The 57444-nt window shown below is 41.6% G+C and overlaps 3 protein-coding genes across 6 annotated transcripts; all 3 read right to left on the bottom strand.

Moving 5' to 3' along the window:
- Positions 1-8156: 8156 nt before the first annotated feature.
- Positions 8157-20638, bottom strand: LOC137099796 (DELTA-sagatoxin-Srs1a-like). Of its 2 annotated transcripts, XM_067477065.1 has the most exons (4): positions 11189-11290; positions 10686-10813; positions 9828-9942; positions 8157-9574 (listed from the first exon to the last, which is right to left on the bottom strand). In XM_067477065.1, the coding sequence occupies exons 2-4, from the start codon at positions 10771-10773 to the stop codon at positions 9157-9159; spliced, it is 621 nt and encodes a 206-aa protein (XP_067333166.1). In that variant the 5' UTR covers positions 10774-10813; positions 11189-11290; the 3' UTR covers positions 8157-9156. The 2 variants fall into 2 exon arrangements, 1 of the variants encoding a protein (XP_067333166.1); XR_010910809.1 differs by lacking the exon at positions 8157-9574 and having other exon boundaries at positions 11189-20638.
- A 451-nt stretch (positions 20639-21089) lies between these two features.
- Positions 21090-32883, bottom strand: LOC137099799 (DELTA-sagatoxin-Srs1a-like). Of its 2 annotated transcripts, XM_067477077.1 has the most exons (5): positions 32598-32883; positions 23161-23814; positions 22644-22783; positions 22213-22309; positions 21090-21962 (listed from the first exon to the last, which is right to left on the bottom strand). In XM_067477077.1, the coding sequence occupies exons 3-5, from the start codon at positions 22741-22743 to the stop codon at positions 21545-21547; spliced, it is 615 nt and encodes a 204-aa protein (XP_067333178.1). In that variant the 5' UTR covers positions 22744-22783; positions 23161-23814; positions 32598-32883; the 3' UTR covers positions 21090-21544. The 2 variants fall into 2 exon arrangements, with proteins under 2 accessions (XP_067333178.1, XP_067333179.1); XM_067477078.1 differs by lacking the exon at positions 23161-23814.
- Positions 32884-36569: 3686 nt separating this feature from the next.
- LOC137099794 (DELTA-sagatoxin-Srs1a-like) lies at positions 36570-41365 on the bottom strand. 2 transcript variants are annotated; one of them, XM_067477062.1, is made up of 4 exons: positions 40787-41365; positions 40216-40293; positions 39335-39449; positions 36570-39083 (listed from the first exon to the last, which is right to left on the bottom strand). In XM_067477062.1, exons 1-4 carry the CDS (start codon positions 41070-41072, stop codon positions 38666-38668), a joined length of 897 nt encoding a protein of 298 aa, XP_067333163.1. In that variant the 5' UTR covers positions 41073-41365; the 3' UTR covers positions 36570-38665. The 2 variants fall into 2 exon arrangements, with proteins under 2 accessions (XP_067333163.1, XP_067333164.1); XM_067477063.1 differs by having other exon boundaries at positions 36573-39083; positions 40216-40391; positions 40787-41340.
- Between the last annotated feature and the right edge of the window lie 16079 nt (positions 41366-57444).

The following is a 57444-nucleotide window of genomic DNA, read 5'->3' as shown; positions in this document are numbered from 1 at the left end:
CTGCAGAAAGGGACAGAGAGAGGGCGACAGAAGGACAAAGACAACTACGGGAGAAACCACACAGAGTTAATGTCAAACAGTGGTGACAATTGTGGGGTGAAAGGAGAAGTAGAGGAAAGGAGCTCAGTGGGTCCCCCAGCAGTCTGAGCCCATAGCAGCATGACTATAACTATAAGCTTTATCAAAGAGGAAGGTTTTAAGCTTGGACTTAAAAGTACACTTCCCTCCAGCCAAAGTCACACTGTTAAACCTTATTTTACTTTCACTTCAGGGTTGAAACATGATAAAATAAGATTCCTCTTTTCAATTTTCATTTTGAGATTCTTCTAGCGGGGGTTGGTAACGTCTCTCATATATTTACATTTACATTTACATTTACATTTACATTTACATTTACATTTACATTTACATTTACATTTAGTCATTTAGCAGACGCTTTTATCCAAAGCGACTTACAAGTGAGGTACAAGGCAGCAAAAATCTAAGTCAAATATATATTAAGCCTGTGTTCACTGGGCCGAAGGGTGAAAATGAAGAAATGGGTCAAGGTGAGGAAACAGTGACAGAGAGGACAGAGCAAGACCAGGTCGTGTCCACTGTGTCCAGGGCAGGACTGACAAAATGTCCCTGAGCTGATCACATTAACCTGTGGACTGTGGGTCTAATTACCACAGAGACACATCATCACAGTATCACAGCCTCTTATATTAATAGAATACTGTAGAAAACACATGTTCTGTGTGTGACACATTTCTAATTTTCAAATACAGCTTGATGCAGGACAATAAGATGAAATATGCTGCTTAAATATTTGTCTAAATTGTTAATACATTTAAAGAGCTCAGAAAAATAGATGTCGATGGTAAAACCGAATATAGAGAAATGTAAATGGAGGAACCCTGACTGTTAGGCCTTTGGGCCTGCAGATGAGATTCCAATACAAAGAAGGCAACTAGATAACATCAACCAGAGACTTTCAGTGACCAATTTTTATATTTTGACTTTTTACTCTTTAACCAGCTTCATTCATCCAACACCAAGGAGGTTGTGAGTACTTTTATCCTCAAAGTGTCCATAGCCTCTCCTTATTGATGTAAAAGAAAGTGACTAAGAAAGCTTTAAGATTAGCTTGATCTGTGGACATCCATGTACATCCATCTTTTTTACCCCTATTATTTTATCATGTCAGCTTGTTCTTGAGGAGCTTCTCTCGGATTTTTTTAAGCTTGTTGTGACATAGTTACAGAGCCCCAGAAAACTCCGGAGCACCCTCACAGATGTTGGAGGTATGATAGGAGTCATCTATTACTGATAGCTTTTGGGGTTGATGAGGCTGGTCCTGTTTGTGGTCCTGTTTGTGACTGTCGTTCAGTCCCTGACTTGTGTTCAGGGCTCACAAAGTTGATCACAGCCCTTTTAACAAGAACATAGAAGTTATACTGTTCATTGAATTAAATTAGTGTTGTGTGCACAAGTTAGTGAATAAAGGAAGTGAGAATCAATGGAAAATACCGGAAAGAATTAATGAACATTGCTGGGGGGGGAAAGAGAAGTACCTGAAACAAAATAGAGGTAGTGAGTGGGAAATTTAAACTCGCGGTCGGAGCAGGATGAACTGATATGCTATTTAGGCCTCTGTCATAGGCCACGTACAGATCACATAAAGTCACATAAAGCCTTGTAACTGGACAGATCACATGATGGAAGTACATATGTGGTTCATCAAACATGTTAAGTAAGAACTTTGACTGTATGTATGAAATTATTATCTCCTAAGCAGTAAAAGTATACTTATAGTTCCTAATCTTCCAGCAACCACAACAACTGTACGAAAGAAGCTCCCGTGACCAGTGTGACTCCATTAGTATCTGTGGTTTCAGGCCTATGCAGATGATAGCGAAAAAGCAGCAGTGGAAACATTGGACTGAGGTTGGTGAACAGCTGGATGAATTCCTTCACCTGAACCTTAATAATTAATGTTCTGTTCAACCTCAGACAGGCGTGTATAGTCCAGTTTACTGTGAGGGCTGGACTGGACTCTGGTAGTGGAGAACCAAGGTAACAATCAAATCAAACAAATATGATGTTAAAGACAGACAAGAGGAGGAGAGAGACAGGAGACAGCTTGTGTTAGGTTTATTCACTGTGTAACATTTAACCTGATTCTAATAAAAAGCTGCTTGATAGTTCGTGTTTCTGCCAGTGATGTGGGTTTAAACCTGCTTTTACCAGATTTTTGCCCCAAACCTCTTAAACTGTACTATATCAGGAAAATGTTCTTATGCAATGTCAGTTTTTGAACCTTATTTATAGAAAAGCCATATTCAGGAGCCACTGACCAAACCTGAGATGGTACAAATGGCATTTTCTAAATTATTCTGTACACATGGATCCACATGTTACCAACATGTACATTAGTAAATATGATGCACTGCACAAACCTGTAGCAGCAGGACAAAGAATGAGGAAGCAGCAGAGTCTGAAATTGAAACTAGGAGCTACGCTGCCTCCTGCTGAAAACATTGGAGTCCTATAACAGGAGGATCACATGTCTGTTATTTACTATTTTAAACAAGTTTGTACTAGTTTTTCTTTTTCCTGAGGCAGAACTAAGAATTAAATTATTCATAAAATGTGACTATACATTTTGTGTCAAAATAGCAACAGATTTCAAAAAAGCTGGGACAGGTTCATTTTACCACTGTGTTACATGAGACCAGCTGCTTTAGTGTGAAGGAGACATTTGTTCTGTTGTTGCCTGATAAAGGACTAGAGCTGCTCAACAGATCAGGATGTTAAAATTTAGTTCCAGAGAGCAAGTTTCAGTCAGGTCGTTTATAACTCGTTTATAACAGTTCTGTGTTCGTACAACGTAGTTCAAACTTGAACACTGTCATCTCTTAGATACACATACTTCAGTGTTTAAATAATGACCTGTTTCAGTCCTGGACTGACAGCTGGAATCTTATGAGAGCATCTGAAGCAGTGGTCCAGCAGAGGCCGCTCTCACTATTCATTATCAAATTGACCTATTGCTTCAGTAAACATCAAAATGGAGAAAGACCGAAAGCAGCAAAGCCCTGCAGCAGAGGAACCAGAAATCAGTGTGTTTCACAATTACATTTATCTATTGCATAGGACGGTAAATTGGTTGGAAACGTTTACCAGAGGATCAAAGAGCAAATAAGCAGAACTTTAAAACCAGTTGGGAAACTTTGAATCTTTCACACTCATACCATGTATTTATCCACTTCACAATGTTTCACCTATGAATGGATTCTGAGAGCTGGTTCCCCTTCATCCCAGGTAACAATACTGTAAAAAATGTAAAAAGAGAATTATTATGATTGACATTTTCTAGCACTGATCTGGGGTGGCCGATAGCAGAGTGGCGCATTGATAGTGTGCTGGGTGCTTAACCCAGAGGTCAATGGATTGAAACCATCCTCTGCTAACTGTGTTTTTCTAGTGGGGGTGGCGGTAGCTCAGTTGGTAAAGGCAGTTATTCACCACCCACAGGGTCAGTGGCTCAATCCCCAGTCCTGGCAATATGTCAAGGTGTCTCTGGGCAAGACACTGAACCCTCAACAGCATCATTCCCCTATCCAGCTGTGCAGTGCCAGTCCAAGACCAGTAGAAATTGGGGAGGGTTGCATCAGGAAGGGCATCCAGCACAAAAACTGTGCCAAGTTAACATGCAGGCAATGATCCGGTGTGACGACACTGAGCTCACGGGATAAGCAGAAAGGCCAAAAAAAAACATTTTGTAGCACTGAGATACTGAGATGTATATATATATATATACACACATATACATACACACATATACATACATGTGTATACATATATGTGCAACATACAAAGATAAATTAGGATGTTCCCTCTCCGATCCCCAAACCAAAATCCAGGATCCAGATGTTCCAACAGTATGACATTTATTTTAAACGAAAGAAAATGTCATACAAACATAACACTATAACTCAGGGTGAACCAAGGCCAAAATAATAAACAAAAAAAGCTATTTCCCAAAGACAGTGCCAGCTAGCCTCCAGAAACAAACAAACAAAAAGACAGTCACTAACCCTAACTCCCTAATGTGAAAACAAGAGAAAACAGTCGAAAGAAAATGGCAGTTCACCCCTGCAGATTCAATACTATTTACAAAATATACAATATCTATACAAAACCATGGCACAAAGCCTAACAATTAAAAAATGCTCAACAAGGTTTGGAGGCGAAGGACAGAGAACAGGTGCTGCTGCCAGAGAAGTCTATCTGACTGTTAAGAATCGTACTTTTCAAACTCCCGGAAGTGTAGGATGGACCAATCAGCTTCCAGTACTGCCCCCCAATCCGGCCAATCAGGCAGGGCACCTATAACTCAAAAAGAACAACAACACATACGGCCAGGGCCGTAACAATATATATATATATATATATATATATATATATATATAAAATTTTATTCTAAATTTTATAGGAAGCCAATGAGATTCTTCAAAATATCTAGAACGCCACTTCCTTTCTAACTTTGCCTGTTTTAAGTTGTGAGTTTGCGAAGTATACCATGGAGATCACATCTTGTGTTGTACAGCCTTCTTTTTCAGAGGGACAAAACTATCAAGTATTGTACGTAGTGAGGCTGTAGAATTGTCAACAAGATAATCAACTTGTGCAGGAGAAACATTAAGGTGGCTACTTTCTATTGTATTGACATATGGTGAAGCAAATGATGAAAGAATAATTTCTTTAAGTTTGTTCACAGTTTTTTCACTTAAGCATCTGCTATAGTGGAATTTTTTCTCACTGCTGTATAGTCCGTTATTGTAAATTCAAATGTTATTAGAAAATGGTCAGACAGAAGAAAATTATAAGGAAAAATTGTTAAATTATCCTTTTCAATGCCATATAAAAAACCAATTGAATCTAATAATAAATTTAGCATCTACATAAATGTTAAAGTAACCCATGAATTGTCCATAATGGATGTCAGCTTGGCAAACATCCTCCTCTCACCCACCACCTCTAGCGGGCAGCCCAGGACAGACCAGGACCTCCTTACCAGCTTGTTCAGTCTCTTCCTGTCCCGGGTTGTGCTGCCCACACCCCAGTAATATGACTTCTTGTTGACGTCTGTCAATAGGAACAGCTACCTTACATGTGCACCAATAACTCCCACGCCATTAATAAATTAGGGTTAGCAAATATTTAATTTGCTCTGATGTTTTCATAGATGTGATCGCCTGCCCACTGAGTGTAAAACAGGTATTTTCAACAGCTTACAGTCTGAAGCCTGAGATGACGATGGTCTGTCTGTGCTGTCATCTTCACAAGACGTTTGAGTCTCAGTAAACTGATGAGCTGCTGGTGTCAGCTGTCACTCAGAGCATCCTACAGTTTATTACTGTACATTTAAAGTGTAAAGGCTGCTTTGTGTGATTCTAAGTGACCATGTTGTTAGTGGCGAAAATAAGATGGGTTTACTTCCAGTTAAGGAAGTGTTATTTCCTGTATATTGTCTCTCGTAATTATAATTACTAACTAATTGCCTGTTCTAATGAAGGTAATGTTAGCATGAATTCAGCTGGGTGCCTTAACGTTAGCGTTAGTAATATTAGCTTGGCTGCTGCTAACGTTAATGCCAATGAAACACTAAATACTTTGCTTTAAGCGAAGGAGTTTTACTCACATCATTCTACTAGAAGATTATGCCAAAGTTATAAGTTTGAATTTATGTTGTCACAGTTGTTGCTAATTAAGTACTGAGTGTATTTTCATGTACTGCAGAACAGACACACACAAGCCTTGTTCCAGACCTTCTTCTTCTTTGGGGTTTTATGGCAGTCAGCATCCCATCTGTTGCATTGCTGCCATCTTCTGGTTTTAATCTCTCTCTGCATATACTGTAAGTGGTTCTTGAGAGCAGACCTGTTCTTTTTAAAAGCTTGAATTGGTTTTTTGGCTCCATATGTCCTTTAATCCCACATTCAACACTCCCTGCTTTCTCCACTCACCCATCACGTCCTCTCTCTCTCAGTTATGTACTTCCTACAGTTTAACACAACCTGCTCCACCATTTCTAACTCCTGTCATTCTTCACAAAGCCCAGTCTGATGTTTCCCTATTAATTGAACACAACTATTTAAATTCCTGTGCCTGTGTATCCTGATCATTATCACCTTCTTCTTTCTATTTCTTCCTCTGGTCCTTGTGGACCTAAAATCTGAATGTGTCCAGGAAATCTAGTTTCTGTGTAGCTATAAAAATCACCCACCAAAACAACTGTATCATGTTTTTCTGTCCTGTTTAGTAATTCTAGATCTACCTTATGGTGTTCCCATCAGCCAGACAGGGACCATAGACCACACCCCTGCAGAGCACCATTTCTCTTGTTGCTGTCTCCTCTATTCATCCAAAATGGCACTTTGTTTTTTCTTTCTTTTCTAGAACTTTTTTAGTAGATGATTGTTCTCATGGACTCTCAGGTTTAACCAGTAATTTACTTTAGGAGATGTCCTAACCGCTCCTAAACAGAGCCATGTTACCTGGAGTCATATCTAGCTGTTTCCACATAGGGAGAAAACCCACTTCTTTTTAAATAAAGGGTTGGTCAGAGAGAGTAGGAGGCACAACATGACACAGAAAGTGTTTTACACGATCCACAGTATTTTATTTAGAGAGTGTTTTACACAGTATTTTATTTACATCACATAGATGCAGTGCCAGTGAATACTGTCAACACGCCGATTCATTTGCTGTAAATTCTGTATCATTCACTGCTTTTTTTACACATGGGCTTATTCAGACTTTACTCGGACTATGTTCTGGAGGGTGATATGATATGAATAAACTGGATCAGACCTGATAGTTCTGTCATGAAACGATGCTTCAGGAGCAGAGAAAGGGGTTTTATCAATTTATCACTTCCTCTCATAACTGCCAGTTGTAGAGGAAAGCAATAAGCTTACTAAGAAATTTACTCCTGTTTATCAAATATTGTCCACATATCTTTGAGCCCCTAAAACTGGGACTGTGACCAAAAATGGTGGCAAATACACTGTTAGTCCAACATTTCTAACCAACTTCTTAAATTAAAGTGGACAGTTTGGACAGACACTTTAAACACATCTTGACTTTTCTATTTTAAATCCATTGTGATAATGTACAGAGCCAACATTCCAAAGCTCGGAAGCTTTGGCCTTTGGCCTCTCCAAATACTTATTTCTCTAAATTTCTATATACATGGTGTCATTCATTTATCAGAAGCTTTATTTCATAGTCACACAATGTTAATACTTTTTTTACCAATGAGTTTGAGCTGCAGTAAAAACAATTATGTCAAAGACTTGGCAGCAGATGTCGCCATTCCCAACTGTGTCCAACGCTTGAAAACCATTCTGAACCATTGTCCACACTCCTGCTTCCTTCTGACTCTCTGCTTCAGAAGGTTCAGTTTCTCCATATCAAATAAAAGGATTTACAAGCTCAGGCTAAAATGATCCAACACACATCCTGGTAGTTTCTGTCTCTACCACTGTCTGAGTGAGCCAGCATGTGTTTGTGTGGATCTAACAACAACTGCTTCCAGGTGAGAAGGAAGAGGGGTGGGGTTAGCACCCAGGTAATTTAAGAGCTGTAGGTTCTATGACACTGGTCTTTAATGTGAAGGCAGATTTCATACTGTGGAACAACCACAAACGTCCACAAAAGTCTGTAAAATGAATGCTGCAACATTTCATTTTGAACTGAACTGACTTGAATATGAAAATATTTCATTAAATGAAAGGGAAAATTGGGTCATGTTCTAACCAAATTCTTGATGTACGTTTACACAGACACACACACTAGATGGCAACATTATTGCCTTTATTAAGAACTGCACTACCTCACCTTTATTGCCTTTATTGCTCTTATTTTTTGTTTCTATTTTTATTTTACTTTACTGTATGACATTTAGTGTGGACGGCAAAGTTAGAACTTCATTGTGCAGGGAAACATGCTTTCTGTCTGTGCATATGACAATAAACACTTTGAATCTAGAATCTTGAACAAGAACTTTCTGCAAAAGCCTCTGTTCAAGTCTGTAATACTCAGTAACCAGAAGGTGGAGCAACAATTTGAACACTTTTTCCAACCATGTGGACTACATTACCAGAAAATAACTACAGACACTCTGTCGTAGCAAAACTCAAAAATTCGAAATTAGTGGTAAATGACACCTCAAGTGTAATCACTAAAGAAGCTTCCACATCCAGGATGTTTTTAAGGGTTTTATTTTCTTGCGAGAGCAGTACATCAACAGATTCTCAAGTCTCCGTCTATGCAGTTCTAAACTCTTAACATGTCTAAGAGGATTTTATATCCTCCTGTTGCTGGGCAGAATACTCTTTAAAACCAAGTGTCACAACATCCCCATAAAACATCCAGACTCTTTCTGCTGCACAAGCTGAGGAGCTTCAGTCACAGTGAGCACATTTTAACCAGAGTGGATCAGTTCTTTATTCATTTAAAAGGGACAGTGCATGTTAATGAATCTTATATTAACGTATCACTTGAATGTAAATATGCCAGACTGTAGCCTAAGACTAATTTCCATCTGTGGTCAAGATCAGACATGTGCAGGAGGGCAACATAGCCAATGAAACGCTGGACTGGGGCAGCAGCCTGTCACTAAAAACACTTCTCTGCCTGGTGATGGTGCTGTGCAGAGGGTCTTTAATAACGTCCATGAAGAACTAGTAAAGAATACTGGAAGATGCAGTGTGTTAGATGGAAAAACAAACAAATGCTGCTTTTTCACAAAGCAAAATTCCTCCTAGATAAGAAATGGATCATTAATAGGCTCTCGGTTTGAAAAATATAAAAAGTATAAAATATAAAGTATAAAGTATAAAAGATAAACTATAAAATATAAAAAGTGCCCAGGCACTAAATACCTTTAGTGCTGCTTGTGTAGATGTAAAGTCTTTTATTGTGCCAATCTTGTTTCCTAAGAAATGGATCATTAATAGGCTCTCGGTTTGAAAAATATAAAAAGTGCCCAGGAGATTTGCCTCTAAAGGCCTTTAGTGCTGCTTGTGTAGATGTAAAGTCTTTTATTGTGCTAACACTGTAGGTCACTCTGATCACATTATGACCATCATTAGCTTTCTCACCTCAATCATCAGACAGCTGAACGTCGATGACAGGTTGGTAACTGTCTGACATGGTGGCTCTGATGGTGACTCCCTCACTTGTATAAACCAGGCTGCCACCTCTGGCTTCACTTCTAACAAACCCATTTACTTCATTGTAATACATCTCATTATAAAGATCATAGTCACACTGTTTGTTCATGTCAAACACTCCCACTGCAAACCAGTTTGAGTACAGGTTAAAGTCAAAAGGATTAGAGAACATGACGGCCATTTTCCCCATGTACTGTTTAGTGGAGTTCTGGTAGAGATCATAGGTGAAGACTCCAACAGATCCACTGGCTGTGTTAGGAGTTTTGATGAACCGAGCTTTGCCAGAGCTGGAAACACTAATAGTAGCCGGCAAAGTTTTGTCACAGGAGCCGCTGTAAGTGTAGATCCTGGTCACAAGAATGAGAAAAAAATAGTCAAAGTAATTTTGATATGTTGTCTGTGTTAAGTAAGGTAATCCAGATAATTCTCTCTCCACACAGGATGTGTTTAGCTTATAGACTGGAGAAAGGGGAAATCTGAAGCCTCACTATAGAAAGAACACAAAAATACCTTCCAGCAACTTTTGCTAAGACCACAACCACAATGTTAGTGGAAGAGAACAAACACTGGGAAGATTAAAAAAAAAAAGTATGTTGTTACCTGGGGTCCATCAGCTTGTAGTCAGAGGAGTTATTTTTAATCTTGATGGTGCACTGGCGATGTGTGGTATTCACCGAGGTCCCAGCTCTTTCTCCAACAGCAGAAAGAATATCATCTAGAATCAAAGGCAAATGTATCACATCTCTGTATCACAGTTAGTTGTTGTGGTATAAGCAGACATATAGGACATGGATTTCACCTAGAGGTCTGGTGCAAGTTCACTTTCATTTAATCTTAGTTTTTAAAATGTGTTCTCAATTCTGAATTTCCTGGCTTTGTGTGGGTTAAGAACAAAACAACTATGTAAAAAGGGTTTGTTCGTTATTTTAATTAAGGGCAAAAATAGAAAGCAAAGCCTACACCTCCACCTGCCACTAATGATGTCAGCATTCAGACTATTAATACTTGTAACCCATCTACTCTCTTTCATATGGTAGAAGGGACCCTGACTTTATGAAATTGACTCTGATTATTATTTTAGGTCTTGTACTACTGGAGAGACTAATATCTGACTGAGGAATAACAAAGTCATGACTACACTGAGCTGTGAACAGCATTTAAATGCACCTTTAACCACAAGACATAAGGTTTTTAAATCATAAGATAAAAAAATCACACAAAGATTAATTCTAGCTGCTATTTAGTCTTTTACATTGACTGCACTTTATTTTCAACCACAAAACTTAACTGTCCTCTTTTTTAAATTTTTTATACCCCAGTCATTTCCAAAGTCTACTTTACCGCCAACCACCAGTGAATAAATTGGGTTCAGGCCTGATTAGCTGGTGGCCTCAATCTGTTCCTGTTGTTACTTTCCCCAAAAGGGAAAAAATAAATTAAAAAACTGGAGCTTCCTACCTGCATCTATATCAATGTCCGCAGCAGCTTCTGACATGCAAGCACAGCAATTACTTATCCAATCAATAATATCCGTGACCTCAGACATTTTTCTGCAAAGTTACTGCTTATGAACAGCTCAGCAAATTCTATAAAAGGAACAAAACATGTTTAAACATTTTACAATTCACAATAAAAAAATCTTGTGTTTTTATCCATTATCTATATTTTTATTTATTCACACAAATTATTTATACCATCAGATTATTGATGACTTAAGTGGCAAAGCTATGCAACCCAAATAATGTTGTGAACAGTCTGGTGACAGCTGCTTCAAGTCAAGAGAAGAAGAAGAAAATACACAATTGTGGTTGTGATTTTAAGTAAGTGGTTGAAAATGACGACTGTGAAAATATTGTTAAACAATAATCACCGAAACAATCAGTGAAAAAGAACTTATGAATATTCAGATTTAGATGAAAGCTTTTTGTATGATCCTGTTCAAAGATAGAAGCCTGACTTACTGTACAGCAGTGGGATGAAGATGAAGAGTCTCTGTGTGAAACCTGCAACTGCAGCATTTACTGAGTCCTCCTCCTTATATAGACACACAGCCAACACCCCACTGCTGTACATGGACACTTGAATGGAACTAAAAGTGAAGTCAGTTGTTAGTACGTGTGTTTTCCTTTCTTCCTCTTGGCAAATGACACAGAAATTCACTCCTTTTTGTTAATAAGCCCTTTTTATTGTTTATCCCTCCTCTCTCCATCACCCTTCCTGGGTCCTTAGTACACAGTTCTTTAAAATACATTCAGACAAATTGACAAACCATAGCTGCTCTGTAGGTTTGTCCTCGTGTGGCTGCAGCTGCAAATGTACATAAAATGAGATGTTTGCCAAAAAAAACATTTCCCCAAGAGCAGAATAAACAGGGAGAGGAACTTAGAGTAGAGGGAGGTGCTGCAATTTCCTACATTCTTCATATACTAAAACTATTGTGTGCATAAGACATAGGATTGCTGGACTGAAACTGCTTTCCTATCACAAGCATTTCCTGGCCTGCTTCCCGTTTGCCCCAAAGTTTACATTAGATAGGGGGTTGTCAGGGCCATAAACCAGATGTTAGCTGAGGTCCCTTTGTTTCTATATACACATTAGAGGATCACTGTGTGTGTGCGCATGTATTTACAGACAGCTGAACCTTGATGACAGGTTGGTAACTGTCTGACATGGTGGCTCTGATGGTGACACCGTGTCTTGTTTTAAGTCAGGTTGCCAGTTTTAGCTTCAGATCTGACAAACCCATTTGGTTTACTGTAACACATCTCTTTATGAAGATCATAGTCACACTGTTTCTTCATATCAATCACTCCCAGTCGAAACCAGATGGAGTACAGGTTAAAGTCACAGGGATTAGAGAACATGACCATTATTTTTCCCCTGTTCTGCTTAGTGGAATAACTGTAAAGATCATAGGTGAAGATTCCAACACATCAACAGGCTGTGTGAGGTGTTTTGATGAACAGAGCTCTGCCAGAGCTGGAAACACAGGAGCTGCTGGCTTCGAACTGATGAACTTGTGAGAGGAGTCATTCTCAATGGTGCACAGACAATGTGTTGAAGTGAAGCCAATATTAATCCTGATTCCTGCTTCCGCACCAACAGCACAAGTAGCACCTAGAATCAAAGGCAAAGGCATCACTTTTCTGATCTGTTCAGGGAGACAGAGCAAGAGACAGTTAGTTGGTGAAGGTATAATCAGACATACAGGACACAGATTTCACATCAGGACCTAACTAGGAATGGTGCAAATTCACTTTCATTTAACCCTTAAGAGTCGACGCCCGCACTGGTAAGGGTTAACCCTAACTTAACCCTAACCCTCAGACCACTAAGGGTTAATCTTTGTTTGTAAAAACCAATTCATTTTGGCTAAAACCCAGAAAGCAAAGCCTAAACCCCCACCTGCCACCAATGATGTCAGCGTTCAGAGTATTACTACCTGTAGCCCATCTGCTTTCTTTTTACTGGTAGCAGGGGCCCTGAGCTCTTTATTAACTCTGATTTATCTCAGTATTTTAGGCCTTGGACAACTCGAGAGACTAATATCTTCTTCTTCTTCGTGCTGTTGCCTTTCAGGGATTGCCACAGTGAATCATGTGCTTCTATCTAACCCCGTCCTCTGCATCCTCTTCTCTCACACCAACTAACTTCGTGTCCTCTCTCACTACATCAATAAATCTCCTCTTTCATCTTCCTCTAGACCTCCTGCCTGGCAGCTCCAACCTCAGCATCCTTTTACCGATATATTCACAGTTTCTCCTCTGAACATGTCCGAACCACCTCAATCTGGCCTCTCTGACTTTATCTCCAAAACATCTAACATGAGCTGTCCCTCTGATGTACTCATTCCTGATCCGGTCCATCCTCGTCACTCCCAAAGAGAACCTCAACATCTTAAGCTCTGCTACCTCCAGCTCTGTCTCATGTCTTTTCTTCAGTGCCACAGTCTCTAAGCCGAACAACATCTCTGGTCTCACCACCGTCTTGAACACCTTTCCTTTCATTTTTGCTGATACTCTTTTATCACACAACACACCTGACACTTTTCTCCACCTGTTCCAACCTGCCTGCACTCGCTTCTTCACCTCTTTTCCACACTCTCCATTGCTCTGAACCGTTGACCCTAAGTACTTAAAGTCCTGCACCTTCTTCACCTCTGCTCCCTGTAACCTCACTGTTCCACCTGGGTCCCTCTCATTGACACACATGTATTCTGTCTTACTGCGGCTAAGCTTCATTCCTCTGTTTTCCAGAGCAGACCTCCACCTCTCTAGATTTTCCTCCACCTGCTCCCTGCTCTCACTACAAATCAAAATTTCATCTGCAAACATCATCGTCCATGGAGATTCCTGTCTAACCTCATCTGTCAGCCTGTCCATCACCAGAGCAAACAAGAAGGGGCTCAGAGCCGATCCTTGATGCAGACCCACCTCCACCTTGAACTCCTCTGTCACACCTACAGCACGTCACCACAGTCTTGCAGCTCCATACATGTCCTGCACCACTATAACATACTTTTCTGCCACTCCAGACGTCCTCATACAATACCACAGCTCCTCTCTCTGCACCCTGTCATACGCTTTCTCTAAACCTACGAAGACACAATGCAACTCCCTATGACCTTCTCTGTACTTCAGCATCCTCAAAGCAAATACTGCATCTGTTGTCCTCTTTCTAGGCATGAAACCATATTGCTGCTCACAAATGTTCACCTCTGCCCTTAGCCGAGCTTCCACTACTCTTTCCCACAACTTCATTGTGTGGCTCATCAGCTTTATTCCTCTGTAGTTACCACAGCTCTGCACATCTCCCTTGTTCTTAAAAATTGGCACCAGTACACTTCTCCAGTCCTCAGCATCCTCTCACTCTCAAAAATCTTGTTAAACAAACTAGTCAGAAACTCTACTGCCACTTCTCCTAGACACTTCCATACCTCCACAGGTATGTCATCAGGACCAACTGCCTTTCCACCCTTCATACTCTTCAACGTCCTCCTCACTTAGCTCTTACTAATCTTTGCTACTTCCTGCTCCACACCAGTCACCTCTTCGTTCCCTTTCATTTTCCTCATCCATCAACTCTTCAAAGCTTCCTTCCATCTTTCCATCACACTCCTGGCACCTGTCAATCATTTCAATCCTTATCTTTAATCACACTAACCTGCTGCACATCCTTCCCATCTCCATCTCTTTGTTTGGCCAACCTGTACAAATCCACCTCTCCCTCCTAAGTGTCCAACCTTGCATACAAGTCCTCATAAGCTCTTTGTTTGGCCTTTGCCACCTCTACCTTCACCTTACGCTGCATCTCCCTGTACTCCTGTCTACTCTCTTCAGTTCTCCCATTGACCCACTTCTTCTTAGTTAACCTCTTTCTCTGTATACACTTCTGGACTTCCTCGTTCCACCACTAAGTCTCCTTGTCCACTTTCCTCTTTCCACATGACGCACCGAGTACCCTCCTACCTGTCTCCCTGATCACATTAGCTGTAGTGGTCCAGTCATCTGGAAGCACTTCCTGACCACCCAGAGTCTGTCTCAGCTCCTCCCTGAAAACTTCTCGACATTCTTCCTTTTTCGACTTCCACCCCTTCGTCCTCTGCTCTGCCTTTGTCATCTTCATTTTCTTGACCACCAGCATCATTTTATACACCACCATCCTGTGTTGTCGGCTACACTCTCCCCTACCAATGCTTTACAGTCACTGATCTCTTTCAGATTACAACGTCAACACAAGATGTAGTCCACCTGAGTGCTTCTACCTCCGTTTTTATATGTCCTGTCCATGTTCCTGCCTCTTCTGGAAGAAAGTGTTCACTACAACCATTTCCTCTTTGCAAAGTCTACCACCATCTGTCCTTTTGCGTTCCTGTCCTGAAGAACAAACCTGCCCATCTAGAACATTCCTCACAAACTCCTCTTTCAGGATAACTCCTACTCCATTTCTCCTCCTATCTGACCCATGGTAGAACAACTTTAGTGAACTCTGCTCCTAAGCTTCTAGCCTTGCTATATTTCCACCTGGTCTCCTGGACACACAGCATATCCACCTTCCTTCTCTGTATCATGTCAACTAACTCTCTAGTCTTCCCTGTCGTAGTTCCAACATTCAAAGTCCCTACTTTTGTCAGGGTTTTGGTTAAGGGAGGACCCAAGTGAACAGACTGTGAGAGGCATTGCAAATAACAAAAGGGCTTTTATTGGCAGGGACTTAACAAAAAACAGAAACCGCTCCTAACAGGAGGTTGCAAGAAAACAGGCTCAGAACAGGTAAGACAGAGACAATCCACAAAACCAGAACACGAGGGGAGTTTACTTAATAGAAAATAAGAAGACAACAGAAACTAACATTGACAACAAGAGAGGAACTTAATTGGCCAAAATAAACACAAGACTTGAAAATAAACAAGACCAGAAAATCTAATAACTTAAAAGACCACACGGGGAAGGCTAAGGAAACTGGTAAACAGAGATAACTAAGCAAATGAGATTCAGATAACAATAACTACTAAACAGGAGAAATAAAAACTAAAACAAATGACACGGATAAAAATAACTACAAAAGTAGAATGAACACATGGGACACGACAAAGAAAACTAATAAAAAGGGAACATGCCAAACTAAATAGGACACGGGTATGAACATACACTACTAAAACAATGAACCGACGGGAAAAGACTGAGAAACAAATCAAACCCCAAACCTCAGACCAAATGACAAGAAACACCGAGTCCAGGAAACAAGAGTCCAGATCCACTGTGGGGTTAGTGAGGATAATGTCGATGGCAATGATAAGGATCTGGCAGGGGAGTGAAGGGAAGACTGAACTTAAATAGAGGAGGGAACAGGTGCAAACAATGAGGGACAACGAGGGTAAAGCTGGGCAAAAGAACCAGGCACAGGAAGTAGGGAGAAGGGGCCACAAAATAAAAGCCCAAAAACAGGAGGTGCACTGAGACCATAACAACTTTCAGTCCTACACTCTTGGCTCTCCTCTTCTCTCTGCCTACAAACACACCTTCCTCCTCTCCTTCTTTGACCAACAGGAGCCCAATTTCCACCGGCACCCTGTAGGTCAACAGCACTGGTGGCGGTCGTTGTTAACCTGGGCCCCGACCGATCTGGTATGGGAGTCATTTTCTCCCATCCCCTTTTCAATTTGGCATGTGTTTTACGTCGGATGCCCTTCCTTACACAATTCCTTGTGCCGGACTGGCACAAGAAGACACTGGCCTGTGTCCCCTTGCGATTGCATTAGGATAAGTGACATTGATGCTTAGCCGAAATAGGCTCATGACTACTAGTTGATTGGGGAGGATAAGTGTCAATAACCATGTTGGATGAAGGGGCCAATAGGTCTCAGTGATTAAGGAGTTTTAGTGATAATCACAATGCTAGTGTAACAGGAGCTTATAAAAGATACCCTCACCCTCAAAGAGACGTCTGCATTGAAGGCCGTGCACGGGGTCCCATGGGAAACCAGGGAAGTAAAGGGACTTGGACCAAGCAGGGTCCGATTGTTGAGATTATGAAACCAGGGTATGGTGACATTTATTAGGGAAAAAAGGCACCAAGTGAATTCTTTGTCTCATTTTCAAGACCCGGTCACAGGTTATTACATGGCAGAGCAGTTTGAACAGGACAGGTCCAAAAGTAAAATTAAGAGTTTTGACATTGCCTTACTGGAAGTGTTGCAAGAAGCTCACCCACTCTGGCTAAGCCCTAGGAATTTAGTGACAGTGAGAGAATGGAGGAAAAAGAGGGCAAACAGACAGAAGAGAAAATAACAGAATACTCCAAATGTTAAGATTCTGAAAAGTTTGGTGAATAAAATTCTTAAATGTCTGAAACTTTTGATTGAGAATTTTGGTTTTCCTGGAGGAGGTTGCTTTAATAGAATAAGCTAACAAAATTAGAGGAAAAAAATGTTAAATCAACAAAAGAAACTCGAGGCTAAAAAGAGAGTCACAAAAAGACAAACAGATGTGTAACTTACATAATTTTAAATATGTGAACAAAGAAAGATGAAGTAGAGCTTAGGGAAAGAAGATGACTGAAGAGAAAAAAAAAACTTTCACGACAACTGCACCACACAGAACAAATAACGATTCAGTAGAAAACACACACACCACCACCATATACTACCAGTGTGTCTTCTCTCTGTCCACAGATCACGGCACTGAAACTGGACGCTGGCTTGGACTCCTACCCATCAGTACCATCGCAAGGACACCATGAACAATGAGTGCAACAACAACCACCACCGGACGTGACAACATCTCCGTCCTCATCTTCATCATCCTCCCTTTTTGCATTCTCATCATCTATCTCATTTCCGACCACCTCAGGAGAGGAAAGATAGAAGGAAAAATGTATTTTATATATATTTATATTTTTTTTTTCGACATTATATAGCCAGTCTGTTTTACTGTGCTGCAGCTTCCTCTGGGAGTGTCTCTTTCAACCGGTTTCAGATCTAACTACAGTTCTGCCTGTCCACAAGTCAGTCAGCTGCCCACCTGTTCCTGCTTCAGTTTTTGGTTTAACCTTCCACCATACCACAACCTCCACGCTACTTCCCCTGAACCGCCACTTCCAGTTCCTGAGCCACAGATGGCAGACACCACCGGTCTCAGGAATAAACCCACCAGACGTCAGAGATCCCGCCCCACCTCTTCCCCCCGACCTCAAACTTCCTGTCATGCACCTCATTCCAACACTGCCCCAGTAACAGACTCTCCAGCCATTTCTTTATCAGACCTAGAGCAGCAGGTTCAATATCCGGTCATTTATCAATTACTGGTAAGCCTCCAAAACAAGATGTAGACCTCCTTCAGAGACCTTAAGGCCTGCTGTTCCATAGTTCAGCAAATAATAAATAAAGATAATACGGTCTAGATTTTGACTACTGCACTGGGAGCCTATAATGGAAGTACTGGCCTCCTTAGGGGCCTTCAGGGCCAAGTATGGACAGGAACAACCTCCCCTAGCCCAGGACTCCTCACCTGTCCATGTCGTGGTCCCCTCTGAGCCTGCCTTTGGTCCTGGGGAGAGTAATACTCCCTCTTCCCCGGCTCCTGTCTCTTAGCGGCATTGACACCACCTCTGAATCTGCCCCCGGCTCTGTTCTTACTCCAGCTCGCCCAGTTCCTGCTCCTGCTCGTCCACTTAGTGTCCTCGAGTCGGTCGACACCTCCTCTGCTTCTGCTTCTGCTTCTGCTTCTGATCCTGCTCCTGTCACCAAGCGGGTCGGCGCCGCCTCTGGGTCTGTTTCTGGTTCTCTTCCTGTCACAGAGTGGGTCAACGCCACCTCCGGCTCTGGTCCTGTCTCTGTTTGTCCTGTCTCTGTTTGTCCTGTCTCTGTTTGTCCAGGTCCTGTCTCTGGATTGGCTGATGTTTCCAAGCGTTCCGACCCAACCAATTCTGCCGCCTGGGCCTGACTTTGGTCCGGATCCTGTTCCTGCCTCGGGGCCAGCGGACACTGCCACTTGTTCCGATTCTCTTGTTTCTGTCCCCAGGTCAACCGAGGTCCGTCCTAGTTCTGTTCCTGTTCCTGGTTCTGGGTTTGCCAAGGTTCGGCCTGGTCCTGATCCTGTTCCTGGCTCTGGGTTGGCCGAGGTCTGGCCTAGTCCTGATCCTGTTCCTGCTCCTGACCCCGTGTCGGCTGACATCTCACCTGTTGCTGGGCCCAAGCTGGTTGCCACCCCTCTCCTGGAGGTGGCCATCGCATCCCCTCTTGTCCAGCTGACCGGCACAGCAACGGTTCCTGTTCGTGGGTCAGCCGACGTCAGCTCCCGGTGGTCCCTTACGGGGTTCCAGACATCATCGCCGGCCTCCTGCCAGGCCTCCTGCCCAGCCCCCAGAGGGCTTCAGCCATCATTTCCGGCATCCTGCCTGGGTCTCCTGCTCACAAGCTGCCCGGAGCAGGGACAGCTTGTTTAAATGATGGTTTTGTGAACGTCTAGTTTTCCAGTGTTTCTGTTATTTTCTCGGGGTCATTGTTTTAGTTCTTTACTCCTTTCTTGGTATTCACTCCCCTGGTTAATCCTGAGGTTTCTGTTTTTTGTTTAACAGTTTAGTTGTTAGTGTCATGGTCTCTAGTTTTTAGTTACCTCCCATTCCGCCCTCGTTAATTTCCTAGTGCCCCATTACAAGTTAATTCCTTGTTTCCTAGTTTTGTAGTTTTTCCTGAGTTTGTGTCTCTAGAAGCAAATTTTGTTGTTTTTCCCCGTCTTGTTTTATCTTTGTAAATAAAGTTTAATCTTTTCATTGAACCTCACTCGCCTTGTTGCTCTTAGGTCCACGTTAAAACTAATCCTGACAAAAAGGGCATAAAGCTGTCCTTGTTATAGAGTAGGTCACATCATAAAACACCCTGACCTTGACATTGAGCCTGACATTGAGCCTTAATGTAACCTGTAAATGAAAAATGGGAGTCACATGTTACAGTGACTCATAACATATTTGCATTGTTGTCCATTCTGAATAAATCTGAAATGTTAATAATCTTTAAAAAAAAAAAACACTGATGGAATTATATCAGTTTTTGAACTGCCAAAAAAAAGCAGCTGTAATTTTGTCATGTAGCAGCACATAGAAGCAGTCAGACTTTACTCGGACTATGTTCTGGAGGGAACGGGCTTTATCAAATTATCACTTATATATTATCACTACAGTTGACACTTTAAACACATTGATTTGGCAGCAGATGTCGCCATTCCCAACTGTGTCCAACACTTGAGAACCATTGTGAACCATTGTCCACACTTCTGCTTCCCTCTGACTCTCTGCTTCAGAAGGTTCAGTTTCTCTACCAAGTTCAGGTTAAAAAGATCCAACACACATCCTGAGTGAAGCAGCATGTGTTTGTGTGGATGTAACAACAACTGCTTCCAGGTGAGAAGGAAGAGGGGTGGGGTTAGCATCGAGGTACCGGAGGATATTCAAGAGCTGCAGGTTCTATGACACTGGTGTTTACTGTGAAGGCAGATTTCAGACTGTGGAACAACCACAAACGTCCACAAAAGTCTACAAAATGAATGCTGCAACATTTCATTTTGAACTGAACTGACTTGAATATGAAAATATTTCATTAAATAAAAGGGAAAATTTGGTCATGTTCTAACCAAATTCTTGATGTACGTTTACACAGAAGCAACAAAGTGGTTTCACAGCAGTTGTCTCTTCTTACTGTGTCTAAAAGAGCTGTGCACACACTAGATGGAGACAAGAACTTCCTGCCAAAGCCTCTGTTCAAATCTGTAATTCTCAGTAACCAGAAGGTGGAGCAAGCAAGTTCCTTTAAACAATTAGAACCAAACCTTTCCTTTTTCCAACCATGTGGACTACATTTACAGAAAATAACCACAGAGACTCTTTCTGCTGCACAAGCTCAGGAGCTTCACAGGGAACACATTTTACCAGAGCGGATCAGTTCTTATCCGAGTGGGAAAAGAGACCAAACTCTCTGGAACAGTTAAATATGGTAGTGGAGTACCAGGCAACACTAAACACAACTAAAGACTCATGGTTTTGACTAGACCAAATAAACTGACAATGGGAATCATGATCAGTAGGTTCCCCACTAGCTACATCCCACTGATGGAGGAAATCCTGAGTGTGGCTGTGACACGGTGAGGGGAACCTGCAATCCTGGGTGGTGCTCATTCACATAGATACTTTCCGAGGGAAATCTAAGGCATCCATTAGCTTACTCATTACTCAAATAGACCAAAGAAATAAAATACACAATGAATATGAATACATTATGGATAGTAATAGTAAACCCATATACTAAGTTAGCTTAGTATAAAATTATTTATTCATTTATTTATTTAAATGAGACAGTGCATGTTAATGAACCTTACATGAACGTATCACTTGAATGTAAATATGCCAGACTGTAGCCTAAGGCTAATTTCCATCTGTTGTCAAGATCAGACATGTGCAGGAGGGCAACACAGACAATGAAACGCCGGGCTGGGGCAGCAGCCTGTCACTAAAAACACTTCTCTGCCTGGTGATGGTGCTGTGCAGAGGGTCTTTAATAATGTGCATGAAGAACTAGTAAAGAATACTGGAAGATGCAGTGTGTTAGATGGAGAAACAAACAAAGGCTGCTTTTTCACAAAGCAAAATTCCTCCTAGATAAGAAATGGATCATTAATAGGCTCTCGGTTTGAAAAATATAAAAAGTGCCCAGGAAATTTGCCTCTAAAGGCCTTTAGTGCTGCTTGTGTAGATTTAAAGTTTTTTATTGTGGTAACACTGTAGGTCACTCTGATCACATTATGACCATCATCAGCTTTCTCACCTCAATCATCAGACAGCTGAACCTCGATGACAGGTTGGTAACTGTCTGACATGGTGGCTCTGATGGTGACTCCCTCGCTTGTATAAGTCAGGCTGCCACATTTGGCTTCACTTCTAACAAACCCATTTACTTCATTGTAATACATCTCATTATAAAGATCATAGTCACACTGTTTGTTCATGTCAAACACTCCCACTGCAAACCAGTTAGAGTACAGGTTAAAGTCAAAAGGATTAGAGAACATGACGGCCATTTTTCCCCTGTTCTGTTTAGTGGAGTTCTGGTAGAGATCATAGGTGAAGACTCCAACAGATCCACTGGCTGTGTGAGGCGCTTTGATGAACCGAGCTTTGCCAGAGCTGGAAACACTAATAGTAGCCGGCAAAGTTTTGTCACAGGAGCCGCTGTAAGTGTAGATCCTGGTCACAAGAATGAGAAAAAAATAGTCAAAGTAATTTTGATATGTTTTCTGTGTTAAGTAAGGTAATCCAGATAATTCTCTCTCCACACAGGATGTGTTTAGCTTATAGACTGGAGAAAGGGGAAATCTGAAGCCTCAGTATAGAAAGAACACAAAAATACCTTCCAGCAACTTTTGCTAAGACTACAACCACAATGTTAGTGGAGAGAGAACAAACACTGGTAAGATTAAAAAAAGTAAGTTGTTACCTGGGGTCCATCAGCTTGTAGTTAGAAGAGTTATTCTTAATCTTGATGGTGCACTGGCGATGTGTGGTATTCACCGAGGTCCCAGCTCTAAATGCACCTTTAACCACAAGACATAACACTCGGAACGTTTTTTTTTTAAATCATAAGTTAAACAAATCACACAAAGATTAATTCTAGCTGCTATTTACATTGACTGCACTTTAGTTTCAACCACAAAACTTAACTGTCCTCTTTTTTCTTTATTCCCCAGTCATTTCCAAAGTCTACTTTACCGCCAACCACCAGTGAATAAATTGGGTTCAGGCCTGATTAGCTGGTGGCCTCAATCTGTTCCTGTTGCTACTTTCCCCAAAAGGTAAAAAATAAATAAATAAAAAACTGGAGTCTTTGATATAATAATACTCTGAGTTTTGGCCACAAAGGTTTCCTACCTCTGTCTATATTAATGTCCGCATCAATGTCCGCAGCAGATTCTGACATGCAAGCACAGCAATCACTTATCCAACTAAAAATATCCATGACCTCAGACATGTTTCTGCAAAGTTACTGCTTATGAACAGCTCAGCAATTTCTATAAAATGAACAAAACATGTTTAAACATTTTACAAATCACAATTAAGAAAACATTTAACCTGTGTTTTTATCCATTATCTGTGTTTTTATTTATTCACACAAATTATTTATACCATCAGATTATTGATGAATTTTAAGTGGCTACATAATAATAAAGTTTGTGAACAGTCTGGTAACCATTGCATCAAGTCAAGAGAAGAAGAAGAAAATACACAACAGTGGTTGTGATTGTAAGTAAGTGGTTGAAAATGACCACTGTGAAAATATTGTTAACCAATAATCACAGAAACAATCAGTGAAAAAGCACATATGAATATTCAGATTTAGATTAAAGCTTTTTGTATGATCATGTTCAAAGATAAAAGCCTGACTTACTTTACAGCAGTGGGATGAAGATGAAGAGTCTCTGTGTGAAACCTGCAACTGCAGCATTTACTGAGTCCTCCACCTTTTATAGACACACAGCCAACACCCCACTGCTGTACATGGACACTGGAATTGAACTGATGGTGAAGTCAGTCAGTTGTTAGTGTGGTTTCCTTTCCTCCTCTTGGAGTGAATTTCTGTTTGGTTTGCCTTTTTATTAATAAGCCCTTATTATTGTTTATCCCTCCTCTCTTCGTCACCCTTCCTGGGTCCTTAGTACACAGTTCTTTAAAATACATTCAGAAAAATTAACAAACCATAGTTGCTCAGTAGATTTTTCCTCATGTGGCTGCAGCTGCAAATGTACAAGAAATCAGAGGTTTCCCAAACAAAAACATTTCCCCAACAGCAGAATGAACAGGGACAGGAACTTAGAGTAGAGGGAGGTGCTGCAATTTCCTACATTCTTCAGGTAGTAAAACTATTTTGTGCATCTCATCAGACAAAGGACTGCTGGACTGAAACTGCTTTCCTGTGACAAGCGTCTCCTGGTGTGCTTCCTGTTTGACCCATGCTCAATCTCGATGGTGCACAGACGATGTGTTGAAGTGAAGCCAATATTAATCCTGATTCCTGCTTCTGCACCAACAGCACAAATAGCACCTACAATCAAAGGCAAAGGCATCACATCTCTGATCTGTTCAGGGAGACAGAGCTTTCTGGCCAAAACCCAGAAAGCAAAGCCTACACCCCCACCTGCCACCAATGATGTCAGTGTTCAGAGAATTACTACCTGTAGCCCATCTACTTTCTTTTTACTGGTTGCAGGGGCCCTGAGCTCTTTAATTTACTCTGATTTATCTCAGTATTTGGACAACTGGAGAAACTAATATCTGACAGAGGAATAACAAAGTCCTGACTATACTACGCTGTTAACTAAATTTAAATGCACCTTTAACCACAAGATGTGAGACTCAGAAAGGTTTTTATTTAATCATGAACTAAACAAATAACACAAAGATTAATTCCATTTATTTTGTTTTTGACACATTAACTTTCAGGCCTGATTAGCAGGCAGCCTCAGTCTGTTCTTCTTGCTACTCCCCCTAAAAGTTTTACTGTAGTGTGATGTCTGCAGAGCAAACTGTGTCTGCAGCAATGCAGTTTCTTTCAACAATTCCATCAATTCCATGTATAGTACACAACTGTCAGAGCATCACGGTTTACTGCTTCCATTTATTTTATAGAATCTACAGACTACCACACACTTGTGGCAGAGGAATGTTTTTAGTGCTGAACAGCAGTCTGCAATTTAAGATGTGGTCATAACAAACAGTGCAATCAACATGAAATCCAGAGAGATCGTGAACATTTAGAAATATCAGCAGTGTGAGTTTGTCTACTATTGATCGAGATTTTAGGAGAAATCTTGTAGGAATGAAACATCTGTGCATAGTTGATTCAAAAAAAAAAAAGACTGATATTTTTTTACTAATTTTGGGAGAAATATGTTGCAAGGTTTGATGGAAAATCAAGTCTGATTAAATGATTGCATCTTACTCTTAGCATTTTACCTAGTTATAATGGCAACTTAAACTCAGTGTACTTTTGAAGAATGTTTAAAAGATTATATGTTGTTCAAACTTTGTCTCACATACATGTTTTGTCTTGAAGTGCTTGCAGAACTGCTCCAAGCTCAATTATTATCTAACGGCAGACCATCCCACACTGGCTCTGAGCCAGAGTCACTCCATGCTGACAGGTGCTCATCAAAGTGCTGAAAAGGTAAAAGGTTTCCATAAGAGAGGAAATGGCTGGGAGCAGTGTCCTGAGGGTGGAAAATGTTCTGTCCAGCAGCAGAAAGTTATAAAACTAATGTGTGAATATATGAAGTTTAGAACTGCATAGGATGGAGGCTTGAAACTCTGTCGATGTTCTTCTGTCTTGCAAGATAATAAAACCCTAAAAGACATCCTGGATGTTGAAGCTTCTTTACTGATTACACTTGAGGTGTCTAAGACGAGATATTGTCATTTTTGCCATGACAATTTGGCGTTGTCAGCAGAATCTGTGAGTGGTCACCGGAGGAGCCAGAGTGAACAGTGGTTTGCATGCAACCCTGAAAAGAAAACAAACTCCAGTCTCAACCTCCATTGAAAGAAACAGTGTAGAGACGGAGAGCTGAACACGGTGGCTCCTATGGTGATTCCCGCCAGATTCACGAACTAAAAATTAAAACTGGTCAACATGGATACCAGGTGAGTTGTAAAGAAGTTCCTAAATTATTTTGTTGAGCCCAAGTTGCCATACTTCTTTGAATAATCTGATCGAATCGGACCACTCCTACTCAATTGGGGAGGATAAGTGAATTACAGCAACAATGGTTTATCAAGGGGTGTGTATCATATGCACAGAAATATTGTCAATCTTGCTTTATCTATGTGACATTACCAAAGCCACAGGGAGCTCATCCTCCATCTGATAAACCATCTGACCATGTGATGATTGAGTTCATTGAGTTGATACCCAATTAAGAGAAGAGCTATTGTGTCGTTATGACTGACGTACTCAAAACAAAATTGGTACGTAGAAGAAGGTGTCCCTGGACCGAGGTTTCTCTGGTTGTTTTAATGAAAATGGGGGTAAGGGGAAAAAATTAAATTAAAGTTGTTTGGGAAAATGACATGTTGCAGTATTGCCAGACCTGGTCTTCCGCTTTGTTTCAAATACATTAGCAGGTGAAGGACATTCCTTCTATTCATTTACATTTAGTCATTTAGCAGACGCTTTTATCCAAAGCGACTTACAAGTGAGGTACAAGGAAAGCAAAAATCTAAGTCAAAGAGAAAACATCAAAGCAAAGTCCTATCAGAAAAGTGTTCACAGTTCACAAGATACAAGTGCAAGAGAGCAGAAAGGTTTTTTTTGTTTGGTTTTTTTTATATTAAAGATTTAAGTGCATAGGAAGATGCGGAAGAGTTCTGTTTTCAGCAGTTTTTTGAATATTGGGAGAGAGTCAGCTGAGCGTGCAGCGTTTGGTAGCTCGTTCCACCATCGTGGGATCATTGCGCTGAAAAGTTTTGCTTGGTGTCTTCTATGAGGCCAGACGTCGTTCGTTGGCAGACCGCAGCGGGCGAGAAGGATTGTAGACTTGAATGAGTGAGTTGAGGTAAGCGGGAGCTGTCGAGTTAACCACCCTGTAAGCAAGAGACAGAGCTTTGAACCTGATGCGAGCAGCAACAGGAAGCCAGTGTAGAGATCTAAAAAGTGGTGTGACATGGGTCTTTTTTGGCTGATTAAAAATTAGGCGAGCTGCCGCATTTTGGATCATCTGCAAGGGTTTGATTGTGGATATCGGTAACCCCATCAACAAAGCGTTGCAGTAATCAAGACGAGATGTGACCAGCGCCTGTACAATGAGTTGGGTTGTATATTCCGTGATGTAGGGTCTGATCTTCCTGATGTTGTAGAGAGCAAATCTGCAAGCCCTAGAGACTTAGGAGATGTGGTCCTTAAAGCTCAGTTGGTCGTCGATGATGACCCCCAGATTTTTGGCCGAATTAGTGGGGACAATCACTGTAGATCCAATGTTGATGCTGATGTTGTGTTGCATCAAAGGTCTGGCTGGGAAGACAAGGACTTTGGTCTTAGAGAGGTTGAGTTGATGGTGTCTCTCACTCATCCAGGCTGAGATGTCTGAGAGACAGGCAGAAATACGTGATGAGACAGTGGAGTCGTCCGGTGGAAAGGACAGGAAGAGCTGTGTGTCATCAGCGTAGCAGTGATAGGAAAGACCATGTGAGTGAATCATGGCACCTAGGGATGAAGTATAGATAGAAAAGAGGAGAGGACCAAGAACTGAGCCCTGCGGCACACCGGTAGAGAGGCTATGAGAGTTAGAAAGATGCCCCCTCCAGGATACCTTGAAGCTTCGTCCTGATAGGTAAGAACAAAGCCAGTCTAGAGCTGATCCAGAGATGCCCAAGTCAGAGAGTGTGGACAAGAGTATCTGATGGTTCACAGTGTCAAAGGCTGATGATAGATCAAGTAGAATTAAGACAGATGATTGACCTGTGGCTTTTGCAGCTCGAAGATATTCCACAACAGTCAGGAGTGCCGTTTCTGTGGTGACCCCTCTTGAAGCCAGACTGGTTGACATCGAGGAGGTTATTCTTGGAAAGGAAGTCTGAGAGTTGGTTGAAGACAGCTCGTTCCATAGTCTTGGCCAGAAAAGGAAGGAGGGAGACAGGTCTGTAGTTCTCCACTACAGAGGGATCAAGAGAAGGCTTCTTGAGCAGTGGGGTAATTAAGGCCTGCTTGAAAGAGGTTGGAACTGAAGGATTTCTAGGAGGTGGAAAGGACCCTTCCAAATGATGCACGCGAACCACACAGCAGTGAAAGACGTAGATACGCACCACCCACTGAAAGGAAGGGGCCAAAGACCTCTCCCCGGCTGTGCACGATGCTCACTGGAGGGCAGGATCCTTGAAGGAGCCAGGGAGCCAGTCGGAGGAGAACCCTCACTAACTCACTTAAGGTTCTCCCGGTGTTAAGTGTGATTGGGCGTGTCTGCACTCTGAGTCCCCAAGCCACGAAGAAGGGAAGCAACAGTGAGAACAACAACATGGAGGACAAATGAGAGTCTGTGTGCCACGGATATTGCTGATTTTGCAGGTGTTGTCTTATCCCATGTGTAAGAGGCCTAATTATTTCACAAGTCACAGAGAGCTATGACTCATCATTGATATAACTTCTGCAAAGAATTTAGTTCCTCTTTTACAGTCTGGTGTTGACTTGTACATAGATTCTAGAGACGAAGAGTACTATGCTTGAACTTGTGTAAGGTGATTTAAACATGTTATATGATAATCTCTGCTTAGCTCTGTACCCCAGTGATGTCTATGTCAAACAAAAACAGTGGCTGAATTTCCAATACAACATTAAGAGGATGTATAATGAATCTTTATGAATTTGTACATCTGATGACTTCTGTTGTGTGTCTTGTGATTAAAATGTAATCAAAAGGAGGGAATTTGGATGGAAAATCAAGTCTGATTAAATGATTGCATTTTACTCTTAGCATTTTACCTAGTTATAATGGCAACTTAAACTCAGTGTACTTTTGAAGAATGTTTAAAAGATTATATGTTGTTCAAACTTTGTCTCATATACATGTTTTGTCTTGAAGTGCTTGCAGAACTGCTTCAAGCTCAATTATTATCTAACGGCAGACCATACCACACTGGCTCTGAGCCAGAGTCACTTCATGCTCACAGGTGCTTATCAAAGTGCTGAAAAGGTAAAAGGTTTCCAGAAAAGGAGAAAAGGGCTGGGAGCAGTAGCCTGAGGGTGGAGGATGTTCTGCCCAGAAACAGAAGATTATAAAACTAATGTGTGATGTATGAAGTTTAGAACTGCATATGATAGAAAACTGAAACTCTGTTGATGTTCTTCTCTCTTGCAAGATAATAAAGCTCTAAAAGACATCCTGGATGTTGAAGCTTCTTTACTGATTTACACTTGAGGTGTCTAAGACCAGAGATTGTCATTTTTGCCACAACAGGAAGCTAATAGATTTATTTGTATTTTGTTGTCTAATGTGTAGTGTTATGCCCCTGGTCTAGGGGAACCTAGACAACATGATGTGCCCCACCACTGCTTCCATTCCCAAGCAAGACCAGACCAAGTGTTGTAAACAGTAGCTATTTTATTTACTTCGGACGTGAGCAGTGCCCAAAACAACAAACAAAAACTCTAACACCATCCCTGTGTTACCTAAATAACCAAATAAATACAAAACAAATGACAGTGTGCCTAACCTCAACAACCGAGTTTCCCACACAGCAAATAGCAGCAGCGGTAGCCCCTCATCCCACTCACAGTTAGACCCAGTGCAGAACTTCCGAATCATGGCTTTCAACGCTTGGTGAAATCTTTCTAATGCGCCCTGACTCTCTGGATGATACGAGCTGGATTTTTGGTGCTTGATATTGAGCTCAGTCATGACTTGTGCAAATATTTTAGACATGAAGTTTGATCCTTGGTCCCTCCGAATGTCCCTTGGGAGGCCAGATGTTGAGAAAAACTTGACCAGAGCTCTCACGATGGCATGAGCTTTCAACGAGAGTAGTGGCACAGCCTCAGGAAAACGTATTGCCGCACACATTATTGTCAGGATGTATTGATTGCCAGATTTAGTTTTTGGTATTGGAACAACACAATCTACAATTACATGTTCAAATGGTTCTCCAAGAACAGTGATCGGTCGTAGCCGAGCGGCAGGGATTAACTGATTGGGTTTACCAGACATTTGGCAGGTGTGGCAAGAACGGCAGAATCTTATCTATCTGATAGACTTCAATTTGTTCATGTGAATGATGAATCCTCCATGCACACAAAGGTTAGCTATGGAGTTCCACAAGGCTCTGTGTTAGGACCAATACTTTTTACTTTATATATGTCTCCTTTAGGCAACATTATTAGAAAGCACCCCATAAATTTCCACTGCTATGCTGATGATACCCAGCTATATTTATCTATGGAACCAGATGAAAATAATCAGTTAATAAAGTTTCAAGCATGCCTACAAGACATAAAGGCCTGGATGTCCCACAATTTTTTACTTCTAACTAAACAGACAAAACTAGTATTTGGGCCCAAAAATCTCAGAAATATGATGTCCAACCATATTGTTACTCTAGATGGCATAAGTCTGGCCTCCAGTACTACTGCATGGAACCTTGGAGTTATTTTTGACCAGGATTTGTCCTTTACCTCACATATAAAACAAATCTCTAGAACAGCCTTCTTCCACCTACGGAACACTGCCAAAATTAGGAGCATCCTGTATCAAAGTGATGGCGAAAAACTGGTCCATGCATTTGTTACCTCTAGGTTGGACTACTGTAATTCCCTACTTTTAGGATATTTCACCTTCACTAGCTTCTCTCCATTGGCTACCCATTAAATTTAGAATAGAATTTAAAACCCTGCTTCTTACATATAAAGCTCTGAATGGTCAGGCTCCATCATATATAGAAGACCTCATAGCACCATATCATCCCAGTAGACCACTTCGCTCTCAGAATGCAGGCCTACTTGTGGTTCCCAGAATTTCCAAAGGTAGAATGAGAGGCAGAGCTTTTAGCTATCAAGCTCCTCTCCTGTGAAACCAGCTCCCAGTTCAGATTTGGGAAGCAGACACCCTCTCTACTTTTAAGTGTAGGCTTAAAACCTTCCTCTTTGATAAAGCTTATACTTAGTTATAGTCATGCTGCTATAGGCTTAAGCTGCTGGGGGACCCACCCCCCAATGCACTGAGCTCCTTTCCTCCTCTTGACCCTCTCTCCTCTCCTCTCACCCCGCAATTGTCACCACTGTATGTCATTAACTCTATGTGTTCTCTCCCGTAGTTGTCTTTGCCCTTCTCTGTCCCGCTCTCTGTGTCCCTTTCTGCAGGTGTCCCCGGCTTTGAAGCTGTGTGTCTTCCGCCGTGCAGCTACTGGTCCTACCAATCTGCCCGATGTTTCGCTGTTGCTTTTTGTTGCTCTGTTCTTTTCTCTCTTTCCACTTTCCACTCACCCCAACCAGTCGAGGCAGATGGCCGCCCACCCTGAGCAGGGTTCTGCTGGAGGGTTTCTTCCGTTAAAGGGAGTCTTCCCTCTCCACTGTTGCCTATGGCTTGTTCCAGGGGGAATTGTTGGGTTCTCTCTATACATCTTTATAATCTTGACTTTATTCTGTAAAGTGTCCTGAGATTACTTTGTTGTGAATTGGCGCTATATTAATAAAGTTGAATTTAATTGAATTCACAACATCGGATTTAAGTCCAGGTCAGAAGAAATAACAAAGGACATGATTATAAGTTTTTTTTTATGAATAAATGGCCGGACATGTTGTGATCATGTGCTAGACTCAGAACTTAGAGACGAAAAGGCGGAGGGACAACAATTTGACACACGGAGTAAGATGTTGAACCAGAGCTTGGAGACCAGCGGTGCATTAGAACACTATCATCTAGCAGGTAAGACACAAACTTTTCACATGTGAGATTTTTGATTTGGGACACACAGTGAGATAACGTTGGATCCGATTGCTGCGCTCTAATTAACTGATCTCTGTCCACTGTGAGAGACAGCATTTTATCATCAGGCTCTAAATCAATGCAAACAGATTCATTAGAGTTTTTACACTCTGGCAAACTTGTAGGATCAGAGGTGCTCATGAACGAGTCACTGAGATCCACCAAGTTTCCAAGCTTTCGTGCTTGCGCACGGGTTACAGTCACACGGGAAACACAGGGGGCGAGTTTAGCGCAGTAGGATCAGACTCACACACATCAGTGCTCGGAATTTCAGTAACTTCCAGAGATGGAAAAACTTTCCCACCCGCCAAATCATTTCCGAGTATAAGATCTATTCCTGCAATCGGTAACTGATCTCGCACAGCAATTTTACACGTGCCGTTCACGAAATCGGAAGAAAACAAACAAAATGCAAAAGCGCACGCATTACTGACATTTTCACTCCCCACGCCAAAATATCTGAACCGCAGTAAGACTGAGCTGAGAAGGGTAACACATCCCAACAAATCAGGGACTGTTTTGCACTGGTATCTCTCAAAATAGTGATTGGCACTTGACATTTCTCTCCCACCAGAGAAACAAAACCATGAGAGACAAAAGGATCAACATCTTCATCAATGTTGTTATTTCCCGGCTCCACTGAAGGTCTGGAGAGCGGCCTGCTTGTATTAGCACTATGGGTGATGGAGATTTTGTAATTTTTGACTCTTTTTTTTTTTAGGATGGGACAGACAGCTATGAGGTAACCCTACTCATGACAGTAATAACACTCGCGTGTTTCAGAAGCATCTATGCGGGAACAATAAACGCTTGTTGGAAATTTAATTTTTCTTTCCGAAGAGACCAAATCACGACAAACTGGGGAAGTATAAACATTTTTATGGGTTAACGCAAACTCGCCTGTTAAGACAGCAGCCGCAGAAATAGAAGTGACTTTTTGTTCATTTAGGTGAACCACAATTTTGTCAGGTAGCTGATTTTTAAACTCTTTAAACAAAATGAGTTCACACAGATCATCCAATTTTAACCTTACTAGCCTGACACCATTTGTCAAACAGAACACAAACTCTACATATGTCTGTGTTGAAGTTTTTTCACATTTTCTAAACCTCTGTCTGTAGGCCTCTGGAACCAGCTCGTATGCACGTAGAACAGTAGCTTTTACTTTGTCATAGTCCAAGCTGTCTTCAATAGACAAAGAAGTGCATACCTCCTGGGCTTTGTCCACAAATTTACACTGAAGCAGCAGAGGCCACACAGTCTTTGGCCACTTTAATGTAGCCGCTATACGTTTGAAGGCATTGAAGTATAAGTCAACCTCTGATTCTCTAAACGGCAGAACCAGTGCGATGTTCCTACTCACGTCAAATCCATCTTCACGGCCAGATGAGGGGGACAGAGGTGCAGGACTGGCAGGTACAGCGGCTCCCCGCTCTGTCTCCAGAGCCTTCACCTTTAGCAGCATGGCTTCCACCTCCAACTCCCGGTTTCTCACCTCCACCTCCCTTATCCGCAGGGTTAATTTTAGTTCCTCCACGGTCATACCAGGATGGAGTGGTAGGTCTTGGAGTGGGGCAGGAGCACCAGCTAAGTCACCCAGCTCAACTTCCCCGAAGGGCGTCAGCTTAACAAAAAAAAACTCTTTCCATGATCTTTGCTGTGAGGAGCTGTTTCAGTTCCTCTTTTTTAGCATTTAAAGACACACGCACAGCAAAAAAATCTGCTATCAGAGCTAAATCAGCTTTCCTACATCTGTCCAACTTGTCTCTGGTCGGATTCGTTGTGAACTCCTCCAATTTAAACTCCATGCTGACACCACCACAAAAGAAAAAACTTCCAAACAGACAAAACAACTACCGAGCCAATACTTACGCCAAAAGTGAAACGAAGTGAGTTAAATTAGGACGAGCCCCCAAATCATGTTATGCCCCTGGTCTAGGGGAACCTAGACATAACACGATGTGCCCCACCACTGCTTCCATTCCCAAGCAAAACCAGACCAAGTGTTGTTATTGGTAGCCATTTTATTTACTTCGGACCTGAGCAGTGCCCAAAACAACAAACAAAAATCACCATCCCTGTCTTACTTAAACAACCAAATAAATACCAAAACAAATGGCAGGGTGCCTAACCTGAACTCCTAACCCAAAACAGGAGAAAAGGTAGTAACAAACTCCTACTGTGGCTACCTGCTGCTCAATACTGTACAGTGAGTTATATTTACAATACTTTACAGAAATATCCAAATCCACTAAACAGAGTTCGCGGAGCTCCCTGTGAGTCTAGTTGAGAGTCGCGTACAGAATGCTGGGTTGGTTGGGAGTGGCAGAGGTGGACCAGCAAAGTAGTGGTTCTGCTGACATCTTGGTATATAGGGAGGAAGACGCTCCGTCCTGTCCAATCAGGTGGCAACAATGAGTTCGAATGGAACCCCCCCCCGAGACACACCCACACAAAACACAGAAGAGGAGGAGAAATCGACAACATAACAATAACACACATAATGACTCAGGTCATATCACAAGTTGTGTCTTTGTGAGGAAGAAAATTGCTTTTGTTGGTTGTTTGCAATATTTAGTTAGTGTGAACATTTTGCAAAGTCCTACAGTGGAACCTCAGCGTCATTTAACAACACAAACCATCATCAGTGTCACAGCCACCTGTATAAACATACTATTGCAGAAAACATGTTCTGTTTCAGACACATTTCTATTATTCAAATGCAACATGAAGTATAAGGCATCAAACAAAAGGATGAGGTAAATTTACAAGTGATTAGTAATTGTGATTAATACACTTTGGCTGGAGACAGAAGAAGAGACAGAAGAATGTCATGTTGAAGACAGACAGATGGTATTAGTATGACTAAGTATTTGTCTGAATGTGTGTAGTGCAGAATGTTCTGTGTTTGTGTCAGCATTCAGTTTTTGGCTCTGTGGTGGAAACAGTTTCAAGTCTGTTTGTTCGTGATTTGATGGACCTGAAACAAAACCAGAGGAAAGGAGCTCAAATAGTTGGTGCCCATGATGGGTTTGATGTGTGCAAAGGGTTTTTGGCTCTGCTGTGTCAGGAGCAGAAGAAGTCTGAGGAGCATTATTCTCTACACATTGATCCACATGTTACCAACATGTACATTAGTAATTATGAGGCACCGCACCTGTAACATGACATGGAATGAGGAAGCAGCAGAGTCTGAGACAGAAACCAGGAGCTACGCTGCCTCCTGGAGGAAAAATTGGAGTCCTACAACAGGAGGATCACATCTCTGTTATTTACTATTTTAAACAAGTTTAGACTGCTTTTTCTTTTTCCTGAGGCAGAACTAAGAATTAAATAATTCATAAAATGTGACTATACATTTTGTGTCAAAATAACAACAGATTTCAAAAAAGCTGGGACAGGGTCATTTTACCACTGTGTTACATGAGACCAGCTGCTTTAGTGTGAAGGAGACATTTGTTCTGTTGTTGCCTGATAAAGGACTAGAGCTGCTCAACAGATCAGGATGTTAAAATTTAGTTCCAGAGAGCTAGTTTCAGTCAGGTCGTTTATAACTCTGACAAGTTTTAAAACCAGGTAAGAGACCTGTACTTGCGGTCAACTGGAACAGAACAGTTCTGTGTTCTTACAACGTAGTTCAAACTCGAACACTGTCATCTCTTAGATACACAAACTTCAGTGTTCACATAATGACCTGTTTGAATCCTGGACTGACAGCTGGAATCTTATGAGAGCATCTGAAGCAGTGTTCCAGCAGAGGCCGCTCTCACTATTCATTATCAACTTGACCTATTGCTTCAGTAAACATCAAAATGGAGAAAGACAGAAAGCAGCAAAGCCCTGCAGCAGAGGAACCAGAAATGCCGTTAAGATCCACGTGATGATCTGACAAACTGCCAACCAGCTGCTTCAAAAGGGTTTTCACTTCCTTACAAGTAAATGTTCGGAAAAGTGACAGTGGCTCATTCCCAGAGAAGTGATTAAACACAGTCACAGTCTGAAGCCTGAGATGACGCTGGTCTGTCTGTGCTCTCATCTTCACAAGACGTTTGGTAGTTTTCACTGGGTCTCAGTAAAGTGATGAGCTGCTGGTTTCAGCTGTCACTCAGAGCATCCTACAGTTTATTACTGTACATTTAAAGTGTAAAGGCTGCTTTGTGGGATTCTAAGCGACTGTGTTGTTAGTGGCAGCAAGAAGATGGGTTTACTTCCAGTTAAGGAAGTGTTATTTTCTGTATATTGTCTCTCGTAATTATAATTACTAACTAATTGCCTGTTCTAATGAAGGTAATGTTAGCATGAATTCAGCTGGGTGCCTTAACGTTAGCGTTAGTAATATTAGCTTGGCTGCTGCTAACGTTAATGCCAATGAAACACTAACTACTTTGCTTTAAGCTAAGGAGTTTTACTCACATCATTCTACTAGAAGATTATGCCAAAGTTATAAGTTTGAATTTATGTTGTCACAGTTGTTGCTAATTAAGTACTGAGTGTATTTTCATGTACTGCAGAACAGACACACACAAGCCTTGTTCCAGACCTTCTTCTTCTTTGGGGTTTTATGGCAGTCAGCATCCCATCTGTTGCATTGCTGCCATCTTCTGGTTTTAATCTCTCTCTGCATATACTGTAAGTGGTTCTTGAGAGCAGACCTGTTTTTTTAAAAAACTTGAATTGGTTTTTTTGTCTCCATATGTCCTTTAACCCCACATTCAACACTCCCTGCTTTCTCCACTCACCCATCACGTCCTCTCTCTCTCAGTTATGTGCTTCCTACAGTTTAACACAACCTGCCCCACCATTTCTAACTCCTGTCATTCTTCACAAAGCCCAGTCTGATGTTTCCCTATTTATTGAACACCACTATTTAAATTCCTGTGCCTGTGTATCCTGATCATTATCACCTCCTTCTTTCTATTTCCTCCTCTGCTCCTTGTGGACCTAAAATCTGAATGTGTCCAGGAAATCTAGCTTCTGTGTAGCTATAAAAATCACCCACCTGTATGATTTTTTTCTGTCCTGTTTAGTAATTCTAGATCTACCACTAGTGTTTCCATCAGCCAGACAGGGACCATAGACCAAACCCCTGCAGAGCACCATTTGTCATTGTCTTCATGGACTCTCAGGTTTAACCAGTAATTTACTAGGAGCTGCTTCTAATGCTAATTGCATCTCACCTATCTCTACTTGCAGTGCAAATATAGGAGATGTCCTAACCGCTCCTAAACAGAGTCATGTTACCTGGGCCTGAGTCATATCTAGCTGTTTCCACATAGGGAGAAAACCCACTTTTTTTAATCAAGGGTTGGTCAGAGAGAGTAGGAGGCACAACATGACACAGAAAGTGTTTTACACAGTATTTTATTTACATCACATAGAAGCAGTGCCAGTGAATACTGTCAACACGCCGATTCATTTGCTGTAAATTCTGGATCATTCACTGCTTTCTTTACACATGGGCTTATTCAGACTTTGTTCTGGAGGGTGATATGATATGAATAAACTGGATCAGACCTGATAGTTCTGTCATGAAACAATGTTTCAGGAACAGATAACAGGCTTTATCAAATTATCACTTATATGGTAAATAGTTGCTTATATAGCGCTTTACAATGTTGCTTCCCATTCACCCATTCACACACACACACACACACACACACACACACACACACACACACACACACACACACACACACACACCAATGGCGGTGGCTGCCATGCAAGGTGCTCACCTGACCCACCAGGAGCAACTTGGGTTTAGTTTCTCCATATCAAATAAAAAGATTTACAAGCTCAGGCTAAAAGATCCAACACACGTACTGGTAGTTTCTGTCTCCACCACTGTCTGAGTGAGCCAGCATATGTTTGTGTGGATTTAACAACAACTGCTTCCAGGTGAGAAGGAAGAGGGGTGGGGTTAGCACCCAGGTACCGGAGAATATTCAAGAGCTGTAGGTTCTATGACACTGGTCTTTACTGTGAAGGCAGATTTCATACTGTGGAACAACCACAAACGTCCACAAAAGTCTGTAAAATGAATGCTGCAACATTTCATTTTGAACTGAACTGACTTGAATATGAAAATATTTCATTAAATAAAAGGGAAAATTGGGGCATGTTCTAACCAAATTCTTGATGTACGTTTACACAGACAAACACACTAGATGGCAACATTATTGCCTTTATTACGAACTGCACTACATCACTTTTATTGCCTTTATTGCTCTTATTTTTATTTTACTTTACTGTATATCATTTAGTGTGGACGGCAAATTAAGAATTTCATTGTGCAGGGAAACATGCTTTCTGTCTGTGCATATGACAATAAACACTTTGAATCTTGAATCTTGAACAAGAACTTCCTGCCAAAGCCTCTGTTCAAGTCTGTAATACTCATTAACCAGAAGGTGGAGCAAGTGTAATCACTGAAGCTTCCACATCCAGGATGTCTTCAAGGGTTTTATTTTCTTGCAAGAGAGAAGAACATCAACAGTCTCTCAAGTCTCCGTCCATGCAGTTCTAAACTCTTAACATGTCTAACATGCTTTTATATCCTCCTGTTGCTGGGCAGAATACTCTTTAAAACCAAGTGTCACAACATCCCCATAAAACATCCTGCACAAGCATAATGAGCACATTCCATGAGTGCAACTAAAATAATCATAAGCATTAAAAGTATACATGCTTGATTTTCCATCACAGACTCTTTCTGCTGCACAAGCTTCAGTCACAGTGAGAACATTTTAACCAGAGTGGATCAGTTCTTTATTCATTTATTTATTTAAAAGAGACAGTGCATGTTAATGAACCTTACATGAACGTATCACTTGAATGTAAATATGCCAGACTGTAGCCTAAGGCTAATTTCCATCTGTTGTCAAGATCAGATATGTGCAGGAGGGCAACATAGCCAATGAAACGCTGGACTGGGGCAGCAGCCTGTCACTAAAAACACTTCTCTGCCTGGTGATGGTGCTGTGCAGAGGGTCTTTAATAACGTCCATGAAGAACTAGTAAAGAATACTGGAAGATGCAGTGTGTTAGATGGAAAAACAAACAAATGCTGCTTTTTCACAAAGCAAAATTCCTCCTAGATAAGAAATGGATCATTAATAGGCTCTCGGTTTGAAAAATATAAAAAGTATAAAATATAAAGTATAAAGTATAAAAGATAAACTATAAAATATAAAAAGTGCCCAGGCACTAAATACCTTTAGTGCTGCTTGTGTAGATGTAAAGTCTTTTATTGTGCCAATCTTGTTTCCTAAGAAATGGATCATTAATAGGCTCTCGGTTTGAAAAATATAAAAAGTGCCCAGGAGATTTGCCTCTAAAGGCCTTTAGTGCTGCTTGTGTAGATGTAAAGTCTTTTATTGTGCTAACACTGTAGGTCACTCTGATCACATTATGACCAACTTCAGCTTTCTCACCTCAATCATCAGACAGCTGAACCTTGATGACAGGTTGGTAACTGTCTGACATGGTGGCTCTGATGGTGACTCCCTCGCTTGTGTAAGTCAGGCTGCCACATTTGGCTTCACTTCTAACAAACCCATTTACTTCATTGTAATACATCTCATTATAAAGATCATAGTCACACTGTTTGTTCATGTCAAACACTCCCACTGCAAACCAGTTAGAGTACAGGTTAAAGTCAAAGGGATTAGAGAACATGACGGCCATTTTTCCCCTGTTCTGTTTAGTGGAGTTCTGGTACAGATCATAGGTGAAGACTCCAACAGATCCACAGGCTGTGTTAGGAGGTTTGATGAACAGACCTGTGCCAGAGCTGGAAACACTAATAGTAGCCGGCAAAGGCTTCTTACAGGAGCCGCTGTAAGTGTAGTTCCTGTTCACAAGAACAAGAGAAAAAAGTAGTCAAAGTAATTTTGATATGTTGTCTGTGTTAAGTAAGGTAATCCAGATAATTCTCTCTCCACACAGGATGTGTTTAGCTTATAGACTGGAGAAAGGGGAAATCTGAAGCCTCAGTATAGAAAAAACACAAAAATACCTTCCAGCAACTTTTGGTAAGACCACAACCACAACGTTAGTGGAAGAGAACAAACACTGGTAAGATTAAAAAAAGTATGTTGTTACCTGGGGTCCATCAGCTTGTAGTCAGAGGAGTTATTCTTAATCTTGATGGTGCACTGGCGATGTGTGGTATTCACCGAGGTCCCAGCTCTTTCTCCATTAGCAGAAGGAATATCATCTAGAATCAAAGGCAAAGGTATCACGTCTCTGTATCACAGTTAGTTGTTGGTGTATAAGCAGACATATAGGACATGGATTTCACCTAGAGGACTGGTGCAAGTTCACTTTCATTTAATCTTAGTTTTTAAAATGTGTTCTCAATTCTTAATTTTCTGGCTTTGTGTGGGTTAAGAACAAAAAAAAACTATGTAAAAAGGGTTTGTTCGTTATTTTAATTAAGGCCAAAAGTAGAAAGCAAAGCCTACACCTCCATCTGCCACGAAGATGTCAGCATTCAGACTATTAATACTTGTAACCCATCTACTCTCTTTCATGTGGTAGAAGGGACCCTAAGTTTATGAATTGACTCTGATTATCTAATTATTTTAGGCCTTGAACTACTGGAGAGACTAATATCTGACTGAGGAATAACAAACTCCTGACTACACTGAGCTGTGAACAGCATTTAAATGCACCTTTAACCACAAGACATAACACTCAGAACGCTTTTTTTTTTTAAATCATAAGCTAAACAAATCACACGAAGATAATTCTTGTAGCTTCTATTTAGTCTTTTACATTGACTGCACTTTAGTTACAACCACAAAACTTAAATGTCCTTTTTTTTTTTATTTTATTCCCCAGTCATGTCCAAAGTCTACTTTACCGCCAACCACCAGTGAATAAATTGGGTTCAGGCCTGATTAGCTGGTGGCCTCAGTCTGTTCCTCTTGTTACTTTCCCCAAAAGGTAAAAAACAAATTTAAAAAAATGGAGCTTCCTACCTACGTCCACATCAATGTCCACATCAATGTCCACATCAATGTCCACATCAATGTCCACATCAATGTCCGCAGCAGCTTCTGACATGCAATCACAGCAATCACTTATCCAATTAATAATATCCGTGACCTCAGACATGTTTCTGCAAAGTTACTGCTTATGAACAGCTCAGCAAATTCTATAAAAAGAACAAAACATGTTTAAACATTTTACAAATCACAATAAAAAAAACATTTAACCTGTGTTTTTATCCATTATCTATGTTTTTATTTATTCACACAAATTATTTATACCATCAGATTATTGATGAATTTTAAGTGGCTACATACTGAAGCTATGGAGCCCAAATAATAATGTTGTGAACAGTCTGGTAACCATTGCATCAAGTCAAGAGAAGAAGAAGAAAATACACAACAGTGGTTGTGATCGTAAGTAAGTGGTTGAAAATGACCACTGTGAAAATATTGTTAACCAATAATCACAGAAACAATTAGTGAAAAAGCACATATGAATATTCAGATTTAGATTAAAGCTTTTTGTATGATCCTGTTCAAAAATAAAAGCCTGACTTACTGTATAGCAGTGGGATGAAGATGAAGAGTCTCTGTGTGAAAGCTGCAACTGCAGCATTTACTGAGTCTTCCTCCTTATATAGACACACAGCCAACACCCCACTGCTGTACATCGACACTGGAATGGAACTAAAAGTGAAGTCAGTTGTTAGTGTGCTTTCCTTTCTTCCTCTAAGAGTGAATTTCTGTGTCATTTGCCTTTTTGTTAATAAGCCCTTTTTATTGTTTATCCCTCCTCTCTCCGTCACCCTTCCTGGGTCCTTAGTACACAGTTCTTTAAAATACATTCAGACAAGTTAACAAACCATAGCTGCTCTGTAGATTTTTCCTCGTGTGGCTGCAGCTGCAAATGTACATAAAATGAGACGTTTGCCAAAAAAAACATTTCCCCAAGAGCAGAATAAACAGGGAGAGGAACTTAGAGTAGAGGGAGGTGCTGCAATTTCCTACATTCTTCATATACTAAAACTATTGTGTGCATAAGACATAGGACTGCTGGACTGAAACTGCTTTCCTATCACAAGCATTTCCTGGCCTGCTTCCCGTTTGCCCCAAAGTTTACATTAGAGAGAGGGCTGTCAGGGCCATAAACCAGATGTTAGCTGAGGTCCCTTTGTTTCTATATACACATTAGAGGATCACTGTGTGTGTGCGCATGTATTTACAGACAGCTGAACCTTGATGACAGGTTGGTAAATGTCTGACATGGTGGCTCTGATGGTGACACCGTGTCTTGTTTTAAGTCAGGTTGCCAGTTTTAGCTTCAGATCTGACAAACCCATTTGGTTTACTGTAACACATCTCTTTATGAAGATCATAGTCACACTGTTTCTTCATATCAATCACTCCCAGTCAAAACCAGTTAGAGTCCAGGTTAAAGTCACAGGGATTAGAGAACATGACCACTATTTTTCCCCTGTTCTGTTTAGTGGAATAACTGTAAAGATCATAGGTGACGATTCCAACACATCCACAGGCTGTGTGAGGTGTTTTGATGAACAGAGCTCTGCCAGAGCTGGAAACACAGGAGCTGCTGGCTTCGAACTGATGAACTTGTGAGAGGAGTCATTCTCAATGGTGCACAGACAATGTGTTGAAGTGAAGCCAATATTAATCCTGATTCCTGCTTCTGCACCAACAGCACAAATAGCACCTAGAATCAAAGGCAAAGGCATCACCTCTCTGATCTGTTCAGGGAGACAGAGCAAGGGACAATTAGTTGGTGGAGGTATAATCAGACATACAGGACACAGATTTCACATCAGGATCTAACCAGGAATGGTGCAAATTCACTTTCATTTAACCCTTAGAAGTCGACGCCGCACTGGTGCGGGTAAGGGTTAACCCTAACTTAACCCTAACCCTCAGACCACTAAGGGTTAATCTTTGTTTGTAAAAACCAATTAATTTTGGCTAAAACCCAGAAAGCAAAGCCTACACCCCCACCTGCCACCAATGATGTCAGCGTTCAGAGTATTACTACCTGTAGCCCATCTACTTTCTTTTTACTGGTAGCAGGGGCCCTGAGCTCTTTATTTACTCTGATTTATCTCAGCTTTTTAGGCCTTGGACAACTGGAGAGACTAATATCTTCTTCTTCTTCTTTGTGCTGTTCCCTTTCATGGGTCGCCACAGCGAATCATGTGCCTCCATCTAACCCTGTCCTCTGCATCCTCTTCTCTCACACCAACTAACTTCATGTCCTCCCTCACTACATCAATAAATCTCCTCTTTGATCTTCCTCTAGACCTGGCAGCTCCAACCTCAGCATCCTTCTACCGATATATTCGCAGTTTCTCCTCTGAACATGTCCAAACCACCTCAATTTGGCCTCTCTGACTTCATCTCTGAAACATCTAACATGAGCTGTCCCTCTGATGTATTCATTCCTGATCCTGTCCATCCTTGTCACTCCCAAAGAGAACCTCAACATCTTAAGCTCTGCTACCTCCAGCTCTGCCTCATGTCTTTTCTTCAGTGCCACTGTCTCTAAGCGAATGACATCTCTGGTCTCACCACCTTCTTGAACACCTTTCCTTTCATTCTTGCTGATACTCTTTTATCACACAACACACCTGACACTTTTCTCCACCTGTTCCAACCTGCCTGCACTCGCCTATTCACCTCTTTTCCACACTCTCCATTGCTCTGAACCGTTGACCCTAAGTACTTAAAGTCCTGCACCTTCTTCACCTCTGCTCCCTGTAACCTCACTGTTCCACCTGGGTCCCTCTCATTCACACACATGTATTCTGTTTTACTGCGGCTAAGCTTCATTCCTCTGTTTTTCAGAGCAGACCTCCACCTTTCTAGATTTTCCTCTACCTGCTCCCTGCTCGCACTACAAATCACAAGGTCATCCGCAAACATCATCGTCCATGGAGATTCCTGTCTAACCTCATCTGTCAGCCTGTCCATCACCAGAGCAAACAAGAAGGGGCTCAGAGCCGATCCTTGATGCAGAACCACCTCCACCTTGATCTCCTCTGTCACACCTACAGCACACGTGAGGTGAGGTCTTACAGCTCCATACATGTCCTGCACTACTCTAACATACTTCTCTGCCGCTCCAGACTTCCTCATACTATACAACAGCTCCTCTCTCGGCACCCTGTCATACGCTTTCTCTAAACCTACGAAGACACAATGCAACTCCCTATGACCTTCTCTTTACTTCTCCATCAGCATCCTCCAAGCAAATACTGCATCTGTTGTCCTCTTTCTAGGCATGAAACCATATTGCTGCTCACAAATGTTCACCTCTGCCCTTAGCCGAGCTTCCACTACTCTTTCCCACAACTTAATTGTTTGGCTCATCAGCTTTATTCCACTGTAGTTGCCACAGCTCTGCACATCTCCCTTGTTCTTAAAAATTGGCACCAGTACACTTCTCCAGTCCTCAGGCATCCTCTTACTCTCCAAGATCTTGTTAAACAAACTAGTCAGGAACTCTACTGCCACCTCTCCTAGACACTTCCATACCTCCACAGGTATGTCTTCAGGACCAACTGCCTTTCCACTCTTCATCCTCTTCAACGTCCTCCTCACTTCACTCTTACTAATCTTTGCTATTTCCTGCTCAACACCAGTCACCTCTTCTACTCTTCGTTCCCTTTAATTTTCCTCATTCATCAACTCTTCAAAGCTTCCTTCCATCTTTCCATCACACTCCTGGCACCTGTCAATACATTTCCATCCTCATCTTTAATCACACGAACCTGCTGCACATCCTTCCCATCTCCATCTCTTTGTTTGGCCAACCTGTACAAATCCACCTCTCCCTCCTAAGTGTCCAACCTAGCATACAAGTCCTCATAAGCTCTTTGTTTGGCCTTTGCCACCTCTACCTTCACCTTACGCTGCATCTCCCTGTACTCCTGTCTACTCTCTTCAGTTCTCTCAGAGACCCACTTCTTCTTAGTTAACCTCTTTCCCTGTATACACTCCTGAACTTCCTTGTTCCACCACCAAGTCTCCTTGTCCACTTTCCTCTTTCCACATGACACACCGAGTACCCTCCTACCTGTCTCCCCGATCACATTAGCTGTAGTGGTCCAGCCATCTGGAAGCACTTCCTGACCACCCAGAGTCTGTCTCAGCTCCTCCCTGAAAACTACTCTACATTCTTCCTTTTTCAACTTCCACCACTTCGTCCTCTGCTCTGCCTTTGTCATCTTCATTTTCTTGACCACCAGCGTCATTTTACACACCACCATCCTGTGTTGTCGGCTACACTCTCCCCTACCAATGCTTTACAGTCACTGATTTCTTTCAGATTACAACGTCTACACAAGATGTAGTCCACCTGAGTGCTTCTACCTCCGCTCTTATGTCACCCTATGTTCCTGCCTCTTCTGGAAGAAAGTGTTCACTACAACCATTTCCATCCTCTTTGCAAAGTCTACCACCATCTGTCCTTTTGCGTTCCTGTCCTGAAGAACAAACCTGCCCATCTAGAACATTCCTCACAAACTCCTCTTTCAGGATAACTCCTACTCCATTTCTCCTCCTATCTGACCCATGGTAGAGCAACTTTAGTGAACTCTGCTCCTAAGCTTCTAGCCTTGCTATATTTCCACCTGGTCTCCTGGACACACAGCATATCCACCTTCCTTCTCTGCATCATGTCAACTAACTCTCTAGCCTTCCCTGTCGTAGTTCCAACATTCAAAGTCCCTACTTTTGTCAGGGTTTTGGTTAAGGGAGGACCCAAGTGAACAGACTGTGAGAGGCATTGCAAATAACAAAAGGGCTTTTATTGGCAGGGACTTAACAAAAAACAGAAACCGCTCCTAACAGGAGGTTACAAGAAAACAGGCTCAGAACAGGTAAGACAGAGACAATCCACAGAACCAGAACACGAGGGGAGTTTACTTAATAGAAAATAAGAAGACAACAGAAACTAACATCGACAACAAGAGAGGAACTTAATTGGCCAAAATAAACACAAGACTTGAAAATAAACAAGACCAGAAAATCTAATAACTTAAAAGACCACACGGGGAAGGCTAAGGAAACTGGTAAACAGAGATAACTAAGCAAATGAGACTCAGATAACAATAACTACTAAACAGGAGAGACAAAAACTAAAACAAATGACACAGATACAAATAACTACAAAAGTAGAATGAACACATGGGACACGACAAAGAAAACTAATAAAAAGGGAACATGCCAAACTAAATAGAACACGGGTATGAACATACACTACTAAAACAATGAACCGACGGGAAAAGACTGAGAAACAAATCAAACCCCAAACGAAACACCGAGTCCAGGATGCAATAGTCCGAGAAACAAGAGTCCAAAGTCTACTGTGGGGTTGGTGAGGATAATGTCAACAGCAATGACAACAAGGATCTGGCAGAGGAGTGAAGGGAAGACTGAATTTAAATAGAGAAGGGAACAGGTGCAAACAATGAGGGACAACGAGGGTAAAGCTGGGCAAAAGAACCAGGCACAGGAAGTAGGGAGAAGGGGCCACAAAATAAAAGCCCAAAAACAGGAAGTGCACTGGGACCATGACAACTTTCAGTTCTACACTCTTGGCTCTCCTCTTCTCTCTGCCTACAAACACACCTTCCTCCTCTCCTTCTTCGACCAACAGGAGCCCAATTTCCACCGGCACCCTGTAGGTCAACAGCACCGGTGGCGGTTGTTGTTAACCTGGGCCCCGACCGATCTGGTATGGGAGTCATTTTCTCCCATCCCATTTTCAATTTGGCATGTGTTTTACGTCAGATGCCCTTCCTGACACAACTCCTTATGCCGGACTGGCACAAGAAGACATTGGCCTGTGTCCCCTTGCGATTGCATTAGGATAAGTGACATTGATCCTTAGCCGAAATAGGCTCATGACTACTAGTTGATTGGGGAGAATAAGTGTCAATAACCAAGTTGGATGAAGGGGCCAATAGGTCTCAGTGATTAGGGACTTTAAGTGATAATCACAAAGCTAGAGTAACAGGAGCTTATAAAAGATACCCTCACCCTCAAAGAGACGTCTGCATTGAAGGCCGTGCACGGGGTCCCATGGGAAACCAGGGAAGTAAAGGGACTTGGACCCTGCAGGGTCCGATTGTTGAGATTATGAAACCCAAGTATGGTGACATTTATTAGGGAAAAAAGGCACCAAGTGAATTCTTTGTCTCATTCTCAAGACCCGGTCACAGGTTATTACAGGGCAGAGCAGTTTGAACAGGACAGGTCCAAAAGTAAAATTAAGAGTTTTGACATTGCCTTACTGGAAGTGTGGCAAGAAGCTCACCCACTCTGGCTAAGCCCTAGGAATTTAGTGACAGTGAGAGAATGGAGGGAAAAGAGGGCAAACAGACAGAAGAGAAAATAACAGAATACTCCAAATGTTAAGATTTTGAAAAGTTTGGTGAATAAAATTCTTAAATGTCTGAAACTTTTGATTGAGTATTTTGGTTTTCCTGGAGGAGGTTGCTTTAATAGAATAAGCTAACAAAATTAGAGGAAAAAAATGTTAAATCAACAAAAGAAACTGGAGGCTAAAAAGAGAGTCACAATAAGACAAACAGATGTGTAACTTACATGATTTTAAATATGTGAACAAAGAAAAATGAAGTAGAGCTTAGGGAAAGAAGACGACCACCACCATATACTACCAGTGTGTCTTCTCTCTGTCCACAGATCATGGCACTGAAACCGGACGCTGGCTTGGACTCCTACCCGTCAGTACCACCACAAGGACACCATGAACAACGAGTGCAACAACAACCACCACCTGACTTGACAACATCTCCGTCCTCATCCTCATCATCCTCCCTTTTTGCATTCTCATCATCTATCTCATTTCCGACCACCTCAGGAGAGGAAAGATAGAAGGAAAAAAACGTGGTCGAAGTGGCAGGCCCAGACAGTCTGTGATACAGGATGAACATGTGTTCATATGACAGAGGTCGTGGAGGAAAAGGATATTGTGGACGATGGAGAGGCAGAGGATGAGGAGTTGGATGTAGCTGACATTCAGTAGCGGCAGATGGATGCCACACACGTGAGCAAAGGGGACATTGTGCAAAGGACTGTCCCTCAAAGGACGGGATTGAGGAGGACAGACCCAGAGATTATCCTGAGAAGTCATCGCTAGTGGCAAACTGATGGGAGGAGGAAAAGCTGGTGTCCCGGGGACAGTTGCTGATGACTGATCAAAAGGAAAAAGACACAAAGAGTGTCAGGGCATGAAGTCTGACAGCTGACTCGACATTATATAGCCAGTCTGTTTTACTGTGCTGCAGCTTCCTCTGGGAGTGTCTCTTTCAACCGGTTTCGGATCTAACTACAGTTCTGCCTGTCCACAAGTCAGTCAGCCGCCCACCTGTTCCTGGTTCTTGGTTCAACCTTCCACCATACCACAACCTCCACGCTACTTTCCTCTGAACCGCCACTTCCAGTTCCTGAGCCACAGATGGCAGACACCACCGGTCTCAGGAATAAACCCACCAGACTTCGGAGATCCCGCCCCACCTCTTCCCCCCGACCTCAAACTTCCTGCCATGCACCTCATTCCAACACTACCCCTGTAACAGACTCTCCAGCCATTTCTTTATCAGACCTAGAGCAGCAGGTTCAATATCCGGTCATTTATCAATTACTGGTAAGCCTCCAAAACAAGATGTAGACCTCCTTCAGAGACCCTAAGGCCTGCTGTTCCATAGTTCAGCAAATAATAAATAAAGATAATACGGTCTAGATTTTGACTACTGCACTGGGAGCCTATAATGGAAGTACTGGCCTCCTTAGGGGCCTTCAGGGCCAAGTATGGACGGGAACAACCTCCCCTAGCCCAGGACTCCTCACCTGTCCATGTCATGGTCCCCTCTGAGCCTGCCTTTGGTCCTGGGGAGAGTAATACTCCCTCTTCCCCGGCTCCTGTCTCTTAGCGGCATTGACACCACCTCTGAATCTGCCCCGGCTCTGTTCTTACTCCAGCTCGCCCAGTTCCTGCTCCTGCTCGTCCAGTTGGTGTCCTCGAGTCGGTCGACACCTCCTCTGCTTCTGCTTCTGCTTCTGCTTCTGCTTCTGCTTCTGCTTCTGCTTCTGATCCTGTTCCTGTCACCAAGCGGGTCGGCGCCGCCTCCGGGTCTGTTTCTGGTTCTGTTCCTGTCACAGAGTGGGTCAACGCCGCCTCCAGCTCTGGTCCTGTCTCTGTTCGTCCTGTCTCTGTTTGTCCTGTCTCTGTTTGTCCAGGTCCTGTCTTTGGATTGACTGATTTTTCCAAGCGTTCCGACCCAACCAATTCTGGCTCAGTTCCTGTTCCTGTCTCGGAGCGGGTAGATGATGCTACCGCTCCCGGTCTTGCACCTTTATCTGTCTCCGGGTCGGCTGTCGGCAGCCCAGCTCCTCTGATCCTGTTCCGGCACCTGCCTTCTGGTCTGTCGACGCTCCGCCTGGGCCTGACTTTGGTCCGGATCCTGTTCCTGCCTCGGGGCCAGCGGACACTGCCACCTGTTCCGATTCTCTTGTTTCTGTCCCCAGGTCGACCGAGGTCCGGCCTAGTTCTGTTCCTGTTCCTGGCTCTGGGTTTGCCAAGGTTCGGCCTGGTCCTGATCCTGTTCCTGGCTCTGGGTTGGCCGAGGTCTGGCCTAGTCCTGATCCTGTTCCTGCTCCTGACCCCGGGTCGGCTGACATCTCACCTGTTGCTGGGCCCAAGCTGGTTGCCACCCCTCTCCTGGAGGTGGCCATCGCATCCCCTCTTGTCCAGCTGACCGGCACAGCAACGGTTCCTGTTCGTGGGTCAGCCGATGTCAGCTCCCGGTGCTCCCTTACGGGGTTCCAGCCATCATCGCCGGCCTCCTGCCAGGCCTCCTGCCCAGCCCCCAGAGGGCTTCAGCCATCGTCGCCGGCCTCCTATCCAGCCCCCGGAGGGCTTCAGCTGTCATCACCGGCATCCTGCCTGGGTCTCCTGCTCACAAGCTGCCCCGGGCAGGGACAGCTTGTTTAAATGATGGTTTCGTGAATGTCTAGTTTTCCAGTGTTTCTGTTATTTTCTCGGGGTCATTGTTTTAGTTCTCCTTTACTCCTTTCTTGGTATTCACTCCCCTGGTTAATCCTGAGGTTTCTGTTTTTTGTTTAACAGTTTAGTTGTTAGTGTCATGGTCTCTAGTTTTTAGTTACCTCCCATTCCGCCCTCGTTAATTTCCTAGTGCCCCATTACAAGTTAATTTCTTGTTTCTTAGTTTTGTAGTTTTTCCTGAGTTTGTGTCTCTTTGTTCTCCGTTATAGAAGCGAATTTTGTTGTTTTTCCCCGTCTTGTTTTATCTTTGGAAATAAAGTTTAATCTTTTCACTGAACCTCACTCGCCTTGTTGCTCTTAGGTCCACGTTAAAACTAATCCTGACAAAAAGGGCATAAAGCTGTCCTTGTTATAGAGTAGGTCACATCATAAAACACCCTGACCTCACATTGAGCCTTAATGTAACCTGTAAATGAAAAATGGGAGTCACGTGTTACAGTGACTGATAACATATTTGCATTATTGTCCATTCTAAATAAATCTGAAATGTTAATAATCTTTAAAAAAAAAACACTGATGGAATTATATCAGTTTTTGAACTGCCAAAAAAAAGCAGCTGTAATTTTGTCATGTGAATATTTACTAATTAGATGTGTGATAGTAGAAAGTGGAGATTTGTTCAAGATTTGAGAGCAGTAAAAAAAACCTATCCATCCGAGAGCTCCGGAAGTATTAATTCCACAACCAAATAACTTGTTGGTTGCTGGATTGGATAATGTATTTTTCTCATTCCTTGTGTATGCGTACAGTCATTACTTGTTTGCTTTCTCCTTATAAAAATAAATATGATACCTGGATGAGATTTGTTTTTTTAATTGAGTTTTTAAGTCCAGATGTTTTCCATCAGCTGAAATTTCGGGATATTGTATTCACCAGCAGGATCAGCTCTGCTGCAGTACATTGAGGATTTTATGATCTGCAGCCTGTCTGAGAAAGCCTGCATGTTAGATAAGGTGTAACCTAATCAAACCTTTAACAGAAACCGGACATAAAATCAGTCTGTTCACATTATAATTTGCCCTACCTAAAGTAATTATTTAGGTCATGTGATCACAGCTGAGGGCATAACCAAACAATCCATTTTCATCTCTTTAACAGAAAGACAGAAAGGTTCCAAATTTATTGTTCCATGGAAAATAACTCTCTTGTGATGAAATAATTTGAGCACTATAAGCAGACTCCACATTAGTGTTACCCAGTCCCTATGTTAAGTTTGTTAACCAGGGAAACAGCTGTATGACATCTGTTTTGTTACAAGACCACGATGACAGATAACAACCCATTGCTTGATTATGATGCCTGCAAGCTGTGACAGTTGCTGACAAAGTGTTGATTAGGTTGATCTAACTCTTTTGCTTCCTTATGCAGCCTCTCTCTCTTATTCCAGGAGTAAAAACTCATCACCTTTCTACAGTAAGATTTCTGAGATATGATACAGTGTTACTTGACATGTCTAATGTAACTGTTAATGGATGTAATGTTCTTAACTCAGTTACAATGTTACTTTTTCCAGATGGTTCTGCATTACACATTACCACAGGAGAAAATCAAGAAGATTTTGCTGTTGTTACATGATGTGATGTTTATTTAGCTTAAGACGCTGAATTTGTGGCTCATAGAAGAAGAACTGAAGACAAAAACAGTAGAGATGTTAAATTTTAGACTTGATTTTGGAACCTGGAAAAATCTGGACAAACAGAGTTCAAGGAATCTGATAACAATCATAATCTTTTTAACATAATAATGTTGCTGCATAGCTTGATATAAATGTTTGTGTGAAAACACTGACTTAGTTTCAGCAGGAAACACAAAAGTGACTGTAGCTAAGGGAGTTGCCCAACAAAAAGTATCTCAAACACAAACACCTAAACACAAACTTAAATACATACTTAAAATAATTATTACTTAAATTACTTACTTAAAATACAGAGTTTAAAAGCATAGAATCCTCTTGTGCTAATGAGCTCAGTTTATTCAACCTTTTCAATGTAATATCAAGGACTTGGCAGCAGAAACACAGAACCATTGTCCACACTCCTGCTTCACTCTGACTCTCTGCTTCAGAAGCTTTTGTTTCTCCACCTCCAATAATAACATTTACAAGCTCAGGCTTAAAACATCCTACATACACCCAGGTAGCAGTTAAACAAAGTGCTGCACTCTGCACCAGTATAGCCAGTTTTTAGTGAAGGACCTAAACTAATTATGAAGAACTAGTAAAGAATACTGGAAGATCAGTGTATTAGATGGAGAAGCAAAGAAATGCAGCTTTTTCACAAAGCAAAATCCGTCCTTGAAGAGGAATGGATCATTAATAGGTTATTGCTTAATATAAAATATAAAAAGTGCTCAGTAAATGTGCGTCTAAAGACCTTTAGTGCTGCTTGTGTAGATGTAAAATGTTCATTCTAAGCAAATGAAAACATCAGGTTCATGTCAAACACTCCCACTGCAAACCAGTTAGAGTACAGGTTAAAGTCATGGGGATTAGAGAACATGACAGACATTTTTCCCTTCTTTTTTTTAGTGAATTTATGGTAGAGATCATAGGTGAAGACTCCAAAAGATCCACAGGCTGTGTGAGGAGTTTTGATGAACAGAGCTCTGCCAGAGCTGGAAACACTAATAGAAGCCGGCAAAGGCTTCTCACTGTAAGTGTAGATCCTGGTCACAAGAACAATTATGAAGAGAGATTATTTTGACATGTTGGCTGCGTTATGATGATTCTCTCTCTTTGTACAGTGTATATGTTACCTTGGGTTCATCAGCGTGTAATCACAGGACTTATTCTCAATCTCAATGGTGCACTGGCGATGTGTTAGAGTTACTGAGGCAGAAATAGTCCCAGCTTCTGCTGCAACACCAACAACACTACAACAAGCACAAACTGCAGTCAAAGGCCGCATGTCTCTGATCTGTTCAGGGAGACAAAGCAAAGGACAGTTAGGTGGTTGAGGTATAAGATATGAGGTAGAACACGGACACAGAATTCACATCGGGACAAAACCAGGAGTGTTGCAAATTCACTTTCATTCAATCTTAATTTTATAAATTTATGGTCCATTCTGAATTTTCTAGCTTCATGTGGGTTGTGGATTAGGAGCAAAACAAGTTTGTAAAAAGATAATGTTTCTCTTTTAATTTTTTGCTTTCTGGGTTTCCGGGTTTCTGGGTTTTTTCTGGGTTTTGTTAAAAAGCCTGCACCCCCACCTGCCACCAATGATGTCAGTGTTCAGAGTATTACTACCTGTAGTCCGTCTACTCTCTTTTTATTGGTAGCAGGGGCCCTGAGCTCTTTAATTTACTCTGATTTATCTCAGTATTTTAGGCCTTAAACAACTGAAGAGACTAATATCTGACGGACGAATAACAAAGTCCTGACTATACTGAGCTGTTAACCGCATTTAAATGCACCTTTAACCACAAGAATTAACAATCAGAGAGTTTTTTTTTTTATCATAAACTATACAAATAACACAAAGATTAAGTTTTAGTTTCAACCAAAAAAAATTTACTGTCTTCTTATTTTTCTAGTCACGTCCAATGTCTATTTTAACGACAACCACTGGTGAGTAAAACGGGTTGAACCCTGAATAGCAGGTGATCTCAGTCTGTTGCTCTTGCTACTTTCCTCAAAAGGCAAAACTAAACATTTTGTTAGTTATATTAGCTTCCTGCCTTTCTCTCCTTTTCTCCCCGTCACATTCAGCATCCAGTTACCAAATTAAAAGTCTGCATGACCACAGACACTTTTCTGCAAAATTACTGCTCTGACATGAACAGCTCAGCTTTATCTTTAAAACAAAACATGATTAAACATTTTACAAATCACAATAGAAAAATAACCAATAATCACAGAAACAATCAGTGAAAAAGCACATATGAATATTCAGATTTAGATGAAAGTTTTTTGTATGATCCTGTTCAAAGATAAAAACCCTTTAGTCTGATTAGAGCTCACTCTGTCCTTTCAAACTCTGTCCAAACACAGAGGTCATACATTGGTATAATTCGAGCAGATTGTAGAACCACATCAAGTCTACAATCAAAGTCAAATCAACAAAACATTATGGCAACATCAGCTGACTTTGGCAGTTGTTGAGTGTCCTGGCTTTGTTTAGTCTTGTATTTCTAGCACTGTACTCAGTCTGGAGCAAAGTGATAGACGAACAGACTATTATTGCCATGCTCTATAAAGTCTTGTTGAAGTTCTTCAGAAGCTGCTAATGACTGAATATCCAACTTTGCATAACCAGCTGAAAATTCTTGGTGGAATGTAATCTTGGGTCAGAGTCATCTCAAACAAATCAAAGACACACTGTGTAGAAAGAGAAGTGTAGACGAAGATAAAGTCAAGAGGGATGCAGTAGTATAAATAACCAGATCAGTAGCAGCATTTACAGTCATGTGCAAAAATCACACTTCCAGACTGTAGTGTAGTTTAAGTGGACTCAAAGTGAAAGACTGAACAGACAGGATGAGGTGGTAAAGAAGGCTGTTTACTGTTGGTCACTGCACGGGTTAAGGCGGGAATGAGGGGAGTGGCATATAAATGTGGGGCAAGACGTAAGCAGAGAGAAGAGAGGAGGAAAGGAGCTCAGTGCATCGGGAGGTGGGTCCCCTGTGTCTGTGTGTGTGTGTGTGTGTGTGTGTGTGTGTGTGTGTGTGTGTGTGTGTGTGCATATATCCAGGATCCAAAGAAAGTGCTAGCTAGCCTCTAGAAAGAAACAAACAAGAAGACAGTAATTAACACTAACTCCCTAATGAGAAAACAATCAAAAGAAAATGGCACTTCACCCCTACAGGTTCAATACTATTTACAAAATATACAATATCTATACAAAACCATGGCACAAAGCCTAACAATTCAAAAATGTTCAACAAGGTTTGGAGGCCAAGGACAGAGAAAAGGTGCTGCTGCCAGAAAAGCCCGTCTGGCTGTTGGGAACCGTACTTTTCAAACTCCAGGAAGTGCAGGATGGACCAATCAGCTTCTGTGCTGCCCCCCAATCCGGCCAATCACACAGGGCACCTATAACTCAAAAAGAACAACAACACATATGGCCAGGGCCGTAAAGATATATATATACATATATATATATATATAAGTATATATATGTATATAGTATATAACTAACTATAAGCTTTATCCAAGAGGAAGGTTTTAAGCCTAGACTAGCTGCTTCCATAGGAGGCGCTGCCTCCCATTCTACCTTTGGAAATTCTGGGAACCACAAGTAGGCCTGCATTCTGAGATCGAACTGGTCTACTGGGATGATATGGTGCTATGAGGTCTTCTATATATGATGGAGCCTGACAGTTCAGAGCTTTATATGAAGCAGGATTTTAAATTCTATTCTTAATTTTATAGGAAGCCAATGAGATTCTTCTAAATATCTAGAACGCCACTTCCTTTCTAACTTTGCCTGTTTTAAGTTGTGAGTTTGCAAACTATACCATGGAGATCACCTCTTGTGTTTTACTGCATTCTTTTTCAGAGGGACAAAACTATCAAGTATTGTACGTAGTGAGGCTGCAGAATTGTCAACAAGATAATCAACTTGTGCAGGAGAAACATTAAGGTGGCTACTTTCTATTGTATTGACATAGTGAAGCAAATGATGAAAGAATAATTTCTTTAAGTTTGTTTACAGTTTTTTCACTTAAGCACCTGCTATAGTGGAATTTTTTCTCACTGCTGCTTGTCTGTTATTGTAAATTCAAATGTTATTAGAAAATGGTCAGACAGAAGAGAATTATGAGGAAATATTGTTAAATTATCCGTTTCAATGCCATATGAAAAACCAGTTGAATCTAATAACAAATTCAGCATCTACATAAATGTTAAAGTAACCCATGAATTGTCCATAATGGATGTCAGCTTGGCAAACATCCTCCTCTCACCCACCACCTCTAGCGGGCAGCCCAGGACAGACCAGGTCCTCCTTACCAGCTTGTTCAGTCTCTTCATGTCCTGGGTTGTGCTGCCCACACCCCAGTAATATGACTTGTTGTTGACGTCTGTCAATAGGAACAGCTACCTGACATGTGCACCGATAACTCGTCCCACACCATCAATAAATTAGGGTTAGCAAATATTTAATTTGCTCTGATGTTTTCATAGATGTGATCACCTGCCCACTGAGTGTGAACAGGTATTTTCAACAGCTCACAGTCTGAAGCCTGAGATGACGCTGGTCTGTCTGTGCTCTCATCTTCACAAGACGTTTGGTAGTTTTCACTGAGTCTCAGTAAAGTGATGAGCTGCTGGTGTCAGCTGTCACTCAGAGCATCCTACAGTTTATTACTGTACATTTAAAGTGTAAAGGCTGCTTTGTGGGATTCTAAGCGACCACGTTGTTAGTGGCGAAAAGAAGATGGGTTTACTTCCAGTTAAGGAAGTGTTATTTCCTGTATATTGTCTCTCGTAATTATAATTACTAACTAATTGCCTGTTCTAATGAAGGTAATGTTAGCATGAATTCAGCTGGGTGCCTTAACGTTAGCGTTAATAATATTAGCTTGGCTGCTGCTAACGTTAATGCCAATGAAACACTAACTACTTTGCTTTAAGCTAAGGAGTTTTACTCACATCATTCTACTAGAAGATTATGCCAAAGTTATAAGTTTGAATTGATGTTGTCACAGTTGTTGATAATTAAGTACTGAATGTATTTTCATGTACTGCAGAACAGACACACACAAGCTTTGTTCCAGACCTTCTTCTTCTTTTTGTATGGCAGTCAGCATCCCATCTGTTGCATTGCTGCCATCTTCTGGTTTTAATCTCTCTCTGCATATACTGTAAGTGGTTCTTGAGAGCAGACCTGTTCTTTTTAAAAACTTGAATTGGTTTTTTGTCTCCATATGTCCTTTAACCCCACATTCAACACTCCCTGCTTTCTCCACTCACTCATCACGTCCTCTCTCTCTCAGTTATGTACTTCCTACAGTTTAACACAACCTGCCGCACCATTTCTAACTCTTGTCATTCTTCACAAAGCCCAGTCTGATGTTTCCCTATTAATTGAAAACCACTATTTAAATTCCTGTGCCTGTGTATCCTGATCATTATCACCTTCTTTCTATTTCCTCCTCTGCTCCTTGTGGACCTAAAATCTTAATGTGTCCAGGAAATCTAGTTTCTGTGTAGCTATAAAAATCACCCACCTGTATCATTTTTTTCTGTCCTGTTTAGTAATTCTAGATCTACCACTAGTGTTTCCATCAGCCAGACAGGGACCATAGACCAAACCCCTGCAGAGCACCATTTGTCATTGTCTTCGTGGACTCTCAGGTTTAACCAGTAATTTACTAGGAGCTGCTTCTAATGCTTATGGCATCTCACCTATCTCTACTTGCAGTGCACATATAGGTGATGTCCTAACCGCTCCTAAACAGAGCCATGTTACCTGGGCCTGAGTCATATCTAGCTGTTTCCGCACAGGGAGAAAATCCACTTTTTTTAAAATAAAGGGGTGGTCAGAGAGAGTAGGAGGCACAACATGACACAGAAAGTGTTTTACACGATCCACAGTATTTTATTTACAGCACATAGAAGCAGTGCCAGTGAATACTGTCAACACGCCGATTCATTTGCTGTAAATTCTGGATCATTCACTGCTTTCTTTACACATGGGCTTATTCAGACTTTACGCGGACTATGTTCTGGAGGGTGATATGATATGAATAAACTGGATCAGACCTGATAGTTCTGTCATGAAACAATGTTAGATACAACAATGCAGATAACGGGCTTTATCAAATTATCACTTATATATTATCACTACAGTCAACACTTAAAACACATGGACTCGGCAGCAGATGTCGCCATTACCAACTGTGTCCGATGCTTGAAAACCATTGTGAACCATTGTCCACACTGCTTCCCTCTGACTCTCTGCTTCAGAAGGTTTAGTTTCTCCATATCAAATAAAATGATTTACAAGCTCAGGCTAAAAAGACCCAACACACATCCTGGTAGTTTCTGTCTCTACCACTGTCTGAGTGAAGCAGCATGTGTTTGTGTGGATTTAACAACAACTGCTTCCAGGTGAGAAGGAAGATGGGTGGGGTTAGCACCCAGGTACTGGAAGATATTCAAGAGCTGTAGGTTCTAT

The sequence above is a fragment of the Channa argus genome, chromosome 15, assembly GCF_033026475.1.
Source record: "Channa argus isolate prfri chromosome 15, Channa argus male v1.0, whole genome shotgun sequence".
NCBI lineage: Eukaryota > Metazoa > Chordata > Actinopteri > Anabantiformes > Channidae > Channa > Channa argus.
Note: the sequence above shows the minus strand (reverse complement) of the source record. Positions and strands in the feature narration are given on the sequence as shown.

Coding starts and splice junctions, on each gene's coding strand:
- LOC137099799 (XM_067477077.1), bottom strand. CDS start 22,743: ATGTCTGAGGTCATGGATATTTTTAGTTGGATAAGTGATTGCTGTGCT. Junction 22,310..22,643: donor GGACATTAATATAGACAGAG/GTAGGAAACCTT, acceptor TTGTGGTTAAAG/GTGCATTTAGAGCTGGGACC. Junction 21,963..22,212: donor TACAAGCTGATGGACCCCAG/GTAACAACTTAC, acceptor TCTTGTGACCAG/GATCTACACTTACAGCGGCT.
- LOC137099794 (XM_067477062.1), bottom strand. CDS start 41,072: ATGTATTTTAAAGAACTGTGTACTAAGGACCCAGGAAGGGTGACGGAG. Junction 40,294..40,786: donor CTTCATCCCACTGCTATACA/GTAAGTCAGGCT, acceptor ATTGCATGTCAG/AAGCTGCTGCGGACATTGAT. Junction 39,450..40,215: donor GGACATTGATGTGGACGTAG/GTAGGAAGCTCC, acceptor CTTTGATTCTAG/ATGATATTCCTTCTGCTAAT.
- LOC137099796 (XM_067477065.1), bottom strand. CDS start 10,773: ATGTCTGAGGTCACGGATATTATTGATTGGATAAGTAATTGCTGTGCT. Junction 9,943..10,685: donor GGACATTGATATAGATGCAG/GTAGGAAGCTCC, acceptor CTTTGATTCTAG/ATGATATTCTTTCTGCTGTT. Junction 9,575..9,827: donor TACAAGCTGATGGACCCCAG/GTAACAACATAC, acceptor TCTTGTGACCAG/GATCTACACTTACAGCGGCT.